The 50,822-nt window shown below is 35.5% G+C and overlaps 1 protein-coding gene across 1 annotated transcript; it reads left to right on the top strand.

Annotated features, from left to right (window-relative positions):
• The first annotated feature begins 12,096 nt into the window (after positions 1-12,096).
• On the top strand, positions 12,097-50,369 carry LOC128232752 (sodium- and chloride-dependent GABA transporter ine-like). Its single transcript, XM_052946472.1, has 13 exons — positions 12,097-12,427; positions 14,434-14,568; positions 16,652-16,901; positions 38,162-38,294; positions 39,357-39,491; positions 39,762-39,865; positions 40,855-40,979; positions 41,887-41,999; positions 42,352-42,492; positions 43,123-43,222; positions 44,486-44,586; positions 45,136-45,306; positions 46,311-50,369. The coding sequence occupies exons 1-13, from the start codon at positions 12,307-12,309 to the stop codon at positions 46,497-46,499; spliced, it is 1,818 nt and encodes a 605-aa protein (XP_052802432.1). The 5' UTR covers positions 12,097-12,306; the 3' UTR covers positions 46,500-50,369.
• The last annotated feature ends 453 nt before the right edge of the window (positions 50,370-50,822 follow it).

The raw sequence follows: 50,822 nt of genomic DNA, 5'->3' as shown, positions 1-50,822 counted from the left end.
AACGAACATTTTGAAAGAGCACCATTTGGTAACAGTACGTTTTGCTATTTATCTTAATAAAATGTTAAACTCATGAAAACGTTATTTTAACTCGGCAACATACTTGAATGCACTTCAAACTAGACCATTGTAATCTTTCAATGTGTCATGATTAGGTGTGTTTCGCCTTAAATTGCCTGCTGAGTCCAGATTTGAACTTGAATGCTGAGCGACACTGTAGACATTTGTGACGTGGCATACCCCTGTGTCTAGTAGAAATCTGGTCACTGAGATTGGTCGTGTCACCCAATTTGAACCCAAACACACCCTAGGTTATCTTCAATTGGCCGCTTTCGCGTCTTTCGTGTATCTTCAAGTTTTGCAAGGTCAGTTTTGCCACACTATTTGCAAACGTGCAACTTTGTCTCGCCGTGATTGCTGCACCTATAAAAAAAGACATGTACTGTCACAAGTTAGCGAGAATTGCTGGCAATGTCAGTACTTGAATATGATTTATAAAAAAGCACTATATCACTGCCACGCAATGAGTGTTTGATCGTGTAATCAGCACCATAAAACTGAACGACCCTGTCCACTGAAACATGGACCTCATTATTACCCGGTATGTGAAAAACGCCACCCCTAAAAACGTTGAAAACACAGTCAGACGACGGCAAATCTTAACCTCTACACGAGTGGAGTCGTAATAAAAGTATAACTGTTAGTATATTCTTATTTCTCGGCGAAAAAAATAAAGCTAAAAACTAACCTGTGTCTGTGTAAACACTTTCCCGCAAAAACGATGGCAATCGACCAGAATGCCTTCTATCGTGGTCTACTAGATGTGTTTTTTTATTATTATTTTGAAATGCCATTCCGCATTCTTTGCATAAAGTCGGAGTCTTCATATTCTGAAATGAAACAAATATCACAAAAGTATAAGTCTTTCAAATAAGCTAGCAATCGAAGACATTAAAAGTACAAGAACACCTTTCTTTCTCAAAATTGACAAAATGAAGAGTTATTAAGCAGTTATGTGTTACTGTTTACCATGTATAATGAATACAAACACGTTTTACATATACGATACGAAAAAGAAGTGGAACACCCTTCACAAAAACTTCAAGCCCTTTATATGTCAATTACGAATATATTGTTAAAATACGGGACTGAATTTTAGTGTGATAACACATGTTTCCATGATTCATGAAAATGAGCCCATCATTTAGGCGACTCTGTCGGTCTGTTAAAACGAACGCGTTCATTCTTCACTTGCCACTCCATTACATGCGTCTTTTCAAACATGGAGCAATGTTCAATAATGAATTTGAAGAATAGAAATAATAAATATACTTATAATAACTCGTTTTAGCACCAGTCAGTGAAATAATGAGTATACACACTGACGGTTGTACGACCGTGTACTTTATCAAACCTAAAATGTCCGTGTACTTTATCAATTTGGTGTTAGTTCATTTTCGCCTTTGAAATAACTATAAGAAGTTCAACAATACACGCTGAAAACTTTAAAATACATAAAATTTGCTTAAAATAAGATTTTTGTATGAATTATTTACGGATAGCATGAAGTAAACCGATAGATTTGTCAAAAGCCGTGTACTTTGCCTTAGATTTCAACTATGAGAAATCAGTTGGTCAAGATTTTCAGGAAAACGTTAGGATATTAGAGAACGTTCTTTATTACCGTGGATGGAGCTCTTAAATGCGGGGTTTATGGTCTTTATTTCACAAAAATTCTCCAAATATTAAGAAAGTTATCTTTAAAAACCTTACCTGAATCGAGACTTGTTGACATTTGTTGCCGTGCACTTTACCAAATAAGTCACGTGGGTTCTCCACCGTGAAAAAAAGGGTTTAATAATCTTTCAGTTTCCCGGGAACTAAATTAATCAGATTACTTGAAATATGTTAAATACCGATACACAGATAAATACCATCTGTCTGTCCCTTCTCATTTCAATGTACCGAGGGTGATCAAATAAAACCTGAACAAGGGCCATAATGTATTTATAAAATAACACTCGTTTAGTCAAAAATTGCAAAACTCTATAATTATGTGCATGTTTATGGTATTCCTTTTAAAATGCTGCACTGGCAAAGGAATTACTCAATTATTATTCAACAATAATTAAACCCCAAAAAATCTATATATAACATGTCAAACATTCAAACCTTTCGGACGCTAGTCACGAAACCCAGGGATACGTGTGCTGCATTATTAGATTAATTGTTGGGCGTCTATTCGTCCAAAGTAATAGACGTGTTATACGGGATTCTTCCAATCCCTAACGTCGTGAAGGATTTGTCATATCAAAAATCGTAACAAAAAATTCCGTCAACGTACAATTATTTTGACTAGGCGTCAATATGCAGGAAAAACAAGGATGCGTTCTTGAGAACAGTCATTTAGACTATAATGATCGACCTAGAAGGAAGTAAACCAGTTTGCGTGTGGCTTGCACCTAAACGCTCTTATAAAATATAAAATTATCAACTTTAATAAAATATTATTTTAAAATTAATATTTAACAAACTTAATTATACATGTTGTAGTACATAATGAAACATAAAAAACCCTCTTCGTACTACTTTCATTTCACTAGTTAGAATTTCCATCTTTATCATATTGTCAGCGTTTGTTCAGCAGTATCCCTTTATAGCTTTATTGTCAGCTATTTGGTTATCACTTTAACATGTCTCAACGCGGACCGTATTGCACAAAAAACAACAATCAAGTCCGAAAACAATGTCACGGTATACTATTTTTAGCGTTTTACTCGTTATCATCGGTTTACCCTTAAAAGATGATCTGTCTTACTTTCCTGGAAAAATCGTTCAAGCGGAAATAAAATTCTTAAATTTTTAAACAATAAGAGATCTAAGGAGCTTGGTTTCCGATTCTCATTTATTTTATTTGACTAATTTTACAGTGAGCAATGGGATTTCTAGTGTAATTTTATATGATCAATGCAAACCTTAATGCTTTATATAATATATATTATTCATTTCTGTGAATTTTACAGGAAGTCCGGGTGAATTCAGACGGTCTGATGGCCGAAAAAAATATTGAAATGAAAGAATGCACGTTTTTCTTATTCCAGGAACTAAGAAGATACATTCATAAATAACTGAGCTACGTCGGTTTAAATCTTGTTTTGCTACATATACATTTTCATTGAAAACTGTTGAACTGTATATATATATATCTCATACTCATCACCCTAACCAGACACGTGAAAACTTTGCTTGTGAATAAGGGAACAATTTGACTCTTACAGACCTGCGAAGTCATTCCTCATTGTTCTTTACTCGCTTCTACGTGGTTCTAGGACTATTGGTGTTCACATCTCCTGAAATCTACCCCATATTACTCGCTTTTACGTGGCTCTAGGACTATTGGTGTTCACATCTCCTGAAATCTACCCCATATTACTCGCTTCTAAGTGGCTCTAGGACCGTTGGTGTCTACATGGCTCTAGGACTGTTGGGGTTCACATGGTTTTAGGACTGTTGGGGTTCACATGGCTCTAGGACTGTTGGTGTTCACATGGCTCAAGGACTGTTGGGGTTCACATGGTTTTAGGACTGTTGGGGTTCACATGGCTCTAGGACTGTTGGGGTTCACATGGTTCTAGGACTGTTGGGGTTCACATGGTTCTAGGACTGTTGGGGTTCACATGGTTCTAGGACTGTTGGGGTTCACATGGTTCTAGGACTGTTGGGGTTCACATGGTTCTAGGACTGTTGGGGTTCACATGGCTCTAGGACTGTTGGTGTTCACATGGCTCTAGGACTGTTGGGGTTCACATGGTTTTAGGACTGTTGGGGTTCACATAGCTCTAGGACTGTTGGTGTTCACATGGCTCAAGGACTGTTGGGGTTCACATGGTTTTAGGACTGTTGGGGTTCACATGGCTCTAGGACTGTTGGTGTCTACATGGTTCTAGGAATGTTGGGGTTCACATGGTTTTAGGACTGTTGGGGTTCACATGGCTCTAGGACTGTTGGTGTTCACATGGCTCAAGGACTGTTGGGGTTCACATGGTTTTAGGACTGTTGGGGTTCACATGGCTCTAGGACTGTTGGGGTTCACATGGTTCTAGGACTGTTGGGGTTCACATGGTTCTAGGACTGTTGGGGTTCACATGGTTCTAGGACTGTTGGGGTTCACATGGTTCTAGGAGTGTTGGGGTTCACATGGTTCTAGGACTGTTGGGGTTCACATGGCTCTAGGACTGTTGGTGTTCACATGGCTCAAGGACTGTTGGGGTTCACATGGTTTTAGGACTGTTGGGGTTCACATAGCTCTAGGACTGTTGGTGTTCACATGGCTCAAGGACTGTTGGGGTTCACATGGTTTTAGGACTGTTGGGGTTCACATGGCTCTAGGACTGTTGGGGTTCACATGGTTCTAGGACTGTTGGGGTTCACATGGTTCTAGGACTGTTGGGGTTCACATGGTTCTAGGAGTGTTGGGGTTCACATGGCTCAAGGACTGTTGGTGTTCACATGGCTCAAGGACTGTTGGGGTTCACATGGTTTTAGGACTGTTGGGGTTCACATGGTTCTAGGACTGTTGGGGTTCACATGGCTCTAGGACTGTTGGGGTTCACATGGTTCTAGGACTGTTGGGGTTCACATGGTTCTTGGACTGTTGGGGTTGACATGGTTCTAGGACTGTTGGGGTTCACGTGGCTCAAGGACTGTTGGGGTTCACATGGTTCTTGGACTGTTGGGGTTCACATAGCTCTAGGACTGTTGGGGTTCACATGGTTCTAGGACTGTTGGGGTTCACATGGCTCAAGGACTGTTGGGGTTCACATGGTTCTAGGACTGTTGGGGTTCACGTGGCTCTAGGACTGTTGGGGTTCATATGGTTCTAGGACTGTTGGGGTTCACATGGTTCTAGGACTGTTGGTGTTCATATGGCTCTACGACTGTTGGGTTCACATGATTCTAGGACTGTTGGTGTTCACATAGCTCTAGGACTGTTGGTGTTCACATAGCTCTAGGACTGTTGGTGTTCACATGGCTCAAGGACTGTTGGGGTTCACATGGTTTTAGGACTGTTGGGGTTCACATGGTTCTAGGACTGTTGGGGTTCACATGGTTCTAGGACTGTTGGGGTTCACATGGTTCTAGGACTGTTGGTATTCACATGGTTCTTGGACTGTTGGGGTTCACATGGTTCTTGGACTGTTGGGGTTCACATGGTTTTAGGAATGTTGGGGTTCACATGGTTCTAGGACTGTTGAGGTTCACATGGTTCTTGGACTGTTGGGGTTCACATAGCTCTAGGACTGTTGGTGTTCACATGGTTCTAGGACTGTTGAGGTTCACATGGTTCTTGGACTGTTGAGGTTCACATAGCTCTAGGACTGTTGGTGTTCACATGGTTCTTGGACTGTTGGGGTTCACATGGTTCTAGGACTGTTGGGGTTCACATGGTTCTAGGACTGTTGGGGTTCACATGGTTCAAGGACTGTTGGGGTTCACATGGTTCTTGGACTGTTGGGGTTCACATAGCTCTAGGACTGTTGGTGTTCACATGGCTCAAGGACTGTTGGGGTTCACATGGTTCTAGGACTGTTGGGGTTCACATGGTTCTATGACTGTTGAGGTTCACATGGTTCTTGGACTGTTGGGGTTCACATAGCTCTAGGACTGTTGGTGTTCACATGGCTCAAGGACTGTTGGGGTTCACATGGTTCTAGGACTGTTGGGGTTCACATGGTTCTAGGACTGTTGGGGTTCACATGATTCTAGGACTGTTGGTGTTCACATAGCTCTAGGACTGTTGGTGTTCACATGGCTATACGACTGTTGGGGTTCACATGATTCTTGGACTGTTGGGGTTCACATGGTTCTAGGACTGTTGGGGTTCACGTGGCTCTAGGACTGTTGGGGTTCACGTGGTTCTAGGACTGTTGGGGTTCACATAGCTCTAGGACTGTTGGGGTTCACATGGTTCTAGGACTGTTGGGGTTCACATGGCTCAAGGACTGTTGGGGTTCACATGGTTCTAGGACTGTTGGGGTTCACGTGGCTCTAGGACTGTTGGGGTTCATATGGTTCTAGGACTGTTGGGGTTCACATGGTTCTAGGACTGTTGGTGTTCATATGGCTCTACGACTGTTGGGTTCACATGATTCTAGGACTGTTGGTGTTCACATAGCTCTAGGACTGTTGGTGTTCACATAGCTCTAGGACTGTTGGTGTTCACATGGCTCAAGGACTGTTGGGGTTCACATGGTTTTAGGACTGTTGGGGTTCACATGGTTCTAGGACTGTTGGGGTTCACATGGTTCTAGGACTGTTGGGGTTCACATGGTTCTAGGACTGTTGGGGTTCACATGGTTCTTGGACTGTTGGGGTTCACATGGTTCTTGGACTGTTGGGGTTCACATGGTTTTAGGAATGTTGGGGTTCACATGGTTCTAGGACTGTTGAGGTTCACATGGTTCTTGGACTGTTGGGGTTCACATAGCTCTAGGACTGTTGGTGTTCACATGGTTCTAGGACTGTTGGGGTTCACATGGTTCTTGGACTGTTGGGGTTCACATAGCTCTAGGACTGTTGGTGTTCACATGGTTCTTGGACTGTTGGGGTTCACATGGTTCTAGGACTGTTGGGGTTCACATGGTTCTAGGACTGTTGGGGTTCACATGGTTCTTGGACTGTTGGGGTTCACATAGCTCTAGGACTGTTGGTGTTCACATGGCTCAAGGACTGTTGGGGTTCACATGGTTCTAGGAATGTTGGGGTTCACATGGTTCTATGACTGTTGAGGTTCACATGGTTCTTGGACTGTTGGGGTTCACATAGCTCTAGGACTGTTGGTGTTCACATGGCTCAAGGACTGTTGGGGTTCACATGGTTCTAGGACTGTTGGGGTTCACATGGTTCTAGGACTGTTGGGGCTCACATGATTCTAGGACTGTTGGTGTTCACATAGCTCTAGGACTGTTGGTGTTCACATGGCTATACGACTGTTGGGGTTCACATGATTCTAGGAATGTTGGTGTTCACATGGTTCTAGGACTGTTGGTGTTCACATGGTTCTAGGACTGTTGGTGTTCACATGACTTTACGACTGTTGAGGTTCACATGATTCTAGGACTGTTGGTGTTCACATAGCTCTAGGACTGTTGGTGTTCACATGGCTCAAGGACTGTTGGGGCTCACATGATTCTAGGACTGTTGGTGTTCACATGGTTCTAGGACTGTTGGGGTTCACATGGCTCAAGGACTGTTGGGTTTCATATGATTCTAGGACTGTTGGTGTTCACATGGTTCTAGGACTGTTGGGGTTCACATGGTTCTAGGACTGTTGGGGTTCACATGCTTCTAGGACTGTTGGGGTTCACATGGTTCTAGGACTGTTGGGGTTTACATGGTTCTCGGACTGTTGGGGTTCACATGGTTCTAGGACTGTTGGTGTTCACATGGTTCTTGGACTGTTGGGGTTCACATGATTCTTGGACTGTTGGGGTTCACATGGTTGTTGGACTGTTGGGGTTCACATGGTTCTTGGACTGTTGGGCTTCACATGGTTCTTGGACTGTTGGGGTTCACATGATTCTAGGACTGTTGGGGTTCACATGGTTCTAGGACTGTCGGGGTTCACATGCTTCTAGGACTGTTTGGGTTCACATGGTTTTAGGACTGTTGGTGTTCACATGGTTCTTGGACTGTTGGGGTTCACATGGTTCTTGGACTGTTGGGGTTCACATGGTTCTAGGACTGTTGGGGTTCACATGGTTCTAGGACTGTTGGGGTTCACATGGTTCTAGGACTGTTGGGGTTCACATGGTTCTAGGACTGTTGGGGTTCACATGGTTCTAGGACTGTTGGGGTTCACATGGTTCTAGGACTGTTGGGGTTCACATGGTTCTAGGACTGTTGGGGTTCACATGGTTCTAGGACTGTTGGGGTTCACATGGTTCTTGGACTGTTGGGGTTCACATGGTTCTAGGACTGTTGGGGTTCACATGGTTCTAGGACTGTTGGGGTTCACATGATTCTAGGACTGTTGGTGTTCACATAGCTCTAGGACTGTTGGGGTTCACATGGTTCTAGGACTGTTGGTGTTCACATCACCTAAAACTTACGTCGATATCCAAAAACCGTTGTAGGCAACAATTACATTTTCAGTGTATGATTTCTGTTTAAGAACATTTGAAAACGATGCAGTTTTATGCTATGGACAATCAGTGTGGCGGCAGAGAATGAGCGTTACAGTATGTAAGTTCGCGAAGTCCAGCTGGTCCTGGCAGCGGGCTGGCGTTGGCGCTGACGCCTGATAAGCCAGCGAGTCTCGAATCCATGACTTTCCTTGTACAGACGTTGTGTACGCCCGTCCGTAACGTCGTCAATTGTGCAGCATGTCAGTGCTCTATTTTGGATAATCTACGCCAAAATAGAACATTCCCAGTGATTCATATACATTGCTCTCAACCTTTTCAACAACTATTGTTTAACTACTTGCTAGTCTATGGTGATGATTATATTATTATTACTACTTTAATGGTCAGTACAAAAACAAATCATTTAAAATGATTCATTTTATTTGTGTACAGATAAAAAATATATCCGACAAAATATTGCTATTGTTTATCTGTGCACAAAATGCAAACACTATGCTTTTGTTATCATTAAAGTTAAAAAGGTTAAGCATAATAGTATAAATACATTACAAGAATTGCTTCCTCCAATACTGTGCCCCCAGATTGCACCGTCAACTATTATATGTGTAATATCTTAATACTACCAATGTAACACGACTAGACGGCTTCAAGTTTCAACCAAGATATCATTAGTACTTTTCAGAATACGAATTTATATTCAATTGTGTTTCGTTTTCGCCAAATTTCTACTTTTCTGGTATTGTCTTGTTTATTGTCCTTTTTATTATGTACATCTTTTTATTGTTCTAATAAGAATACTTAATTTGTTATCTTTGATTTCCTCACGACAAATTAAGAGGCTGTATTGTTTAAGTTATTGTTTTTCTTTCAAATTAAGTCGATAGATCACGTAGTTTTCATGAATTTCTATTGTATGTTTTATAATTGAAAGCAATAAAAAAGATGAAAAAAGAAGTGATCATGAACAATTATTCTACAACTAAGATGCTATACTTTGTATGAAAAACATTCTTTCTAAAAATTGTTGATGTCCAATACCAAACCTTCTATACATTATACAGTAAAAGGAGTTCCTGCCCTGCCCTGCCCTGCCCTGCCCTGCCCTGCCCTGCCATTTATGTAATGTTAAGTCATTCGATAGCGTGTGGATGCAGTTTGAGCCACTAAATTGTGGTAATATACGGAATGACGGACTGGCAGATGGACGACCATATTGACTCCTTCACCCAAATTGTTATTTTTTATTAAAAAAAAGAGAGCAGCCTTAAGACAGTACACCTGAAAGGGCGTCATCATCTATGGAAAATATATCAATCGCAAATTGTGTTGTCTTACCTGTGTTCACCTGGACCACTGAGGTTAGTGATTATCCTGAAGGTCAAGGCTATGTTCGAGGCAACATTAATCTTACAGGAGGGTTAGGGGAACTGCGGGAGGGCATCGACATATATTTACGCGTTGCGATCTTTGCGGGTATATCACCAAATGAATGCATGCATAGACATAAAGAGTCGCAGTGAAGGGTTAGAGGAACAATAGTGTGTATAGAAATGTTATACAGGGGCGTAGCTAGACCAATGTTGATGTGCAGGCATCAACCCAATGGGTCTGATTTGTCGAATACGTGGTCTGCCTAATGGCGCAATTGACGTTTATATAAAGGGGAAATTAACATTAAAATTCACAAAATGTCTAATTCGCGGGTTGATTTTGTTCTTTCTTTACAGGAAAATATGATGTGCAGGCTCGGGCCTATTTGCCTAGCGGAAGTTACGCCATTGATAGACATAAACCTCGAGTGTAATTTATTAGCTGTCCATTGTGTTTCTGTTTAAATGGTATTTTTATAATTAGAGAAATATAAGTTTATGACGTCAAACACTTACTAACGTACCTGTGAGACACAGATAAGCGTTTGAGGAGGCGTGATGACGTCATCCGATGAAAAGTCATTGAAAATCACTTCAGATAATTCATGAGATTACTTAACAGTGGTGGCCTTGTATTTGTATTTCAATTACGCAATCAGGAAATTAATCAAACTACTAGAGGTTGATCTTTGTGAGAGCAAAAACTTATTGTTTTGAGATTTAGGCAAATGAATATATAAATAAAAAGGAACAGGTCATTTAACTTGTTCCACAAATCTTTTACCAACCTCTACTCCCAGAAAAGGTGTTCAATTGTCTCTGTATATTCAGAACAGAATTTAATCACTTAGATGTTGTGAGTTAGCTTTGATACAAGCTTATTAAAACGGTTTTATTCTATAAAAATATTATACACAATACACAATACTGGCATTATAAATATTTTATTCCACTCATTTGATTCGCTTTTTGTTCCAAGACTTTGATTCCATTTATTTTCTTTCCCATAATTTTCGTTAAGAGTTTTATAGTATTTTATTTGTGTTTTGTTTAATATTTTCAAACTTCTGAACAAGTGTGATACAAAGTATAGACAGGGGATTCTTTTCAAGTTTGAAGCAATGAAATGTCAGTTTTATTTCACTGATAAATCTCTATAAACCAGAAGGCACCGGAAAGCATATATTAATTGTTTTTTATTAAACTGAACAAAAAAAAACAACTTATTTTACATAATAATCGATAGGGATAAAAAAAATCGAAGCTATATAATCATACTAATTTATTTTTCCTATTTCGAAACTGCGTCTATCAAATTAACAAGGGCGATGTTGTTATAAGTTCAGTTGCGACTGAAAATATTAAGTTAACATATAGAAGATTATTGCTTGATTCAGTGTAAGATCGTAATCTATTCCATCGACTGAGCACCAAAATATATAGTTCACAAGTGGCCACGAGTGAAATTTTCACTTCTGGTTGAAACAGTGAATTATTATCATTATAGTACTGATAAATATCTCGAAACCACCGTAAAGCATAACATAAAACGGTGTCCTATCACTACAATGTCATTATCATTTTAAAACTTGCAAATCATTATAAGATTCTTGTTCGGTTACTCATAATTTGAATGATAGTTAGTGGAAAATTGTTACATATGCTTTAAGAAGTTGTAAAGTAACTTTATACTAACGTTATGTGTTTGCTGGGAGTGCGTTCTAATTAATGCATACAATTACAAAAAAGACAAAAGTCCTGATATGGGTATGCCTATCATATTTGCTTAAAGATACACTATTACTCCCAAATTAGATTTACCACAATTAATAATATTGTTTTGATATACCAAAAGCGATGAACAAATGTCGAAAACAATAGTTCTTATGAAGGATACGGAGTTTGATTTCGAAGAAATGCGCAAAAAACACGGTATTTCTACCTTATAAAACTATAGTAGACCACAGTAAATCTTTTAGCATTCACCAATCATTTAATATTTTTGCGCTTTCTGCTATTAAATACACGGTTACAATCTTCTGATCAGTAATTAATAATTTCAATTAATGCATTATTTAGTAAGTAGTTAAAGGTTTATAAGTCAAAATTAATGTTTGTAACACTTGTGTTAGTAGTGATTTTGAATAAGACTGTCACTTTAAAAATGAACATTGAAAAATAGGCAAATTCATATAGAAAGTGTCCGACACAATAACTCTTTGGAAAATAATAACATACATTTAAGTTTTGCCGCCCATTTTCGACCCTTATCATAGCAGATGCTTTATATGAAAATGTATTTTTCGAAATAAAATTAAATTGTACATGTATTTTGATAAGAGTATGCCTTTATAGACTCGGAACACTTTTCTTCTGAAATCAAAGATTCTCATGAATACAAATGTAGTTTTTCTATAAATACGTAAATACATGGAATAACTTAAAAATAAACTTCCTTTCTAAATTTAAGATCAATCATTGAATTTCATTACATTATTACATTCCGTAGTGCTTTTTAAGTAGTTCTTAGTAGCTCTTCGTGCTTTTAAGCAGAGATTATAATAACTATAGGAAAAAGAATTTCTTTGAAACCTAACTGAAGAAATTTGTAAAAATAAGTGACACATATATATTCGCTGTTCGTTTGTGTGCCGCGCATTTAATGCCATTAACTTTAGCGCTGTTCTCGTGGGAACTGTGTCAGCGAGAGAACGAATCAGAAAACTGTTATAGATAGACCGCAGTCAGCAGCAGTTAAACCGAAAGTAGCTCATTCAGAACACGCCAAGATGGTCGAGGGACGTGAAAAGTGGAGCCGAAATGTGGAATATTTGTTGGCCACTGCCGGGTACGCAGTTGGTTTAGGAAACGTATGGAGATTCCCGTACCTGTGTTACAAAAGCGGCGGAGGTATTTACATTTCATTCAGTAATAATGTAACAACGGTGCACGGGAAGCTTAATTTGTGCGTAGTTTACTATGACGCTGTATCGGTTATATAACAAAGTTTTTTCCAATATAAAATAATACACACAACGTACCAGGTTACAGCAAATACCGATGTTGACTCATATTTAAATAGTTAATATCTAAACATCTATTGTACGTTTGATGCAAATGTCAACGGGAATCGTCAGATATCCGAACTTTCCTATAATCACTATCATAACAATCGTTATTTTATAGTGGTTTATACAATGAAGCAATTCCGTTTGACATTTGAGTTGTTTGTTTGTAATAGAACACCAGTTATTTGGCATTGGGATTAAACTTTGAAGCATTCGAAAATTGAATAATAATCTGGAAAGTTTATGAAAACAATACTTAATAATTACAATGTCAAACAAAAGTTTAATAAAAGGCCTGGGTTTTAAATGATTTTAAAATTTAGATGAAGAGATACTTACACTTTTAGATAAATGGAAAAGAGTTATATATTCATGTAATTCAAGAGCTTTCTTTGCTATATCAAGCCCAGCCTGCTAGGGGATCCAAGCCCAGCCTGCTAGGGGACTAGGGGAAAGATTGTAGTCTTAAAGCTGCACTCTCACAGAATGACCGATTTGACAACTTTTTTCATTTTTTGTCTTGAAAGGAGTGAATTTTTGCGTCAAAGTCTGGCAACCAGTGATGTATGACTGCCAACAAAAGATCAGATGGTAGTTTTTCATATTTACTTTTCGAAAATTGATGTCTATGGCAAAAACTGTTTCTAATGCTTTAAGAAAGATGAGTTTTTCTGCAGTTGTTCAAAGAACTGAGTTCTGTACTTTTGTAAGATATCTTAAATGACTGAATGGAAAGCATTAATGTCAAACTAAGCTGACCAAAACTAAGAAAACAGTCAAAACAGTCAATCTGTGAGATTGCAGCTTTAATGTCCAATATCAACTCTCTTTTTTCCAGTTTTGACTGGTTTTAGTCCAATATTGAAACCAATGTAAGAGGTCATTCACCTCAAATCAGACTTCAGTACTCTTCATTCCTATCTTTCTTGACTTATTGCACCAAATTTAGGATTTTTATCAGATTTTCTTTAACCCTGACATGTTGGGAGATAGTTTGAAATGTGATTAAATTTGGGAAATATACAATGTACCATCTATTACTTAATAAAATTTGGTAGTCTGGGTTTCTAAGAAGTTGTTATTGCCCTCGCTTTACATAAAGGTATATGTAGCATGGGTTAGATTCTTGGCAAGGGCCCTTGTGAGTTTTGTTGGTGGTTACCAAGCTGGACAAGTAGGTTTTCTGTAAGTACTCTGGCTTAGGTTAATCATTTAATGATTAACATATTAAGAATATTTTTGTTATACTCCAAAATTGTTTAACCCATTCACAAACTTACTTTTATTAACAAACACCAACACGAATTGGCAGATTCTAACAATTCTAAACTAATTTAGATTCTAATCTAAACAGATTTTTTGTGAACTTAAGCCTAAAATGATTTCATTAGCTTTTTTAGGTTAAGCGTGTTCTGAAGAATAGAGCATATTTTGTCACATTCCACAATAGTTTAATATTAACAACAGAACTCAGTCGAACTTTGGATGATATTTTATCTTTGAATCAAGCCTATTGTTCACATTTGTCCATGTCTGAACCTAAAGAACTTGACCATATCCCTTTCAATTCTGTGACAGTTTCATGTTTTAGTAATGTTAAACAGTGTGTTTTTTTCACAAATCTAAAACCTTAAAAATATTAATACGAATATATTGGCTAATTATCAAATAATAGCATCTCAATTTTAAACATGTTGATATTGGCAAAAAGCAAACAAGTTGTAAAAAAAAAAGACACCTGGTCATCTAAATTCCTGGAATCTATTGTTACTTGTTTTCCCAATTATAGGAAATTTAAAACATGTTTAAACAAACAGTAAATGATAAAAACATATTTTGTCTTCATAGGGGCGTTCCTGCTCCCATTTCTCATCATGCTGGTCCTGTGTGGGATCCCTCTGCTCTACATGGAGATGGCGGTGGGCCAGTTGACACAGCAGGGGCCAATAGGGGCCATCAACAGGCTCTGCCCTTTTTTCAAAGGTAATTTGTGCCAGAAAAGTTACTTTCAAATAGAACGGCTTATTATTAAAATTTAATAAATTCTAGAAGCAACTTATATACTTACATTTATACCAAATGTCACTTTAATAGTACTGAAATGTTACTGACCCCATGAAATAGTGTCTGCACTGAAGCATGATAATCATATGATTCTATCCTTTATGTATATATTATTGTTTATTTGGAGGTCATGTGCTAAGCTTAAACAATTTATTTACAGGATAGAACATATTTTTTTACTAAACTGCACCTTAATGACTTCTTGTTTTAATATGCAATATGTAAAGCTATAGGAGTGGAGTTATATTTTTTCAGTAACACGTCACTGGTCTTTTCAAGATTATCTGTTTATCTTCTTATTGAAATTCCCCCTGTACTTTTTTCAGTGCAAAAAGCGTAGGTGTCTTGTTTAATTATAGATACAAGAAAGAACTAAACTGTTATAACAAATTTTAATATGAAACACGTTGTGTACCCATTTTTGTTCTTTTCATCCCACTCTTTTTCTATCTACCGGTTCTAATTTTGCTTTGCTCCTGGGAAGCAGAACAGGGCTAAACAGCAAAGTTTATTTCATTTTATGCAGTTGACACAATATGTATACATTACGAAATAAGTCAACAATGACCCTTGATCATTGAGAATTTGTATCTTCTTTATGAAGCATGAACAGCAAACTATTAAGCAGAATAAGAAGAGGTATTTAATACACGCTATCAACCAAGTCAAAAGTTTTATTAGCATATTAAATACAAACATTGCCAATACACAGCTAAAACATACAAAATGGGATTTAATGACATTATAACTTAAGTGAAAGTTAAATATTCAATAAATATTGAATATCATTTTTAAGGCATTATATTAAAAAAACACGAGCCGTCGACTACGCCGCTTTGACTTAGAATACAATAACGATGTAATAATACCAAGTTTGGTCTCTTTATGTCAAACCTAACTAAAATTATTCGATACATAAGATGACTTAGATGCTGCTCTCCCACCAGCCCACCCTAACAATGACTTTGTTTCTTACAAGGAACACTGCAATCGTTATTCTTTGGCCGACTGATACCTAGCGGAAAGTGGTCAGAGGATAAAATTATTGTTTTGGTCACGAAAAGTGGGTCTTGCACTATGATTGTACAGTACACAAGTAAAAGTTCCTATTGTCACCATTTGTCGAAATGTCGACAATGATTTCATACAAAATATATATCTAAGTAATTTACTTCGGTATATATTTGTATGTTTTGTACCAGTATATTGAACATTCATTATATATGATATCCATGGGTAATTTTGGACAACTAAAATTTAATATTTCTATTCAAAGAAAAATTGATTGATCTAATGTGCACTACTAATTTCATAATGAGAAGTTACTCATAGCTGATCAATTTATGTTAAACTCCTTTTATAAAACGTCCACTATTTGGACCTCTGTATTTGTTAGTATTTAAGAAAAAAAACTTCTGACTTAAAGCAAGACAAATCAACAAAATGGGAAACTTTGTTCAAAAGAATGTTCAAGGACCTACAGAACATAGACATAAATATTTGAATGTTAACTCTTGTGTTCATATGTTTACAAATTCTTAAAAGAAGTCAAATTTTGTTTGTATTTCATAAAGCCTTATGCAAGTGTCTAACTCCGTGATTCAGTGGATCTGGTCTGGACCCCTGATACCTGCTGCCTGCACAATTTTTTTTTATGTGAATATTTTTTATGACTTTAATTTGTTACAACTTATCATACATGTTTTTCATATTTTTATATTTTATTACCTCAAAATTAAAGCTTAGTAATGTGTCTTTCATAAGTTCACAGAGTTTAATGTGACTGATTTTGAATGATTCATGGTTTGAATATAGATAATAGGGTACTCAAGAGTTAAATTGTGATTAAAGGGTACTAAGACTTTCAATCGGATCTAAGAGTGCTAAAAACTTAAATGTTTAATCAATTGTGAATGTTTATAAATCTTTACTACTTAGGATATTTAAGCTTACATCACTAATCTCTCCTCAGACGTGCTGAAATGTCACATTTTTTCCCTAGGAGCTGGGCTTGCCACAGTTGTGATCTCCTTCTTATTTACGACCTACTACAACGTGATCATTTCGTGGGCGTTCTACTACATGTTCAGCTCGTTCACCTCAACTCTGCCTTGGGCCGACTGCAATCATGACTGGAACTCTGAACATTGCTTTGACGGGGCCAATAAAACAATATTGGACCCAATTACCAATGCAACGATAATCGTCCCTCGTTCAAACGATAGCCTCTCCCCAACGGAAGACTTCTTTGAGTAAGTCACGTATTCTTGCATTGTTTGACTATCGTCAAAAATGTTTGGGTGGTAAAGAGGTAAATGTGTTTCCATTTCACTCACAAGGTATCAGTATTGGTTTTGAGCATGGGAGCCCACCCATAAGCTCTTACTTGTATAATATAAACAGTACTTAATTTACCCTGAAAACAGACTCTGACAAGATTCTGGCATGAGATTTTATCATCTTTTATTTGAATGCAGCAATAACTTTGGTACCTGTTAGTTATGAATAGATTAAAAGAATAAATAGACATATGATCCATTGGCAGACCCATGAGCTTTAACACTATTGTCATATTTCAATGACAATATCAAAATACCCCCATCTGGAGGTTGGGTAAATTTTCCTTGTAGGTGATTCATGTCATATTTATATAAAACCTGATTTTCCTCTGATGTTATTTGACATATTTACCAAAACATTATAGGAAGAATTTGTTATAAATACATAAAAAAAATTATGCTATTAAATGATAGTTGAAATACCTGGGGAAAAATGTTTCTAAACAAGTATAATGTATTAATAATTTAATACAATATATATATCAGATTTAACTAGTACTTGCTTTGTGTTTTATAATTTTGAGGCTCACAGTCACATCAAAATGAAGTACTTGTCTTTCAATATTCAATAAGTTCAGTTTTTAACAGTCTTTAATTGTCAGTAATAGTCTATGGTATATTCAATAAGTTAAGTTTTTTAACAGTCTTTAATTGTCAGTAATAGTCTATGGTATGATGCTAAGAATAATAGTATTGAATATAAGAATTTCTACTTATAATCACTTATAATAGCTTTATCGGATTGATTTATGTATTTTTCTGTCACAAACTATCGGCTTATGTTATGTTTTTGTTTTTTCAAATTTTACTCCAAAAAATTCCCTAGCAGCCATTTGTATGAACAAATGTACCCATGGTAATATTTTACTGTCGGTATTGTTTTTTTACCGGGTTATTGTTTGTGTAAGTGGCTGCAGGTGTAAATATTTGACATTTAAATGCAGCTTAAGATTTGATTTTGCTGTAGTGGCGTATCCATGGTCTATGGTAAAACACTTGACTTTCAATCCAGTAGTCGCAGGTTCGATTTCCCGCCGCACCACTAAACAAATACTAATCGTCTTCTAAGAGGGACGTTAAATGGGGGTCCCGAATGACAGTGCTATACATGGGTGCACAATAAAGAAACAGGGAAGCTCTAATCAGGGTTACATTCTGTCTGTGCACTATGCTCCAAAAAACCTAAAATGACTAACAATCTTATCGGAGCACTCGCCAAATGGGCAAGGCCCGAGTGCGAGTATGAAGAAGCTTACACCATACATGCCATATTTACTGGAGACCATTCAGGGGGATTTTTTCAGAAAGGCTGAAAATTCTGGGGGATTTTTTAGCAGGTTTAAGTTGGCGAATTTTTTTTAGTATTTTTAGACACAAGTACAAAAAATTGTATTCACATATATTTTGCTATGAAAACCTCTAACTTTTTCATATATTCTTATGATACACTGTCATGTCATACTGTAATACTGTAAATTAAATTTAACTTCCTTCAAAGTCTTTTAAAAAAATCTGCTTAATACTATCAGCTATGATGAAGTTCAGACACTAAGAGAAATGAATGAAATTATTAATTTCTTCCTTTTCCAAAATAGTAATATTTCTTTGCCTTTGATCATTACTTCAAATTAATTGATCACTTGTTGTTTAGGTTTCCTTATGGCATTTATCAAACCTTTTTTAAACAGTCATTTCACCCTTGCAGAGTTGTTTCTTTACATTCAATTTCACTCACATACTGTGGTTTCACTTTGTCATTATTGCCTGATGTAAAATATCTAAAAAAAAATTTAAAAAAATAAAAATTCCGGGGGATTTTTATCTCCCATCGGGAGACCAGGGGATGGATCAAAATTCCTGGGGGATTTTGCCCCCCACTGGGGGATATGGCATGTATGTAACACACCACCACCATTTTGCTGTAATTCATGTGATAGTGTTTATTTAATACCATGCATATTATAAATTGGTTTGAAATAAACTTTGATTAAATAATATATGAATAATAATGGAGTGAATATATATCTGTAGGCTTGTTAAAACTCCTTTGTCACTGTCACCTATTTATGACATTATGGATTTGCTTCACATTTTTAATCTGGTGACCAAAGTTTGTTCTGCTTTTTGTTTTTGCTATTTGTGATGTTTTTTTAACCTCTAAGCATGAACATCATAAATAATGCTACATGTATTGACTTTTTGTTGGTGAGGTGTAATGTGATACTTTTCAACAGCAAGGTAATAAGAATGATTATTAGCATTATGTTTTGTATTGATGGCAGAATTCACATTTTTATTCCAAATAAGAATAAATTGTTATTTAAAGGAGTAACTATCTACTCATTTGAAAGAAAAACAAAAAATATAGAGTAATATTTACATTCGGTTTTGACCAACCTAGCTTCTGCTCACCATGGCAGGGTATTTATGAACCAGTCAATGGTAACCACAGCCCGCCCAGGTCTGGGGGGATAGTGGGGAGAATGGGCTGAGTATTTACCTTCCAGGTGGCCCCGTAGTCTCGAATGAATTTGATGGTTTTGTTTTTGCGCCATAAAAAGTGTAGGCCTTACCTAGGATGGCACCAGGGTGAGAGGGCAATTGGCTGATTTTACCAGCAATTTGTCCCCGCCGGGCAGAGGATTTTACCTCGGATTGGTTGGACCAAAAGTCAAAATCCCCGCTATTCTGCGGACGTGGGGGGCTGTGTTTACAACTGACTGGTGCATTATCGTAGCAGTTGAAAGGTTCAGAATGGTTGCTCGATTTAGTAGTTGTTTGGATAAGTATAGTAGCAATTTAAGGTTAAGTTGTTGCCGGGTTTAATATGATTGCCATGTTAAGTTTAAATGCCAGAGTTAGTGGTTGCCAAGTTTAGTACAGTTGCAAGAGTTAATGGTTACCAATTTTAGTATGGTTGCTAGGTTAAGTGGTTTCCCAGTTTAGTTTGGTGACAAGGTAAAGTGGTAACCCGGTTTAGTTTGGTGACAAGGTTAAGTGGTTGCCAGGATTAGTTTGGTGACAAGGTAAAGTGGTTACCCAGTTTAGTTTGGTGACAAGGTTAAGTGGTTGCCAGGATTAGTTTGGTGACAAGGTAAAGTGGTAACCCGGTTTAGTTTGGTGACAAGGTTAAGTGGTTGCCAGGTTTAGTTTGGTGACAAGGTAAAGTGGTTACCCCGTTTAGTTTGGTGACAAGGTTAAGTGGTAACCCGGTTTAGTTTGGTGACAAGGTTAAGTGGTTGCCAGGATTAGTTTGGTGACAAGGTAAAGTGGTAACCCGGTTTAGTTTGGTGACAAGGTTAAGTGGTTGCCAGGATTAGTTTGGTGACAAGGTAAAGTGGTAACCCGGTTTAGTTTGGTGACAAGGTTAAGTGGTTGCCAGGATTAGTTTGGTGACAAGGTAAAGTGGTTACCCAGTTTAGTTTGGTTACAAAGTTAATTAGTTACCTGGTTTAGTTTTGTAACAAGGTTAAGTGGTTACCCGGCTAAGATTGGTGACAAGGTTAAGAAGCTACCCGGTTGAGTTTGGTGACAAGGAAAAGTGGTAACCCCGTTTGGTTTGGTGACAAGGTTAAGTGGTTACTGGGTTTAGTTTGGTGACAAGGTTAAGTGGTTGCCAGGTTTAGTTTGGTGACAAGGTTAAGTGGCTGCCAGGATTAGTTTGGTAACAAAGTAAAGTGGCTACCTGTTTTAAGTTGGTGACATTTAGGTTAAGTGGTTGCCAGGTTTTAGTATAAATTGCCATGTTGCCAAAGTTATAAATAAATTCTGTCAACAATTAAACAAAGCATGATCGAAAAATGATCGCAAAGCAATAATGCATGGAAGAGACTCCCTTCTAAAAAAATAAATACGTTTTTTCTCCAAAATGGCTTAAAATGCAGAAATTTTGTGCTGAAAATCTAGAAAAAAATGCACTTCTCTAGTTTTTAATTTACTCCGTACGAAAAATATGCTTAAAATACTTTGCCAATACCACTGCGTTTAATGTAGATAAAATGCACATTTAACAAACTTTTATTAGTCAATTTATATTGCCAAAGCATTTTTGATAGAATTTCCTTTGTCACTGCACGAATCTTGCAAGCATGAATTAAAGTTAAAATTTAATTGGCTCATTGAAGCGAAACCAACGCAAACTGTCTACGTTTAAGCTATAAGTGCTTTGTGGAGTTATGAGCCAGCTCTTCAGTATTAAGTATCATGTAATACATAAAAAGAATTTGCCAAATTGCTGACAGCAGCAGTTTCTTTGATGTGTGAAGTTGACTGATAGATGTTGAACTTGATTTGAAATTCAGTTGGTGGTTTTGGGTAGAGCAAAAGTCACAATCAATCAAAGCCTCAAAAGGTTGAAATACTAAGTTCATTTGCAAACAGTTGTAGTTGATGTTTAACCTATATACAGTAAAAACCCTGAATGTTACCACCTCATTTTCGCGACAACCTGCGAATGAGACTGTGAGGATACTGATCAATTGTTGATAAACACTCACCAGGATGAACTTAAGTGGTTGTTGCAGTTGAAAATGCTCTGCATGAGTAAGGACTGGAGTGATCTTTCTTTAGGATTTAGTTACTTGAATGTACGTGAAAATCAGTCTGTCGAGGTTAAGTCAAATACTCCACAAACATTCCACTCTTGACTATTTTTTAAGTAAAAAGTCCATGGAGACATGGTTCTGAAAATGTATATGTAACTGACACAAACATACATGTAATTTAACCGCTATGTCTAGTCATACATGTTTTTAAACATGATATTTATTGAATAATTTTTTATGTAATGAATAAATGATAGAACTTTTTTATTTATTTTCTCTGCTTGAACTGTATGCACATGTTGCCTGGTACATAACTTAAGATAAATACTAAAATACATATTGTGCAATACCAATACATAGTAAGAATCGAATTTAATCCACTACTTGACCATTCACAACCCTAATCAGCACAAACTCAGGAATAAGACCATTTTCTCAAAGTCCCATAGGTTGTCTGAATACAGGTGTTTACTGTACATAAAGGGATTCAAATAAATGCAGTTGCCTACCTATTTATGCATGTTTTTATTCCTAGTCATAAGTTCAATAGTTGTTTATCCAATTTCTATAAATCTTGGTCAGAATGCATGTCTGCATTTTGTCTTAAACAGTTATAAATATGGGTCACCTTAGGTTATAAAAACTACCGATAGGTCTCTATATCAAATCTTAGAAGAAAAACAATTCCAAGTCATAAATTCAATTGTTTTTCTCCCATTATTAAGACACTTGGTCAGGATACTTGTCTGAATGTTGTCTTGAACATATATTGATATATGGATCACCTTAGGTAAAAAACTAGGTCACTAGATGAAATGTTAGAGAAAAAAATCCCATTTATGACTTCAATACTTTTCATCCAATTGTTAGGAAACTTGGCCAGAATACTTGTCTAAATGTTTTCTTGAACAAATGATTATGGGTCAACTCAGGTTGAAAACTTCATGACTTTTAAGAATATTTGAAAGTTTGAATCCAAGACCAATATTTTCCCCCGTTAGTTTTGCTCCAAAACCATACAATAAAATTGGTAAAAAAGCAATTATCAATAACTGCCTACTATCCATACATCCCATTGAAAAAAGTGGTAAAATCCAGTTATAATGTGGCATATCACATTGCCCCTTGTTTTGTTTTTTTGCTGTGTCAACCAGTTAATGGTAATATCCTGTATTTCTTTACAACTAATGATAACGTTTGTTTACTATAAACATGTACAAGCTAGTTAAAAGTACATCAAGGTTTTTGCAAATGATAAATGATAGCATTTTGAACCAGGTTCTCACTAAGTGAAAACTGATATTAGAATGAACTACAGCAATGTTCAGGTGGTTTCACGGGATGTGTTTTGGGTCCCTAGGGTCAAGGTCACTGATACTAAAAATAGAAAAATGGTTGGTACTGAATATCTTATAGCTGCATAGTGAGTCTCACAAATTGAACGTTTTGATAACTTTTTTATTTTTTGTCTTGGAACGAGCCAACTTTTGTAAAAATGCATAGACACCAGTTATATGAGACTGCTGACAAAAATTAGATCACAGATTTATATATTTAAGTTAAAAAATTGATGCTATATGCATTTTTCTTAAACCGTTACGAACGCTTTAAGCCATAAAACATTAATTTTCGAACATAAATGTGAACATCTGCGACCTGATATACGACCTGCGACCTGTTGGCAGATATTTACGCCAAAATTTGATCTTTCCAAGACAAAAAAAAAAAGTTGTAAAAACAATATATCTGTGAGAGTGCAGCTTTAATATAAGGTAGACAAATTGCAACCAAACTTGGTATATAGGAAGAGTTTATGGAGACCTTTCATTGAATTGCATTTGGGACCATTAGGGTCAAGGTCAAGATCACTGTTATTAAAAATAGTAAAACAGTTGAATCTGAATCTCACAACAAAGGCTGAAGTTCTCCAGTCAATCATTGAAAACCTGTTTATGAATTAGTGAAAGGTCTTTGAATAACAGGTTACATCTTGGTTGGTATTCAATATTGATCTGAATTGGATCTTAAACAATGTAGCTAATCGGATAACTTGTTATTAATAACAGACTAATAGTGTGAATGAAGTCAACGATGCATGACCATAAAATTTCCTTAAGTTGTACATTGAATACCACCCCAAAATCCTTTCCTTAAGTTGTACATTGAATACCACCCCAAAATCCATTCCTTAAGTTGTGGATTGAATACCACCCCAAAATCCATTCCTTAAGTTGTACATTGAATACCACCCCAAAATCCTTTCCTTAAGTTGTACATTGAATACCACCCCAAAATCCTCTCCTTAAGTTGTACATTGAATACCACCCCAAAATCCATTCCTTAAGATGTGGATTGAATACCACCCCAAAATCCATTCCTTAAGTTGTACATTGAATACCACCCCAAAATCCATTCCTTAAGTTGTGCATTGAATACCACCCCAAAATCATTTCCTTAAGTTGTATATTGAATACCACCCCAAAATCCTTTCCTTAAGTTGTACATTGAATACCACCCCAAAATCCGTTCCTTAAGTTGTACATTGAATACCACCCCAAAATCCTTTCCTTAAGTTGTACATTGAATTCAACCCCAAAATCCTTTCCTTAAGCTGTACATTGAATACCACCCCAAAATCCGTTCCTTAAGTTGTACATTGAATACCACCCCAAAATCATTTCCTTAAGTTGTACATTGAATTCAACCCCAAAATCCTTTCCTTAAGCTGTACATTGAATACCACCCCAAAATCCTTTCCTTAACTACTATACGGCATTGGCGTCTGCTTAAAGTTTTACGCCAAGTTGGCATTTTCACTTGAAACTCCAGTATTGTTCTTTAAATTCACTTCATACTTTACCCAGTTGTTCAGGACCATTACACTATTAAGTTACATAAATCTATATCATCCTAAATACAAGTTATGGCCCCTGATTGACTTTTAACTTACGTTATAGTTTTAGAGCACATTGTGTCAGGTTAAAACCTTTTGGCAAGTTCGGATTTTCACTTAAAACTCCTATACCCTTCATCCAATTCAATTCAAACTTTACATACTTTTTGATGACCATCAAAAAAATTACTCCATATCCTAAGTATGAATTATTGCCACTGCTTGGTCTGGGAGCTTAATTATGGTCCTTGATCAATCAAGAGAGTTTTGTTAAAGTTTTAGAGCAACTTGGGGTTCTAACTCTGATCTGAAATTATGTTCAGTCAATATTTCCCACACTAACTGTTGTTCATGGCCATCACAAAAGCAAAAAAGGCAGCATATAGTCAAGTGTGCTGTCAACAAACTCAGGGTCACAGTTACCAGGTTGACAACAATCATGGTTATCTTTCAAAACATGTATTTTATTCTTTTACAATGATTAATAACTTAAATGTTTTGTTTGAAAGTTGCAAGAAATGTAAAGTTGTCTTATTATTGCAAACATAATGAGTACCATCTCAATAGACTTTTTAGCTCACCTGTCACGTAGTGACAAGGTGAGCTTTTGTGATCACTCTTTGTCCGTCGTCCGTCCGTCCGTCCGTTCACAATTGCTTGTGAACACAATAGAGGTCACAATTTTGACCTAATCTTTATGAAACTTGGTCAGACTGATCATCTCTATGAAATCTAGGTCAAGTTCGATATTTGGTCATCTGGGGTCAAAAACTAGGTCAGTAGGTCAATTAGTAGAAATACCTTGTGAACACATTAGAGGTCACAATTTTAGCCTAATCTCAATGCAACTTGGTCGGAATGATCATCTCTATAAAATCTAGGTCAAGTTCGATATTGGGTCATCCGCGGTCAATAACTAGGTCACTAGGTCAATTAGTAGAAAAACCTTGTGAACACAATAGAGGTCACAATTTTAGCCTAATCTCAATGCAAATTGGTCAGAATGATCATCGCTGTAAAATGTAGGTCAAGTTTGATATTGGGTCATTCACGGTCAATAACTAGGTCACTAGGTCAATTAGTACAAAAACCTTGTGAACACAATAGAGGTCACAATTTTAGCCTAATCTCAATGCAACTTGGTCAGAATGATCATCTCTATAAAATCTAGGTCAAGTTCGATATTGGGTCATCCGTGGTCAATAACTAGGTCACTAGGTCAATTAGTACAAAAACCTTGTGAACACAATAGAGGTCACAATTTTAGGCTAATCTTAATGCAACTTGGTCAGAATGATCATCTCTATAAAATCTGGGTCAAGTTCGATATTGGGTCATACGCAGTCAATAACTAGGTCACTAGGTCAATTATTAGAAAAACCTTGTGAACACAATAGAGGTCACAATTTTAGCCTAATCTCAATGCAAATTGGTCAGAATGATCATCGCTGTAAAATGTAGGTCAAGTTTGATATTGGGTCATTCACGGTCAATAACTAGGTCACTAGGTCAATTAGTACAAAAACCTTGTGAACACAATAGAGGTCACAATTTTAGCCTAATCTCAATGCAACTTGGTCAGAATGATCATCTCTATAAAATCTGGGTCAAGTTTGATATTGGGTCATACGCAGTCAATAACTAGGTCTCTAGGTCAATTATTAGAAAAACCTTGTGAACAAAATAGAGGTCACAATTTTAGCCTTATCTTAATGAAACTTGGTCAGAATGATCATCTTAACATAAGCTAGGTCAAGTTCCATATTGGGTCAACCCAGGTCAAAAACTAGGTCACTAGGTCAATTATTTTTATTTACCGGTGATATTTGAACATAAATGTCTATGTTTGAGAACTTTCAGCTGTTTCATATATCTGATAAATATGATTATCATTTTGCAAGTGCAACTACCGACTCTTAAATAATGTCTATTTGGATTTTCTTGTATCATTCTATTTATGGCAGATATTAATTGTTCTTATTAAGACTTACAATCACATTATATAAATATTTTTGGATTTATTATTGATTTACATAACCATACGTAATTCTACTAAATTTTATTTCCAATTTATAATAATATCTTTTTAGATTTTTTTTTATGAAATTGCCTTTTTAGCTCACCTGTCACTTTGTGACATGGTGAGCTTTTGTGATCGCCTTTTGTCCGTCGTGCGGCGTGCGTCGTCCGTCAACAATTTACTTAAAAGACATCTCCTCCTTAACCGCTAGGCCAATATTAATAAAACTTCATAGGTTCCTTGGGTTGTCTTCTATCAAAGTTGTTCAAAGAATTCAATTCCATACAGAACTCTGGTTGCCATGGCAACCAAAAGGAAAAACTTTAAAAATCTTCTTCTCCCAAACCACAAGGCTTAGGCCGTTGATATATGGTAGGTAGGATCACCAAATGGTCCTCTACCAAGATTGTTCAAATTATGGCCCTGGGGTCAAAATTGGCCACGTCCCGGGGGTCATGGGTTTTCTCTATATGTTTATAGTGAAAACTTAAAAAATCTTCTCCTCTGAACTTACTTGGCCTAGAGCTTAGATATTTGGCATGATTCATCGTCTGGTGGACCTCTACAAAGTTTGTTCAAATTATGGCCCTGGGGTCAAAATTGGCCCCGCCCCGGGGGGTCATGGGTTTTCTCTATATGTTTATAGTGAAAACTTAAAAAATCTTCTCCTCTGAACTTACTTGGCCTAGAGCTTAGATATTTGGCATGGTTCATCGTCTAGCGGACCTCTACAAAGTTTGTTCAAATTATGGCCCTGGGGTCAAAATTGGCCCCGACCCGGGGGGTCATGGGTTTTCTCTATATGTTTATAGTGAAAACCTTAAAAAATCTTCTCCTCTGAACTTACTTGGTCTAGTGCTTAGATATTTGGTATGGTTCATCGTCTAGTGGACCTCTACAAAGTTTGTTCAAATTATGGCCCTGGGGGTCAAAGTTGGCCCCGTCCCGGGGGGTCATGGGTTTTCTCTATATGTTTATAGTGAAAACTTCAAAAATCTTCTCCTCTGAACTTACTTGGCCTAGAGCTTAGATATTTGGCATGATTCATCGTCTAGTGGACCTCTACAAAGTTTGTTTAAATTATGGCCCTGGGGTCAAAATTGGCCCCGCCCCGGGGGGTCATGGGTATTCTCTATAAGTTTATAGTTAAAACTTCAAAAATCTTCTCCTCTGAACTTACTTGGACTAGAGCTTAGATATTTGGCATGATTCATTGTCTAGTGGACCTTTACAAAGATTGTTCAAATTATGGCCTTGGGGTCAAAATTGGCCCCGCCCCGGGGGTCATGGGTATACTTGATATGTTTATAGTTAAAACTTCAAAAATCTTCCCCTCTTAACTTACTTGGACTAGAGCTTAGATATTTGGCATGATTCATCGTCTAGTGGACCTCTACAAAGTTTGTTCAAATTTTGGCCTTTGGGTCAAAATTGGCGCTGCCCCGAGGGGTCATGGGTTTTCTCTATATGTTTATAGTGAAAACCTTAAAAAATCTTCTCCTCTGAACTTACTTGGCCTAGAGCTTAGATATTTGGCATGATTCATCGTCTAGTAGACCTCTACAAAGTTTGTTCAAATTATGGCCCTTGGGTCAAAATTGGCCCCGCCCCGGGGGTCATGGATTTTCTCTATATGTTTATAGTGAAAACTTCAAAAATCTTCTCCTCTGAACTTACTTGGCCTAGAGCTTAGATATTTGGCATGATTCATCGTCTAGTGGTCCTCTACAAAGGTTGTTCAAATTATGGCCCTGGGGTCAAAATTGGCCCCGCCCCGGGGGGTCATGGGTATTCTCTATATGTTTATAGTTAAAACTTCAAAAATCTTCTCCTCTGAACTTACTTGGACTAGAGCTTAGATATTTGGCATGATTCATCGTCTAGTGGACCTTTACAAAGATTGTTCAAATTATGGCCTTGGATTCAAAATTGGCCCCGCCCCGGGGGTAATGGGTTTTCTCTATATGTTTATAGTGAAAACTTCAAAAATCTTCTCCTTTGAACTTACTTGGACTAGAGCTTAGATATTTGGCATGGTTCATCGTCTAGTTGACCTCTACAAAGATTGTTCAAATTATGGCCTTGGGGTCAAAATTGACCCCGCCCTGGGGGGTCATGGGTATACTTGATATGTTTATAGTTAAAACTTCAAAAATCTTCTCCTCTTAACTTACTTGGACTAGAGCTTAGATATTTGGCATGATTCATCGTCTAGTGGACCTCTACAAAGATTGTTCAAATTATGGCCTTTGGGTCAAAATTGGCCCCGCCCCGGGGGGTCATGGGTTTTCTCTATATGTTTATAGTAAATAAAATCAAAAATCTCTTCTGAACTTACGTTGCTTAGAGCTTAGATATTTGGCATGATTCATCGTCTAGTGGACCTCTACAAAGATTGTTCAAAATTGGCCCCGCCCCGGGGGGTCATGGGTTTTCTCTATATGTTTATAGTTAAAACTTCAAAAATCTTCTCCTCTGAACTTACTTGGACTAGAGCTTAGATATTTGGCATGGTTCATCGTCTAGTGGACCTCTACAAAGATTGTTCAAAATTGGCCCCGCCCCGGGGGGTCATGGGTTTTCTCTATATGTTTATAGTTAAAACTTCAAAAATCTTCTCCTCTGAACTTACTTGGACTAGAGCTTAGATATTTGGCATGATTCATCATCTAGTGGACCTCTACAAAGATTGTTCAAATTATGGCCTTGGGGTCAAAATTGGCCCCGCCCCCTTGGGGGTCATGGGTTTTCTCTATATGTTTATAGTGAAAACTTCAAAAATCATCTCCTCTGAACTTACGTGGCTTAGAGCTTAGATATTTGGCATGATTCATCGTCTAGTGGACCTCTACAAAGTTTGTTCAAATTATGGCCCTGGGGTCAACATTGGCCACACCCCGGGGCTGATGGTTTTTCTCTATATGGGTTATAGTGAAAACTTAAAAAATCTTCTCCGAACTCACAAAGACAAATAACGTCTTAATTTAAACTGGATAACATACCAATTTTCAATATGGGCCACATACAACAATTAATTACAAATATACATATATAGATACACACGTAAAATCAAGTAGTGACAAGAGCTTAGATATTTGGCATGATATACCATCTAGTTGACTTGTACCAATATTGTTCAATCTTTGGCTCTGGGGTCAAAAAATGGCCCCACCCGGGCGGTCATGGGTTTCCTTATATATGTATATGATGAAAACTTAAGTAATCTTCTTCTCCGAAACCAAAAGGCGAAGGCCTTAGATATTTGGTATGAAGCATCGTTTATCGGACCACTATTAAGATTGTTCAAACTTTAGCCCTGGGGTCAAAATTGGCCACGCCCCGTGTTCATAGGCTTAGGTTTTAAATATTTGTATATAATGGAAGAATGTGCAATATATGACAGGTGAGCGATTCAGGGCCATTTGGCCCTCTTGTTTTAATTTTAGCAGCTATCTGTGTGTTTGTAAAACTTGCATTACCCATATTCTCAGCTTTATATCATATTTTTAGACTATCTGCATGCGTGCAGGTAGTCTTAAGACCGCAAACTCCAAAGAACTACTTCTATTTATTTCGTTTTAACCCATTTTTTTGTCTCAATGCGCTCTATGTTTAGTAGCAGAATGACGTCGAAACCATAAAAATAGATTATCCGAGTATGAGTTCTTGCTTGTTCGGCTATTTCCGCGCTGTATTTTTGTATTCCGGTGTTTTATTTTTAGCAGGATATAACTGTTTATAGATCGTTATATTTATCAGATTTGTGTGGGTCAAAATAATAGATGCTCTGGTAGGAAGGTAACACTGATATTCACTCTGAGTTCAGACCAAGATGTTTTAGAAATTATTACCCTGCAAGTGTACCATCGCCTGCAGGGTTTGTTATTATAACCTTATGTGACCATGAAGCACGCTTATTTGTAAGGGTGTATTTCTAATATAACTTTTGTGAGATAAGAAACAAAAATGATTGTCTGAATGTCAAAATAGTTGTATCCCAGGTTTGGCGTTGCTAATGCTTCAAATACTATGATTTGCCTGCCATACAAAAACAAAATTACTATTCATTCTATGATTTTTAGGCATATACTTTTCTAATAAGATGTTCACATTTTTTGCATAAAAGCTTCGTTCCGAAGTATTCTTGGCATAGTTCTGAACATTAGCCTTTCAATTTATTCTAACACACATTCCCTGATACGACTGTGAGTTATGCATGCTTTTGATGAAGCAAAGTAGTTCGGATTTAACCTGTAAAACACCCAAAGAGTGCGAAGCATTCATAACAGCACTAGTATTATTTCTACACAGATCCTTACATAAAACATAAATAACATTTATTTATCAATAAACCTTGAAAAGGCACAATCATATTCCCATTCTTAGAACAGACAATTTTCTTCAGATAATCTAGAAATAGTTTCAACTACATTAACTGACTGATTTTCTAAATATAGTTTCTACATACATAAACTGACCACATATTTGCCCTCACCGCGGGAAAACGACCATCTGATAAGCTCTGCATTTTCAATCGGATAGGAATTATTGCTAAAGTTATTCGTAAAAATAAAATCATTTTCCTTAAACAGTTAAAACATGTATGTTCATAAAACTTGCATAACATATGATATATAATCAAAGCACTGAAAATCTTTAGAAGGGAATGAAAGGGGCATGCATTGTCAGGGGCGTAGCCAGCGTTACCCACTTACGCATGTGCGTAACATTAATTTGAAAAATGAAAGGTCGAGGGCCAAGCTAAAAATAGATATCAGAATAAAAGGAAGAGCAGTCAAAGAAAACGTTGCTTCCCTATGATAGATAGCCCCCCCCCCCAAACCCAGACCACCTACCGGGATATTCCCCATCCCACACCCTCCCCCTTTAGTGCGTAACATTCGGTAAAGTCTGGCTACACCTCTGATTGCATCTTTAAATACATGGGGATATGTCAACTTAAGTGATAAGCTGTGCATCTTGAATGGAATTATTGCTGAAGTTGTTTGTAAAAAAATGATTTTCCTTAAAGAAAACGTGTATGTTCATTAAAGGAAATGATATATTATGTATTGTATTTTCCTATCGTATGATATCTAATAAAAGCAACGAAAAATCTTTAGCATGCATTGTCACATTAAATACATGGGGAGGGGGGTTTACGACAATTGAAGTGACATTTACATAAACAAAATGACACAAGACGCCATAAAATAGTTAAGATGTTCTTGTTTCCTCGCCCAGTGTGGGCAAAAGCGCTCTTGGCCCTCGGCACATTTTTCACTTTTATTAAAGTGCCCTTCACCCATTCCCATAGTTCAAATAAAATTTGCAGCTCTCACATATTGCCCGCAGATGGTCTTTCAGCGCCTCACGCTTTGATTATATAAGTTTCCAGTACCTCCCGACAGCAGTGAATTAGTTTACATGTAGCTAATGGCTACATTTAGAACTAGATAATAGCAGCTATACCTACTATCCTCAGACTTGAAAGAAATGTTGGTTATAACCTTACATTTATTGCATAATGTCTAAATGGCTGCCTTTAGAGTCATATACATGTTTTACGAACATCTCCTGTTACATTTGTTCAAAGAGGTATTTTAATAGTGATTTAAACTTTAGGTTGTTTTGTATCCAATTATGTGCTTGAGTTTCTTTTCTGTACAGTGTACTTCAAAAGTATTGACTGCATTGATCAATATTACTATTGTTTTACTTGTCATTCAGTCTCACAGAAAATGTTCTAAATGTTCTAATGTTCTAAAAGATAACCCTGCAGGTATAAGCTAATAATAAGCCTCATTGATTGTTTTCTCAATGTTCCAAGTGGTGTTAGTTATTTGATTAAATAGCTTAGGTGAAGGTTATAGTTGTAGGTAAATAGAACAGCATTCAGTACAGTAACATTATTTACAGTATAACAATGATTAAGATCAAGTATTTTACCCCAGGTGAATGATTTCTTAAAGGTCATAACTGTAGTACCAATCCACAGTTTTTAGCTCACCTGTGCACGATGTGATAGGATGATTGACCAGTGTCTGCCGTCATCCGCCATCAACATTTCTCTTCAAACAACTTTTCCTCCTAAACCATTGGGTAAATTTCAACAAAACTTCACAGGAATGTTCCTTGGGGGTCCTTTTCCAGATTCCTTCAATAAAAGTGGTTACATGCGGAACTCTGGTTGCCATGGCAACCGAAAGAAAAAACTTTGAAAATGTTCTTTTCAGAAACCAATGGCTCGATTCTGACATAATTTCACAGAAATGCTCATTAGATGACCCTGTATCAAATTCCTTGACCCAATGTTTATTTAGTGACAAACATGATCACGAGGGGACAGGGCTATTTTTCACGATAAATGTCTATACTGAAAACTTTCAATAATTTTACAGAAATGTTTCTTAGCTCTTAGCTGAATATATATCAAATTCCTTTACCCTATGTTGATTCATAAAAATAAATCCGTCTGAAAACCTATATCTGCCAGACATTTTCAACCATTTCAGAGTTACTCTTCTTTTTTCGTTTTGAACTGCGGAAACTTGACTGTGCAAATATAAAAAATCATGGTTGCCAGGAGCAGGCCTGACTATTTCAAATTATTGGCCTGAGTTGAAAAAAAGATAACAAATGTTCCAGAAATCATTGAAGATATTAAAGATGTTTAGAACCCTTTTCTCCCACCTCAGATAAGTAGATCCAATAATTTAACCATACTTGATATTCTTATCTTGCCCATGGGTGAAGATAAAATGCCTGTATGGAACTCCTTTTTAATGGTCACCACATTGTTATTAGCTCGACTATTTGAAGAATAGGTGGGCTATACTACTCACCCCAGCGTTGGTGTCCTGTTAAAATTTTAGGGCAAGTTGGGATTTTCACTTATAAGTCCAATACCCTACATTCAATTGCCTTAATACTTCACACAGTTGTTCAGGGCCATCACATAATGAGGTTAGATACCTCCATATTATTCTTTACACAGATTATGGCCCCTGATTGACTATGGAACTTGGGTTAAAGTTTTAGGGCAAGTTGGAATATTTATTAATAACTTCTATATCCTTTGTTCAATTGACTTAATACTTCACACAGATGTTCAGAGCCATCACATAATAGTCCAGTCATATTGTGAGAAAATTGTGACATTGGGTTAAAATCTTGAAACTTGGTATACATGCAGAAAATGTGAATATGAATTAAAAAAGCTCAGGACCCACTTTGGATTCATCCAATATGGCCGCCAAAATCCAAGATGGCCACCATTACCCTAATTGTGTTAATATATTGTTGCGGTACTGTGGTACTATGTACTGCGACCACAATTAAGCCATTAATAAGTGATTTTTAATGACTTTTAAGATGTTGAAAGTGAATCTTTTAAAATTCATACAAATATTCCTCGATAAAAGGTTTTTTGTTGCCATGGCAAACATGATTTCCTTCAAAATGATTAATTTACCGATTTTAAGAGAAAAGAAAACTTTTTTGATGCTTCTTATAAATTCATGTTTGAAAATTAACATTAATTGAATATGTTGCAGTAGTGCTGCTTTTTTAAACTTAATTTCGTGTAAAGAAGACAAAGACATCCAAGATGGCATTCAAGATGGCCGCCATAAATATCTAATTGAGCATCGTTTTATCAATGCGTGTATGTTAATAGAAAAGGGTATAATGTTTCTATGTTTGGTGATGTACATTATGTTTCCTAAATTATCATTCCGAACTGACTACCTCAAAGTCAAGGTCAAGGCCATATCAAGGTCAAAGTACAAAAAATCTACAAAATTTGAATTTTTGTATAACTTTCTAGCAATTGAGCTAATGCAAATTAATTTGAACTCAATATATAAAGCCGTAATTGAAAATGGAATATTCCTTCACATTTCGTTACTATTTATGAAATCGTTAACATTATTTAGTTAACTACGGGGGTTATGGTTAGGGTAAGGATCGAATCAGAAAACATCAAATATGGCACCAAATTAAATATGGCCACCTTATCAAATATTAACACCAAATCAAATATTGCCATCATATGGTATTGAGTACTAGGCTTTATTATAGCGCTTGGTTTGGTCGGCCCTGCATTGGGTTTATGGTTGCCAAAATGTGTAGCACACAGGTTTATTTGCCTCTGATTACAGCCCAAACAGAAATTTAGAAATGCACATGTGCACTGGGTTAGTTGGCACATATTAAGCTTCATTAGAGCTACACATCAGTTAGTTTGGCTCTAAATTGGCTCCATGGCTCCCAAAAGTGGTTTTGTTGGCACTAAGTAGCTTTATTAGATATCTGCACATGGGTTTGGCTCTAGATGGGCTTCATAGCTACCATATGTAATATGATTGCTACTGATCAGGCTTTAATAGAGCTGTTTGTTTTGGTTTTAATTGGCTTTATGGTAATAAAGTGGTCTATCTGGCATTGAGTAAACTTGATTAGAGCTGCTTATGTGTGGATTTTATCTCTGTTTGGGCTGTAACACGGAATATCATGATACCAAGTAGGCTTTATCAGAAAAGCACATGTGTGACAAAAAGAAGTTATTTGGCACTGATTACGCTTCATTAGAGTTGCCCATGGGTTTGATTCGCTCCGAATGGTTGTCAAAATGTGGTCAAAAAGTTTTGCTCTGAATGGGCTTCATTTTGCCTAAATGTGGTCCATTTGTTACCAAGGCGGCTGAATATTCGATTTCTTTACACTAAAATGATCTAATATGTAAAAAAAATGATCTAAAATGTATCAAAACAATTGTGTATTGTAAAATCAATAGAGCACCATACAGCCATCGTATTGTTTTAGTTGCAATATGGACTTTCAAAAGGTTCTTTGGACACACAGTGTACGTAAAGGAGTAAATCTTGGGCTCTTATATGGTTTGAGGTACTCAGTGGACTAATAGAAACACATTTTCCTTTCTAAATACTGATTAGACCTGGGCATAAATATTCTTGTTGTTTTTTTGTACTACAATATAAACACATTATGGTGAAAAAGCACTGGATAGACTTGAAAAGTGATATTCTCTGCTGGTGGATTAGCTTATTTGAAACGCAAATAAATATTTGTTTATGCAGCTTGTTAAGCAGTGTATGGGCTAATTTAGGGACACATTATGGCTAAAGTGACTTGTGTGTTGGAAAGAGGTAAACACAATTCATTTTGTTATTTTGTGTGTGTTTTTATAATGTTTGACATTCAAAAGATTTTGACCTTCAAGTTTTTAAATGCTTATTTTTGCATGTCAAAGCGAAGTACATTATAAAACATCTACCATCTGTTCATATATATATATATATTGCATCCAAACAGTGTTACATGATAACCTCGGAAAGAGCACTTTTATGGAGATTGCCTACAGTAGTATTTATTTGGAGAAGCTCTAGTTGCTTGGAGCTTGCGTACTATATAAAAAACGTTCATTGATTGGCTAAATTGAGGTAAATTGTGATAGACAAAAATAGATAATTTTATACAATTGCCAATTTTGACAGACCCTTGTGTGAGGAAACAAAACTTAATAAACCAAAAGAGACAAAAAAGACAGAAAACCTTGATATTTTTCCGATTATTTGTAGTGACCTTGACCTGGACATTGAATATGTCAGTTATTTAGGTCATTTTATTTTGATACTAGCTCAATTATCAATAAGACGCTTACATAAATAGCAAGTTTGCAACCACCCTTGGTATGTTTTAATGCTTGAAATGTTGGCTTATCAAAAAAAAAATGAAAATATTGCCAAAATATGACTTTGAAAAGGATATCTATATGGGAAAATTAAATGCTTGGGTATTTTTCATATTCTGACCTTGAAACGATCATTACGTTGGCCTTAAAGTGGTCAATGCTGTATAAACATTTAGGGTCCATAATGAAAGAAGTAGTAGCCATGTGAATATTTAACTGTGTCTAATAAAAGAAAATTAACATATTCATATATATGTTTTTACTAAAATTGAAATTTTATGGCGGCCATTTCGGATGCCATCTTGGATTTCTCAGCCCACACCACGGCACAAATATTTCTGCCATCACTTGCATACATACACTACAACCGAACATTTTGGTGTATACAATTGCGTGTCTCATGCACTTTAAATATTAAATTATTGACCCGACTGTCACTCTACTCTACTACTCTACTATATTTCTAGTCATTTTAAATGATTATTATAAGCATGAGATTAAAAAGCTTTTCGTTGCTGTGGATTTTTTTTTTTAGGATTCTTTTCAACAAAACACACTTAAAAGAATGTTGAAAACATTTACATTTAACTTGTACATATGTACAAACTGTTTTCACAGAAAAATTAAAGAACATCAAGAAGTTTACAGGTTTGGGTAGATTAACTGGCAGACAAATTTGACTTTAGGGGAAAATGGTTGCTATGGCAACAAAAAGCTAATTCTGTATGAAAAAATGTTTTTGTTTTATAAAGTTCTTTCGTAAGATTTAATGAAAAAGTAAATACTATGTAAATTATGTATTTACTGAGGTCATGTCACAATTTATTTACTAATAAAATTCCTCTTTACAATATTAAAGGTCATGGCGGCCATTTTGGATTTTGGCAGCCATCTTGGACGAAATTGAGATGGGTCCTGAGCTTTTATTAACCTGAACATTTATATGTATCATTTGGCAAAGTTTCATAATTTTAACCCAAAGTGCACAATTTGGTGTAATTTTGTCACGATATGACCACAGGCATCTGAATCATTGTTTGTCACTAAAATATTGTTTAAAACCATTTTGGGTACATACAATGAGATAAACAACACATCTGAAGATATTTAGTGTCTTTGATATACAAAAAAGAAACAAGGTATGTAACTCAAACTTACCCGATTTCACGGTAGAGTCCAGTTTTATGTAAATTTCTCAACCAACATATAAACAATCCATTTTTAAATAAGTGACATGGAAAGAAGAGTCAATTACCTTTAAAATGGTGTGCGATATGTTGGTATAACTATATTGTCTTTAGACAAACAAGCATAATTCAATGTCAAATTCTCACGTTTTTCTTTAGTCGGAAAGAGTACAGCAAATTAAAATCTTCAATTTTCCCCGTGTAAACAGTACTGAACACAGACCTATTAAAGTTATTTTATGCTTCAGTGTACAGATAAATAATAATTGCGTATGGATATGCGATAGCACGTGGTTGTCAATGATATGAGCGCAGTGTTAATGTTAATAGTCAAATCGGTCGGTAAATCTCGTTTCCACAAAACACCCTACACTCAGTTCGGAATGAACCTATCTTACACTCTCGGACATGGAAGATACTTATAGTCCAATCAGTTGGCGCTCATGTTCGTGTTTACACCACTGTTTAAAAACGTGACATATTATAGTTTCACCTTTTGCATACGGGCGAGCAGTATCCAGTATGTTGTCAGATCTATATTTCTAGAACCCTTCGTCCATTTAGATGAGTGACATGGGGCCATCTTGACCCTTTGTTTTTAACTAGATAAAAGTAAGGTGGTTTTGAAATAACTTATTGAACAATTTATTTATTGATTACTATCTCATTTAAAGAGTTAAGGGTTTGCTTGGGAGTCTGTCCATAAAATTATTTTATTTGTTTACAAATGCATTGTATAATGTAGTAACATGGTATTGACAAATCCAAGTCCCTCAAGTAACTGTAATATGCCTGTCAATGAATCTTTTTTCAGACAGCGTGTTCTTGAAAAGACTTCCGGCATCGATGAGCCGGGCGCCCTACGTTGGGACCTCTCTCTCATTCTGCTCATGTGCTGGATACTCGTCTACTTTTGTATATGGAAAGGACCACGATTCACAGGAAAGGTAACTCCCTTGAAAATGCTGGCACAAATATGCATGCTTGGAAGAGTTGCTTACCTTAAGTCAGTAAACAAAGTGGTATTCCATTTATAGTACCGTAATTTATGAAACACGGAGCCGATTGCTCAATACTTAGGTAATTGTCGAAGCTGAAAAAACACCATTCACAACATCGTTGTTAACTTTTAAACATGAAATATTTGATGATGTGTATATATTTAAAAAAGTTCAGCTGAAACAGTAGACTCAAATATTGTTAGAAATACAGCAGATTACAAGTAACTTCCATAACAACGTCCAGAGCAGTAAAGATTTGAAAGTTGACAAAAATGATGTTTACAACATTGTTAACTTCAAGAAAGTTCTGCACAATTGGTCCATGGTCAATTGAAGGCAGTTTAATCAGTAGATATATTTTTTGTCACTGTTTACTTATAATGAGCATAAACCTCAAAATAGCTTGAATTAGCTAAAGTTACTAATGTGTAGTTGCCTTCAGTATTACGAGGTGCTAAGGCATTAATCTTCATCTGACTACTAGCCCAAGATTTTATGTTATTAATAGTTCAGTGCTTCTAACAGGCCAAACAGAGCCAAGTATTTTGTGCACTCTAATTTTGTTATTGGTGTACGGGACAGAATCTGTTCATGTAATGGTTTGTTGCATCATACTTATTGATTAACTTACCCGGGTTTCAACAATTAACTATAAGTCAGTTGTTGTTCATAATTATTACGAATTCAACAAATTTATTCATATGATTGCTGTTGCTACCTTGCATTAAATGAATTTGTGATACATGAAGTATAAACTATAACCTATACAAAAATATTGTAATACATTGATGAGCACCAACCTACAATCTGTGGACAACAATGTTAATTAGATTTAAAGCCTAATGACTTTAGTTTTTAGCTTTTCACATGCAATGTCTTACTGACTGAATTGATATGTCAACAGATTATATTTTATTTTTTAAAGATGCAGAAAGCTATGAAGTACTAACACATTAAAACTACCTATATGAAATAAACCCCTAACTACACATGATGTCACTTTTTCAGGTGGTGTATTTCACTGTGACATTCCCATACCTCGTCCTTGTCATACTGCTGGTACGAGGCCTCACACTGCCAGGGGCCATAAATGGGGTCCTCTACTTTGTTGTTCCACGATGGGAACTCCTCAAAGATGCAAATGTAAGTTGTTTGCCTTTAAGGTAATATAAGAAATAATAGCCAAGTTAAAAGATAGTATTATTTGACTTTTTAATCATTGCTTTATTGATGTTTGTGGCTGAAGGCTTTTATAAGAAGACAGAAGTAGAATCAACGCTTCATTTTGGGATCAACATTGCAGATGCAATACATGAAACATCACTATGCATGTAATGACTTCATTACAGTCATACGATGTATTTACAGCTCATGTAATGTATTTGTTCGTGTGGTTAAAGGCAGTTGTTGTAGGTGTGGGTAGCTGCTGCGGCTCAGACTTTCAACTCCCTGGGAATTGCCTTCGGTGGCATCATCACCATGTCCAGCTATAACAACAAAAGCCACAGAATCCTCAAGTAAGCTCTCAGTTCAGTGTGTCTAAATCTATCAACTGTTGTTCCATATTCCATCTTATAATGATGAAAACATAAACCTTTAGCTCCATGTTTGGAATTGTCTTAGCTTTTGTGTCATTATCAGATGTGTCAGTACCATAAAGAAATTTCAATTCATTACATTTACCAGTACCGTAAATGCCCTATTAGATGCACATGGGTTCATTTTGTGAATCCATTTTTTTTATTCCCGACTTCAACAATGCTTACCTTAACTCTAAGCTTAAAAAAGGTGTAAGTGCATCTGCTCAGATTGCTGACGTCATGCATATGAAACCCATACCCTATTGTATAATTTAGGTTACACAACATCTATGTTGAACACCGTGAGAGTGAAACATTTCTCATGCTTGCCGAAATATAAGAATTGATATATTGAATGAAAAGTTCAGTGGACCAATTATGGATCTACACACCAGGTGGTGTAAACATCTACTTTGTAGTCGATAAATACATATCGCTGATTAGTCAGTCGCAGGCTTTCTCCCCTACCATTTAGATGATGGGGAGTTGTGACAAGCATATTCAGTATTTTAGTTCTATGACTATTTATGACTGATTATCAACAGATTTTAAGCAGTTTGCTGAAAGGGAAAATATGTTTTTGCTTGTCTGTTTTTTGGAAGAAAAAAAGTTTCGTTATTATCAAAGCGTTGGTATTGGTTGCCGCTATGTAGTCATCATCATAGTAGTGCAATCTTTTTACCATGGTCATAACTCAAAAAACATTCAAGCTATTTGAAAGAAGCTTGCTGTACACATGTTGCCTGATGCAATACACATTTTTATTGTAAGGCATTAATAATTGTAAAGTTATTCCTATTTTTCAGCTTTAAAAAGCAGACAAGCAATGATGTTAGTGTTAAGCACTCTTGTTAAGGTTCCTGAAATTGAGTGAATTTAACAATTACTGTTTAAATAATTAATTCATCTTTGTTCATGAACTTCAGAGATGTGCTGGTCATAGGCATAGTGGATGCGTTAACATGTATCCTTGCGGGCTTGGCTATATTCTCCATACTGGGATACCTGGCTTATAACCAGGGCATGGATGTGGAAGATGTTATCAAGGAAGGTATACACACCGGATTTTGAACAAGATGTGGAATTCTTATTTTTAATGTCCTTCTGTTCAAATTCATTTTATTCGGCAGAGAGATTAAATTGGACTGTTCAATAAGTCGTAACCTTGAACGAAATACAGAATATTACTGTGCATTACTTAAAAAAACAAAATTTACATGAAACATGACTATACTTAGATTTTAAATGCCTGACATTAATGCTTTATTTTTAATGTCTGTACATACATGTGAAAGATAGAACAAGAAGAAAAAGATATTTTTGTAAACAAAGATATGATATACAAACAGTGCTGCAAATGCAGTACTAACAGACCAAATTTCAAAATGGCCCAATTCACTTGCAATTGAAATACATTTATCTTTACATCTTGTTAACATAAAATGTAATGAAAAAGGTTTACAAATATAAAGTATGGCATATAATTAAACACACAAACTGATAATGTTGGTATTATAATTATCCATTTTCATGTACCAGAATAAATGGATATACATCTCATCATCTGATTCTGTCATTAACTGAATTGTAACTAAATAATGGGCAGATTATTCAGAACTTAAAAAAACAACATTATTAACAACATTGCCGCTCACTTTTAAACACGAAATATTTAATGATATACTCACATGTATAATCTAATCAAGTATAGCTTAAACAGTTGTCTCAAATCTTGTTAGAAATACAGCAGATCACAGTTGTATCCATTTAACTTAGAGCAGTAATTATTTGAAAGTTAACAATGATGAAGTTAAAAATGTTGTTAACTTTAACAAAGTTCTGAACAATCAGCCCTGTGTTTTGTAATAATTATAGAGTTACTGTAGAGGAGTCTGTAGCATCAGAGCTCACCAATTATGCTTCTGATTTAATACAGTAACCGCATTTTCCTGTCATAGGTCCCGGCCTGGTGTTCGTGATCTACCCTGCGGCGTTTACCAGTATGCCCGTGTCCCAGCTCATCTCTGTTTTGTTCTTTCTCATGCTTGTTACTCTGGGAATCGACAGTCAGGTATAGATATCAATGAGGTTTTTTTTTCAGAACAAAGAATTTTTTATATTCCATTCTTGACCATTGTTTAATACTCAAAAATACTAGGAAGTGAATATATAGCAATGTGAATTAACAAATATCTTGGCATTGTTAGCTTGTTTTGGAAAAAAAGTGTAGGTACATGTATGTCTTATGATATAGCCTTTGTGTTGTTGTCATCAGCAGTATTTGCTCTGCGGAACTATTGCTTGTGGGTATTCATTCTTTCTGTGACAAATCTAGTTTAAGGATTTATTTGATGATTTTTTTCCCCAATAAATTAAGACGGGCATGTGTTTTTTTATACCCAACAATTCTAACTACTCTTCAGTTTGCATCTGTGGAGGTAATAGTGACCACCATACAGGACCATTTTGGTCTCCAAGTGAAGAAGTACCTAAGGAGGAAGGAGATACTGGTCCTGGTTGTCTGCATTGTATCCTACCTATGTGGCCTTCCTAATGTTACTCAGGTAGGTTCTTATTTATATCAGGGTTATGATCTATAGTCTGTCCTTTATAATGCATTTTTAAACGCCCTGTTGCATGGTATGGTGCTGATGTTTGTCTGTAAAAAAACAAATTATTGCGGAAATATGTACAAACCAAGCATCGATTCCCATCATGTGAGTTTGGTTGGTGGACGCCAAGCCAGACAAGTGGGTTTTCTCCGTGTTCTCCAGTTTTCTCCACAACACAAGCAACAGTCTGCCAACTAGAGTGACTTGGTATTAGTTAATATAACTTTCTTCAAAATCATTGTAAAATGAAATAAAGTTTAAATTAAGCCTAAAGAGAAGCTTGACCATGACCTTTACAGATTTGGGGTCAAAGATTACAGTCACCATTAATTCTTTGTATTTATTTGTGTATTGAAAGGGCATCCAACTAGTGAGTGGGAAACATATCTAATCAGCTGGTACATGATGCTAAATACAGACTGGCTTTTGTACACAATAGTCTGTACATTGGCAAGGTTTTTAAAATTATTATAAGCCATGATTGAGTTCAAGTATGGAGATTTTTTTTTACAATATATTTTGCACCAATGACTAAGCAATATGACTGAGTAGTTTGTTTATTATGTAACCCTTCCATTTTAGGGTGGAATCTATTTCTTCCAACTGATTGACTACTATGCAGCTGCCATGTCCCTTATGTACCTGGCGTTCTTCGAAGTCATTGCAATCACATGGTTTTATGGTGAGTTTTTTTTTAATGAATTAAGAATGTGTAATGCTATCCAATGATATAGATAATAAGTAAATGAGAGCACTGGGTTGCATACTGAAATGGTTTAAGTTGAAAACCTCCCTCAACCAGCCTTAACAGATTGATGAGCAGAGCAATCCCTGCATTTGGGATTGGTAAGTTCTGCAACCTTAACCTTGTAAGTGCAGTCCCAATTTAAAAATTCTTAAAGTAGGTCAAATAAATTGAAGTTCATCACAAAGTAATTTCCTAAATGATTTTAAGCTCGACTATTCGAAGAATAAGGTTGACTTTACTACTCGCCAGATGTCAGGGTCAGGTTAAATTTTAGGGCAAGTTGGCATTATCATTTACAATTCAAATACCCTTCATTCAATTCACTTAAGCTATTCAAAACCATCACACAATGAGGTTGCCTAATTCAATGTTATCCTAAATACAAATTATGGTCCCTGATTGACTTAGGAACTCAATTTAAAGTTTTAGGACACATTGTGTCAGGTTAAAGTTTAAGGTAGATAGATAGATACTTTTTATTCCTCCATAAGTGGTCATTTAATTGACTTTATACTTCACGCAATTATTGCTGACCGTCTTACATTTAGGTTACATAACACCATTTCATCCTAAATACAAATTATGGCCCCTGATTGACTTAGGAACATAGGTTAAAGTGTTAGGGCACATTTTGTTCGGTTCAAGTTTTAGGGCCATTTTCACAATTACTTGTTAACCCATCATTCAAATGACTTAATACTTATATAGTTTTTAACCGCCATCACACAATAAGTTTACTTAACTCCAAATTATCCTAAACACAAATCAGGATTTTGGTGGTAGACGTACTGCTACCAAACTTGGTATATAGGAAAGAGTTTATGAATTCATTTCTAAGACAAAGCAGCATATAGTTGAGCATGCTGTCCTACAAAAGCTCATGTTAAATTATATGCTTACCGCTGCTTAATAGAGATTTATCGAAACAAAAAAGATATTTCATCGTAGTAAACTACAATTATTTTCATTGTCATTTTAAATGGATTTTAGGCATGAAATAAAAGAACAATTATTTCAGTGCAAAATTGCAATAGATTTCACCTCATGAACACCAAAAGTAAATTTTATATGCTTTGAATGAAATATTTTCTTTTGATGTTCATGAGAAGAAATCTATTACAATCTACAGTGAACAAACACTTATTCTCCAGGTGTTAAAAACCTTTAACCATTGTTTGGTGGTATTCATCCCCACAGGTGCTAGACGTCTTGCAAAAGACATTGAGAAGTCCAGCGGGGCTGCGCCACCCATTTTCTTCGTTATATGTTGGTACTTCATTTCACCGCTCCTCATTCTGGTAAGTAGTTTTGATGGAAGACTTGCATTACAGCAACCACTTGTATAAAAACAATTAATTGTGAGTTATTTTTGGACTGATTTAAAATATTTGAATGATTATTAGTTATAATTGGATAAATATTGACCAGTGAATAAACATTTTGGACAACTTTGACCAAACCAAAAACTTGAACAGTTTAATACAATTTACTGCTAGAATGTACCTGGTATTTGGTGAAATTAGATGGTACACAGCTATATTATCATGAGAAAGATATTAAGTTGTTGCTTCAGAATTAAATTGAGACTTAACTACTGCTTAAGATAGTAAAATATTTGAACAAGACATGACAGAAAGAGAGTTGAATATGTATTTCACAACATTTAAAAAATGAACATTGTCAAATTATTAAAAATAAAGTTATTAGGTTAAAGTTTTTATACATTTCTTACCTGCACAATAAAAGTTGTTGCTCATGGTGGATCTCACAGAGGCCACTGTGCTAGACTGGCTGCTGACATACACATACAAGCTGATATGCTGCACCTGCTAATTTCACCTTTACAGGGCATCTGGATATTTAGCCTGGTTCAGTACAAGCCGTTCTCCATGGCCGGGTATGAGTATCCTACCTGGGCCACAGTGCTGGGCTGGCTGCTAGCCGCCATGTCCATTGTGTGTATTCCAGCTGGAATGGTGCACACTGTGATCTCAACTAAAGGAAATTCCTTGTGGGAGGTAAAATATATATATGTATTATAATATATTTTGTTCTTGATGTTTAATTTTTGCACAATTGCGAAAGCCATATCTTAAAGCTGCACTATCACACATTTTCTGTTTTTACAACTTTTTTATTTTTTGTCTTGGAATGAGCAATGTTTGAGTTAATATTTGCAAAACAGTGATAACAGACTGCTGAGAAAGATCAGATCGCAGATTTTCATATTTCCGTTTGAAAATAAATGTTTTATAGCTAAAAGTGTTACTAACGGTTTAAGAAAAAAACATAAAACATCAATTTTTGAACTTAAATAAAAAAAACTGTATCTATTTTTGTGTCAGTATCCTTATATGACTTGTTTACTTGCATTTTCGCATAAATTGGCTCAATTGAAGACAAAAAATAAAAAAGTTGTCAAAATGTTCAATCTGTGAGAGTGCAGCTTTAAGATAAACTATTAAAAACAAAATTTATTTAGTAGATTTTCTGTGTTTGGAAGATACTGTCATAGCATTGGTGTCATCGGCGACAGACCTGTCATCGGCGACAGCTATGGCCTCGTAGTCATTTTGCAATCATTTTGTCTAGTCCATAATTTTTTTTTCAAGATAGTCGCATGAAACTTTGTATACACGTTTAATACCAGTCAAAATCTGCATATGTGGCTTTAACTTATGTCAGATTATTCCCCTTGATCAAACTGACTTCAATAGTTGTTGAGTTATGCTCTTTTGTCAGCTGGAAAACAACATCTGTGTGTTGGCATTGGTTTACACTGCTCTTGCTTATGTGGCCCTCTTAATTTTGCTCATTTAAGGCAAAAGTTCAAATATTCCACCACTGTGAACAATATTTTGTAGTAAAATACATAGAAAGGTATTTCAAATGTAGCTGTTGTGCTCGTTTACAATGATTTTAAGATGTGATACATCATTTTGGAAAACTTAAAAAATCCTAGATTTTTACTAAATACTATGTTAAGGATTTTGCTTCTAAGAATTTTATTTTGCCATTTCAGAAGTTCCGTAATTCACTGAAACCTCTTGACCAACCTGAGGAAGAACCTCTCCACATGGATTCGTTACAGAATGGGAAATTACTTTCTGAGAATGGTCATTTGACCAATGGGACGGCGATGTTCAACCATACAGGAGACAATGTCTACCCCAAACTAGACAGTGAGGTGGAGCCCCTGAATTATCATTAAGTGTAATGGTAAATGATTTGTATTACCGGTGGACAATTTTCAACTATTTGTTTAAAACTTGAATATCATAATTATCTATTTATCTTTAGCATTTGTTTTTAATGCAAAGCCAGCGAAAATTATTTTTAGATTCTTATCCATATTATAAAAGAAGCTGGTGGACACTTTTGTTATCATTTTTATAAAAAATAATTTGTGGTATGCTTATTTATTGTTGTTCTTTTTTGTAAAATAAAAAAGTATGGGCGAGTGGTTTAAGGCAAATGGGGATGAAAATCTAAATTTATCTCATGCTAGTTTAAAAATTTGAAGTACCACATTTAAATTATTTTTCACTTGTTCAACCTATGAACTTGTGGGCTGTCATTACTGATTGCTGTTGATGTTTTTGACACATTAATGTCAAGAACACTGATGCCCTTATTGATGAAATATAAAAAGTACTGGACTTTTTAATTAAGCCTTTCCATATTATATGGTGAAATCATTTTACGAGTTCTGATAAACAAAAAGGTGAATTTTGGATTCTTGGAGATCTGGGCCCATATTATTTTGATATTTCAAACTACAGTCAAAACTCATTGGCTCGATATTGCTTGGCTCGATATCCTTGTTGGCTCGAACTGGATTAAAAGGACCAATTTGTTTTACTATATGTTTAATACAAAATTCAATCGGATGACTCGATATTTCAAGGGTGAATTTTCACCATGCTCAATGTCATTTTCATGGTCACTAGGAAGAATTTTACGCTTTGTTTTGTTTGCTTCGCTCGATGTTATTTTCGTGGTCTCAGGGAAGAATTTCATACCTTAATAAGTTTGCTTTGCTCCATTTTGCGCAAGGTGCTTAGATTTGCTTGGTTGGTATGATAACTATTATTAATTGAAGCTGGCTTAACAGTTTGAGAGTGGACGTAAATCTAAAAAGAAAATTGCAGATAACCAGCATTCCGCAGAGCAAACTTTTAATTTGGTTGAAAAACAAAGAACACATTAGAACCAGATTCATCACTGGTGACATAGAGCCCGAGCGCATGCTAGTGAGGAATTATGTAAATTTGCTATCTATGTGTTTTGTTTATATTTTATGACCTACGTTTATTGTTTACATATATATATATATATATATATATATATGTTAATATTTTTTATTTTTTTGTGTTAATAGATCAGAAAAACCCCCATATGGTATTCAACAAGTTAAACATGACTTTATTTAACGTTTAAAGGAAAAATACACATTCGGTAAGCATTCCTGCTTGGCTCGATATTCGCGAGGCTGGAAGTATTTTGGCCGGTCCCTAGCACATAAGGTCATTTCACGTCCATTTTCAATTGAAATAAATAGCAAATAAATTTATTGAATTACTCTGTTTAAAGGATGCTAGCATAGATGGGATACAGGCAAAAAAATCAGGTATAAAATCTTTAAGGTGCACAATATAGGTTGATAACAAAAATGTGTTTTAACTTTTAATGCATAATCATTTTTAATGCATTATAATCATGTTTAACTCATTTGACTTTGATGATAAAAAAACCCCATAAGATTTAGGCATAGATTAAAAAAATAATTGCGAAATTTTGGGAATTCGTGGCCTCATAGCTATTAATTAAAAAAAACATATATAAAGGTTAATATTTAGTTATCTGTACCTAAATCATTTGCTTTTTTATCATTAAAGTGAAATGAGTGCAGCAACCTTCCATTACACTTAAGCTTAAACTCTCTATGTATATATATTCTCCTTGTGTAAACCAAAGGGAATACAAATGTAGCACTAGCACATTGTTACTGTGTATGCTTACCTTCCTTATGGAGGACATAAATATTGTAATACTTGCATGAGACATTTTGTGTACCACTATTATTAATATGTTCTGTATTGCCCACCTCATGTATGATTTTTTTTTACACAGTCATGAATTACCACCAACTTCTTAAGAAGTGCAGAACTTTACAGATGTCATACTTAATGTATGTATTGATGTTATTAAGTATCCACCGAATACATGCAATTATCATATATTATCATTTATTTATGTCTTTACCTGTGTTACGTATTTGTTTGTACTTATTTGTAATTTATATATGTCTTGGCCGTTGTGAACTTTTAAAGGTGAACTTTTTGATGATGTGCTCGTAAATTCAAAAAAACAAGTACAGCTAAAACAGTTGTCTCAACTCTTGTTAAGGAATGAATTGCGGGGTTGATGTCATTATCGGGGTATGAACGCAATTGGGCTGATCTGAGTGTGTGCATTCCTTATATTCCTTATATTTACACCAATAGATCATTATTTCATTCAAGAAGCGTTAAAAAAATACTTCATTTTATTAAGGATAACCTTTAAGTAAGCCTTTCTTACCAATTCTGTAAAAAGGATGACCCGACTGAAACCGGGAAAAGATCAACCACTTGAAATCACTTTTAAACGTAAAATTGAAACACTTTTGGCAACAATACGTTTAAAATACAATAACTTAACACTTTCTAAAATGTTGATTTATATTTTACGGGACCTGCTGACACAATACGAACAATAACAAGATCAATAGTGTTCATGTATATTGTTATGCGATGAATTGCGATCCGAACATATCCGAAGGTGTTGCGTTCATTGATTGATAAACGCAATTGCCGAAAGGCAGTTCATTTAAGGAATGGAAGTTGAGGTGTAAATATTTAGGAATACTGCAGATTTTCATGAAACTTCCAGAGCAATACAGATTTGAAAGTTAACAACAATGACAATAATAAAATTGTTAACTCTAACAAAGTTTTGAACACTCTGTCCAATGTTTATAAATGTTTATAAATGGACAAAGGCAATTTATGTGGATTATCAATAAACTCTGAAACTGTTGTCTGTTTATCAGATGTGTTCATTACAATCATTAAAAAATGGTGGATGAGTGTAAGAAATTGTTTGTTCAAAATTTACATGAAAAATACATGTTAACTTGGTGAAGACATTAATTATTTCATTTTTTACAATGGACAGTTTACTGTTGTATTTAGAAATAACAGATCATGCAGGATGATAAATTGTACTATTATAGGTTTTCTAGGTTGCTTGATCTCTAAATTCGTGATCATGAAAATACTCAATTATGCCAAGACCTCTTAGCTGCAGATTGTGTCTGTCAATGTGAATATGCTGCATTTGTATATTACATTGTGTTTCATCTATGCCTTTTGAAATGATGACGAAAAAGAAGTTAAATTCAAAAACATCATATTATACATTATTTGTTCAAAAATAGGTCAAAATTACCCATGATGTCATTGTACCAGTAATTGTTACCGTAGTCAAAAATAGTGTTCAGTGAAACAGTTTGTTTGTCTTATGAGTAAAATCCTATTTATTTTGTAATCAAAAGGTCAGAGTATTAATTGAATTACATTTGTGCTCTTATTCCTATACATTTTATTACTGAAAATCATCTTCAACTATTATAATTGTTCAGTTACCTATTTTAAGGCAGCTCCATTTCATTGTTTAGACATGCTGAAAGATCATCAAAACGATTTAATTATAAGATATTTTATTGTGTTTTATACGATATACTATAGTATTTTATAGGATAAATTTATAGAATATTTTATTGTATTTAATATGATATTCTGTACTTTTTTATACGATATTCTATAGTATTTTATAGGATATTTAATAGAATATTATATTGTATTGTATTTAAAAAAATATTCTATTCAATTTTATTGGTCATTTTTTAGGATATTTTATTGTACTACATATTTTGTAATAATTTCTGTTTGATTTTATTGGAATAAAATGTTCTTTTTGCAAAAATGACAGCAAGTTAATGACTGTTTAAAATGAAATCAATTTGATAAATAAATGATTGAAGCTTATGTTGTTGTTAGTGTTTTCAAATGTTTCCTTGTAAAAAATATTGATACATAAAATAACTATGCTGATATGACATGATATGACAGATAGTTTCTTTTTGACATGTATAATGTACATTGTCAACAACACATATAAATACGAGGGTTGATCCAGAATTACGTGGACTTTTTTTAATAATTCAAATTTCGTTGCACATAGAACATAGAAAATTCACATACATTACGTATAACATATCTGGTATAATTCCTGAATTTTTCAGAACAATACATATTTTTTTTGCTGATATACAATGCATTCATGACATATGGTTAAACCCGACCGGCGCAGTCCAATGACGTTAGTGACATTGCGCTCATAGAGCGTCACATTTTTTCACCACCAACGCTGACACACTTTTTATGGCGCTTAATCCACTGCGTATATACATTGGAATACCACTCTCTAC

This window comes from Mya arenaria, chromosome 4, assembly GCF_026914265.1.
Source record: "Mya arenaria isolate MELC-2E11 chromosome 4, ASM2691426v1".
Taxonomy (NCBI): domain Eukaryota; kingdom Metazoa; phylum Mollusca; class Bivalvia; order Myida; family Myidae; genus Mya; species Mya arenaria.
Note: the sequence above shows the minus strand (reverse complement) of the source record. Positions and strands in the feature narration are given on the sequence as shown.

Excerpts from the sequence above, each read along its gene's own strand:
- LOC128232752 (XM_052946472.1), top strand. The coding sequence starts at position 12,307 with ATGGTCGAGGGACGTGAAAAGTGGAGCCGAAATGTGGAATATTTGTTG. Across the intron at positions 40,980-41,886 it reads GGAAGATGTTATCAAGGAAG|GTCCCGGCCTGGTGTTCGTG; the intron begins GTATACACACCG and ends TTCCTGTCATAG. Across the intron at positions 42,493-43,122 it reads GCCTTCCTAATGTTACTCAG|GGTGGAATCTATTTCTTCCA; the intron begins GTAGGTTCTTAT and ends CTTCCATTTTAG.